This window comes from Apium graveolens, chromosome 2, assembly GCF_009905375.1.
Source record: "Apium graveolens cultivar Ventura chromosome 2, ASM990537v1, whole genome shotgun sequence".
In the NCBI taxonomy this organism is placed as follows: Eukaryota; Viridiplantae; Streptophyta; class Magnoliopsida; order Apiales; family Apiaceae; genus Apium; species Apium graveolens.
Window position 1 is genome coordinate 314347537 of NC_133648.1, and position 72089 is coordinate 314419625.

Sequence of the window (72089 nt, forward strand, 5' to 3'; positions counted from 1 at the left end):
CAGGTCCTTCTGGACATACTCCTCAAAAGACTCTTCCTAAGTCTGAACTGGTAGAGAAGTTTGTTACTGGGGCTGCATCAGCACCAGTACCTTGGAGTGAAACTCCTGCAGGTCAGGAGTGGACTAAGGAATGGAACTCAGTTTCATGTGTTCCAAATGCATTACATCTTGCTGAGCACTTGAAGAAGAAATTGCTGATGAAAAAGATGATCTTGCTCTGACTTCAAGAAAAGTTCTTAAAACAACCTCTGACATGGCTCAAGTTGTTCAGAGTCAAGAAATTGTAAGTTCTGATATTCAGAAGAAGCAAGTAACCTCTGACAGAGCTCAAGTTAACTTGATATCAGAAAATAGATCAAAGACACTCCTACCGGGATTCACTAAAGCAAAACAGACTCAATCTTTGAAGACTACTGCAAGTGGTTTTGAAGCAAGAGTAGTTACTGGAAAGGAAGCTAGAGATAAAACTGGATTGGGAAGTGCTGATGAAAGAAGAGTACACAACACTACCAATGATCCAACTTCCTTGAGTGAACCAGGTATTGGAGCAACTCCTGAGAGATTGAATCAACTGGAATCTGTACAGATGGTTTACCATACCAACTTGAAAGAATATATCATATTGTATTTCATGACAGATGGTAGGGTTTATCATATAAGACAAAATGACATTCCATTGAAGTATTTTGAAGAATTGGAGCATGTACTTTTCTTACTTCAAGTGGATGACAGAATAACAGGGACTGCTGCAAACTACTTAAAAGAACAGATTCAGAGACAGAAAAGGCTTTATTCTGTTAAGTCTGACAGCATATATGTTCCAAAGTACAGAAATCACAATGGTGATATTGTTGATATGAAGCCTAATACTGCACAGATCAGAACGTATCTTGGTATTAAGGGACTTGAATTCAATCTAGAGTCTGACAAAGCTTATGTTATAAGACTAGATCAGGAGTTGAGAAAAGCAAAGATCAATGATCTCAGAGCTGCAATCTTTAAAACTGGTGAAGATACTGCAGAGCTTAAAGATGTTAAAAGGAGAATGATTGATGAACTAAGATATGCTGAGAAATGTTTGTTGAAGAACTATCTCAGAACAACTCCTGACATCAGAGAGATCAGAAAATGAAGAAGCCAAGTCGAAGATCTACAACTGCTTAAATTCTGATATTTATACAGACTGAAGTTGTTATCAGAAGTTAAAATTGGTAAAAACTTTAAGGACTGTAAGTTGTAGTTATCTAGTCTAATTCTCATGCATTTGTACTTAATGTTTTTGACATCATCAAATATCTGTTAAACTTGTATATTATGTTAATTTACAAGTTGGGGGAGATTGTTAGATATATTTGATAATGTCATGGCTAATATGTTTTATGTTTAGCTTTCAGATCTTACTGAACAGGATAAATCAGTACTTAACTGTTGATCAGTACTTATACTGGAAGTCAGGACTTAAGGATATCAGTACGTATGTTATCAGGAGATAATCATCAGAAGATAGATATCAGAACTTAAGTGCTGAAGGATAATCAGATAAGGACAGTAGCTGATTAAAGGAAAGAAGATTGAGATAAACATAAGAAGAGATATGCATGAAGAAGGAATTCCGTGAAGAATGGAATACTTGGAAGAAAAGATATCTGATTGATATATTTTAGGAAGCAGAATTATATTCCATATCAATTAGCGATTATCTTGTAACTGTGTAGTATATAAACACAGACATAGGGTTTACACTATAAGTGTTATCATTATTAGAGAAGATTATTCATTGTAACCCTAGCAGCTCTCGTGATATTTGTTCATCACTGAGAGGTAACAGTTCCATACTGTAACAGAGTTTATTGTTTCAATAAAGTTTGTTTTCTGTTACTTAAGTTCTTAAAGTTCGATTTGAGTGTACTATACACTGTATTCACCCCCTCTACAGTGTGTGTGTGACCTAACAATTGGTATCAGAGCTACTCTGTTAACACACATACAGTTAAAGATCCAAACACAATCATGTCGGACACAGAAACTCCAACTAAGCCTACCACAACTGAGGAACCACCAAAGACACAAATTCAGAGTCGGTATGAGACCATCAGAGTCCCCATACTGAGACCATCTGAATATCCCATATGGAAGGTAAGGATGACCATGTTCCTGGAAGCAACAGATCCAGAATACCTTGATAGAATCAAGGAAGGCCCTCACAAACCAACCAAGCTCGCTGTTGCAGTTGCAGGTGAAGCAACAAAGACCGTAAGGAGAAAAGTGATTATACTGCTGAAGACATAGCATCAATTGCTAAGGATGCTAAGGTACGACACTTACTGCATAGTGCCATTGATAATGTAATGTCAAACAGGGTAATCAACTGCAAGACTGCTAAGGAGATATGGGATGCTCTAGAAACAAGGTGTCAGGGAACTGACACAATTAAGAAGAACAGGAAGAAAATACTCACTCAAGAGTATGAACACTTTGACTCAAAGGCTAATGAGTCATTGAATGATTTATATGATAGATTTGTCAAACTTTTGAATGATTTGTCATTGGTTGATAAAGAGTATGATCTTGAAGATTCAAACCTTAAGTTCCTGTTAGCTCTTCCTGAATGCTGGGATTTGAAGGCAACGACAATAAGAGACAACTACAATCTTGATGAAACAACTCTTGACGAAATCTATGGAATGCTCAAGACTCATGAGCTGCAGATGGAACAAAGAAGCAAGAGGAAAGGAGGAAAGTCAAGGACAGTTGCTCTTAAGGCTGAAGAAGAATTCCCCAAAGCAGCTTCCTCAAAAAAAGACAAGGGTAAAGCTCTTTTCATAAAGTCTGATACTGAGTCATCAAGTTCTGAGAGTAATGATGACTCAGATTCTGAAAGCTTGCCTGAGACTGATGTTGATGAGGAGATGATGAAGCTGTGTGCTCTTATGGTGAAAGGAATCACAAAAATTGCATACAGAAAGTTCAGGAAGGGAAAGAAGTTTTCCAGGAAAGGCATAAGTTCTGATAAGAAGAATTTCAAAAGATCTGAAGGCAGAGGAGGAAAATCTGACAGAGGAGATTACACCAATGTTAAATGCTATAACTGTGGTGAGAAAGGCCACATATCTCCTGACTGCAAGAAGGTAAAGGGTGACAAAGGCAAGGCTCTTGTCACAAAGCAGAAAAGCTGGACAGACACCTCAGACTCTGAAAGTGAGGAGAACTATGCATTGATGGCAAATGCTGATAAATCAAGTGCTGAGAGCAGTTCTGAAGCTGCTGAAACAAAGGTACCTCAGACTACTTATGCTTTTCATACTGATGATATTAATGAGTTGAGAAGATATATTAAAACCATGTTTGTTAGCTATAGAGATCAAACTTTAACATGTGAAAGATTAACTTCTGAAAATCTTGCATTTAAGAAAAGGAATGATTTCTTAGAAAAAGAGTTAGTCATGTTCCATCAAACTCAGAAGGATAGAGATGATGCTTTTTTATGTTAGGAATGAAGTGCTAAAATTAAATGAATCTCTAAAAACTGAGTTAGAAAAGGAAAGAGAGATTATCAGGACTTGGACTAACTCTGGCAAAACAACTCAAAATTTGCTAAGTAGTGGAAACTGGAAAGAGGGCTTAGGTTATGGAGAAGATAAGAACGATAAAGGAAGCAACGCATCTGTAGAGCAAAGCAAGCTATGGAATAAGAAGCTCTCTCACTTGAATTTCAAAGCAATAAACACTCTAGTCAAGAAGGAGTTAGTGAGAGATATGCCAAACCTGGAGTTTGCTCAGGATGAAGTCTGTGATGCTTGTCAAAAGGGAAAAATGAAAAGATCAAGTCACAAGAGTAAAACTGTGAATTCCATAAGTGCACCTTTGCAACTTATTCACATGGATTTATTTGGACCAGTTAATGTCCTGTCAATTTCAAGAAAGAAATATGTACTTGTAATGGTGGATGACTACTCAAGATATACATGGGTAGAGTTTATGCATTCTAAAGATGAAACTCCACACATCATAATTGAACACATTAAGAAGATTGAGAAGCAAGCTGAAGATCAGAATTGTGTGAAAAGATTGAGGAGTGATAATGGAACAAAATTCAGGAATGCAACCTTAATTGAATTCTGCAATGATAAGGGCATCGTTCAAGAGTTTTTAGATGCTATAACACCTCATCAAAATGGGGTAGTTGAGAGAAAGAACAAAACACTAGTAGAGGCTGCTAGAACAATATTGCAAGATGCAAAACTGCCAACAAGTTTTTGGGAAGAAGCTGTGAAAACTGCATGCTATACTCAAAACAGATATCTCATTAACAAGAATCTTGGCAAGTCACCATACTCAATCTTGTCTAAAAGAAAGCCTAATGTGAAGCATCTTCATGTGTTTGGAAGCAAGTGTTATGTTTTGAATGATAACTCTGAATATGTGGGAAAATTTGACTCTAAAGTTTTTGAGGCAATTTTTCTGGGATATTCACTGGAGAGAACTTCATACAAAGTCTATGTGATTGAACAGAAGAAAATTATGGAAAGCACATATGTTACTTTTGATGATGACAAATGTCCAGACTTGGAATGTCTGAGGATGAAGCTAAAGTCAACACAAATCACAGAATTGATGAAGAGTCTACTATTCAAGTGAATCATGAGAATAGAAGCTCATCTCAAACACCTGAATTTGATAGCACAAACTCAGGGGGATAAAGAGAAGAAAATTTTGAAAGTCTTGCAAATGATGAAGAAGAAGCAGAAAACACAAGTCAGCAAACTCACACAAGGAAATGGGATATGAGTCACAATGCAGAGACAAAAGGAAAAAGCTAGACTGCTGTCTTTGTCTTGCTATCATATGCTGGTCATCCCTTTCATTCAATACGCTTTAGGGAGATCACCTTCACTGATGTTCCGACTATTATTGGTGACCCCAATGCTGGAGTGAGGACTAGAAGTGCAACTGCAAATGAATGTCTTCATGCATGTTTTATGTCTCAAGTTGAGCCTAAGAAAACTGAAAAAGCCCTACTTGATCCTGATTGGATATCTACTATGTAAGAAGAGCTAAATCAGTTTAAAAGAAACCAAGTTTGGAAATTGGTTTCTGCACCAAAGAACAGGAGTATAATTGAAACAAAATGGGTATTCAAGAACAAAATGGATGAAAATGAAATTATCACCAGAAACAAAGCAAGGTTGGTTGCAAAAGGCTACTTACAGGAGGAAGGAATTGATTATGATGAGACCTTTGCTCCAGTTGCAATACTTGAAGCAATAAGGATCTTTCTTGCATTTGTTGCACACTCCAATTTCAAGGTGTTTCAAATGGATGTGAAAAGTGCATTCCTTGATGGTGAGTTGGAAGAAGAAGTTTATGTGCAACAGCCACCTGGCTTTGAAGATCCATAATTTCCAAATTTTGTATACAAGTTACTCAAGGCTCTCTATGGACTAAAACAAGCACATAGAGCTTGGTAATGACACACAGTCAGATTTTTTGATTAAGCATGGATTCACTAGAGGTACTATTGACAAGACTCTCTTCTACAAGAAGAATGGTGATAATATGATCCTAGTTCAGATCTATGTGGATGATATTATCTTTAGTTCTACAAATGAAAAATTATGTCAAAGATTCTCAATGCTCATGCAGAGTGAATATGAAATGAGTATGATGGGAGAATTAAGTTACTTCCTTGGACTTCAAGTCAGTCAAAGAAGTGATGGAATCTTCATCAGCCAAACTAAGTATGTCAAGGACTTATTGAAAAAGTTTGGTATGGTTGATTATTCACCTGCATCTACACCTATGTCTACAGCTACAAAGTTGGATGAAGATAAAAAGGGCAAGAGTGTAGATATCTCAAGCTATAGAGGATTGATTGGATCTTTGATGTACTTAACTGCAAGTAGACCAGACATCATATTTGCAACATGTCTGTGTGCAAGATTTCAAGCCAATCCAAAAAAATCACATTTGATGGATGTAAAGAGAATTTTCAGATATTTGAAGGGAACTACAAATTTGGGATTATGGTATTCTAAGGGAACTGGTTTTGAAACTGTTGGATACACAAATGCAGATTTTGCTGGATGCAGGGTTGACAGAAAAAGCACTACTGGAAGTTGTAAGTTTCTTGGACAAAGACTTGTATCCTGGTATAGCAAGAAACAACAATCTGTGTCAACTTCCACATCTGAGGTTAAATACATAGCTGCTGGAAGTTGTTGTGCTCAAGTGCTTTGGATTAGAAATCGGCTAATGGATTATGGCCTAGTGTTACACAAAATTCCAATTATGTGTGACAATACTAGTGCTATATCCATTGTGGCTAATCCAGTTAATCATTCTAGAATAAAGCACATTGATGTAAGGTACCATTTTATTAGAGAAGATGCTGCAAATGGTACCATTGACATCATTTCTGTTCCAACAGAAAAACAGTTAGCTGACATTTTTACTAAACCTTTGGATGAAGCAACTTTCACCAGGCTTGTTGGTGAAGTAGGAATGTTAAATTCTTCATCATAAAGGCAAGAACTCAGCTAAATGTTTTGCAGCAGATTAATTTCTGGTAAATCAAAATTAATTTGATTTAACTGGAAATTAACTGGAATATGAATTATAAATATTTCAGAAATCTCTGCATATTTATTTTTCAAAATTCAAAATTTAGTTTGGAATTTTTCAATTCTGAGAAAACTGTCAAAATTCAAAATTTAGTTTGGACACAGGGGGCACATCACTCACTTATCTTGGACAGTTGAACATCTAAACAACCTAAAAAATAAACTGTATACTTTCTCTGGTCTCTGCATCGTAGTCCTTAGTTACAATCATAGAATTGCAGAATTTATTTATCAAGTTGATTCACTCAATCACTCCATTAAATTATTATTTGTTGTGTGGCTTCTTTTAAGGCAGGGATAAACCCTTTAACTCATACATCATTTTATATAATGTATCAACCCAAATCCGGGGTCAAGATTTGGTGTTACTAAACAATCTTTCATAAAATACAGTAATAAATAAATAACCCCTTAAAACTGGATCGTTTACATGTTATGGTATGAAACAAGAATCTGACCTTCTACAACTCACAATAACTAGAATACAAGTTTGAATACCTTTGTACTAATGCCCTTGTCTTATTTTTCTAACATCTTCATCCTTTCGCAGATGAGATTTATCTAACTTCTGATGTCTATCAAAAGCTATTCACCTTTGTCCTTATCTGTTTCTGAAAGAAATAAGAATTTACAAAGCAAGAGTGAGCCAAAAATGCCCAGCAAGTATATAGCTTGAGTTCCAAGCATTAATATCAAAGGAAAATTTACGGACAAAATCTTTAAACAATTTTAAACAATTCTATTTATTTGAGGGAGTTGAGCGAATAGACATTGGTTGTCACCGGCCTTTTAATTATAAATCCAAAAGTGACAAGCGATTCCCAGATTTTTCTCCAGAAGCAGGGTTTTGTTCGGTTTTGGAATCATAAAACTTTTCGAGAGAGAATGTCGTTAATGGCGATCAACAATAAATTAGACTGGACACTAGTTCACACTCATACCCTGCTGATCAGTTAGGATATATTGTAGATCTATACCCAACCGTATAGATTCATTCAGGTACCCAGGCACTATCGCCCAAGGGTCCGGTCCATCCCCGACCCATAGGATCCAGTTCATCACTGGCCCTCACAGTAACCATCCAGCCCGTAGAGAATTTTGATGTCAAATCATTTTGATTTCAAAACATCCTAGTTCAGGGTTCGCAAATAACCCGAAAGAATGGGTATTAGCTCAAGAGCAATCAATAATATAGGAACAATAATGAAATGAACTTGCATAATTAAGAGTAATTGCAGCGAAATATAAAATAGTTAACTATTCTGAAATTAGAATACGAATGAAGTAATTGCAGTATGTTACGAGAAAATTAGGAATACTTGCCTTGATAAGCCTTAACCACTATTATCGGTTGACTTTTGGATTGCCTTGAACGCTTGTCTTTATCGTCAGACCCCTATCCTATTCTAGCTACGATCTCAACGCTCAGGTCCTTCGATTGGAACTTTACTGAGTTCAACGACTAACCACTATATCATTCCTTCCGACTAGGACCTACAGGGTTGAAATTCTCTAATTCAGATAATCGTATCGCTTAACATAACACCACTATCGCTTCTACCCATACGATTTCATAACCCAACTCATATTTATATGTATTATATAAATACACATAGCAATTATGGTTCACATCTTCGAAACTTGGTTCAGTGTTTGTTTTCGGAAAGTACGTATACTCGTTGGTTTGAAAGTAATGAGATAATTGTTTATTTATTAAATATCGTGCCACAACACATAATTAGGTTCATATATATAAGTATATATCCTCGTTCGACGTCTCCGATAATTATAAGGTACGTTCCCGTTTATAACGGACGTCCGACACGAATTTCACTGATTAATTAGTATAACCTCGCACGAATTTATTTTATCATGAAACGTTAATCAATATTTTTCTGCAAGATTAAAAGTTTAATCAGTAAAATAACATAAATATTCGAACAAAATACAACGCAGCACACGCGCCTCGCGCGCTGCAGCAACACATCTGTAAGCAGAACTGGAAAAAAAAAACATGGCCGGGAAACGACCAAACCAGGCGGCAACAGCCAAGAAAAATAACTGAACACACATACACACGCGTGTTACAAACGCACACACACTAACGCGCGCGCACACACACACACACGTACACACTCGAACACACACACACAAGCACGTATATATACGTATGTATATATATACACAGTAGTAAACAAAGCAGAGCCAACGAATTCACTGAAACAGGCCGGCCGGAAACACTCACCGGAATCAGAGCAATGGAAAATTAAAAAGGAGAAACAGAGAGATGGTGACAAGAGAGAGAGGAGAGATTTGTTGAGAGATAGGAATCGAGATGAGAGATTGATTGGAAGAAACGCGAGAGAGAAATGGTGAGATCAAGAAGAGAGAGAGAGAGTCGGTGAAGAGAGAGCAACACAGAGAGAGAAAACAAGGCGGTGGTGGCTGTGGCTTTTTATTTTTTATTTTTTTGTTTGTTTTTTTTGTTTTTTTTCTTTTTGTCTGATTTGTTCCGTATTTAACGATATCATGATATAATTTGCGAATAGCGGTATCTCAAAATATCGCTTAAAATAATTTTTAAATTTTATAAATATTCCGAAACAAATGAAACATCAATTTCGAAATTTTTAAAAAATATTTTTGAGGTACGTAATATGTCCGCAATTCATGGTTTAACGAATGAACTTGTGGGTGCATAAAAGCCAGAAAACTTCCAAAATAATTTTAAAATTCCTGAAATATTTCAAACTTAATAAAATATAAGTTTCATAGTTTTTGAAGCATTACTGAATTTAATTCAGAATTTACACTTAAATGCGATCAGAAAATCATTAAAAGATAAATAATCAATAAAATATTGATTTCTAAATTTTATAAACTCCTAAAAATAGCAAATAAAATTATAAAGCAATAAAAATAATTTTAGAAACAATTTTAGCATTTATGAGAATAAATATTCAATAAAATCACTTTAAAAGTAAAACAACACATACAACTCAATAATAAATTACACAAATAATCTTCGTACCTACAAAGTACACATAATTAACAATAAGGCAACACATCGCTGACAGACCCATCGCATATTTTATTTATTTAATAATTCGATAATTACATTTACACATCGGATCCGAAAATAGGTTACTTGGCCGCTAAGTAACTATAAAGACGATACGATTTTAATACCAGATTTGGATAATTATCAAAACGGGGCTTCTTATAAAATATTTTATACAAAACTAGGGTAATAATACCTCGCATTTCGAGAATATGGGTTTTACCGATCTATAAAATGATTAGCGTATTGAAAATTTCACGACGGGACTCGTACGGATCAAACCGTACCCCGGATCGAAAAAGTCAAAATACGAAAAGTGTTCAAGTTTATCAGATTAGATTAGGAAGGAACTTTCGGAAGAGTTTCAAGTTGTAAAAACGCAAAAACGGTTGAAGTAGTACGATTTCTGATTCTAAAAAGTAATTTTATAATTACGTACAATAATCCTTATTAATTCTATAAATCCTTATAAAATCACATAACAATCCAAAAATTCCCAAAAAAAATACCAAAATTATCTATATTTTATTCTTGATAAGTAAAAATTAAATATCCAAATTTTATCAAATATAACCACCCAAATATTATTATCAATCATCAAATAATTCACCAAAATTCACATAATAATCAAATAATAATTATTTATTGATAGAAATAATTACATAATATTTCTCGGACGTTACATATAATGTCATATTCGTCCATGTGTTTGATAAAATTCTTGAATGAAAGACTTTTTAAATTTGATTACTTTTTAATTATTTGATATTTATAGTTGCTTGTTCATTGCTTAATGTAGGTATTGAGGAATGAAAAGGTTTTTCAAACCATCGCGACCATAGTCACGAGACACCCTCAATTCCACTTAGCGAACAACCTGCGACTTCTTCCGTTTCAATCAAGCAACCGTTTGTACCTTCTCAATCAACACAATCATCTAGAGTTGTTGACCTTAATTCTCTAGAATTAGCATTGACTCTTTGTGTGGCAACTACAAGTGTAGAAAGATCATTTTCTGCAATAAAACATGTTAAGTGCAGGGGTGAGCAACAGGTTAGAACCGGACCGAACCGAAATAACCGAGAACCGAAATAGAAATATTTCAAGAACCAAACCAGACCCGTTTATGTGTAAGAATCGAACCGGAATCGAACCGTAAATTTCGGTTTGGTTCGGGTCCGAACATAAAAAAACCGAATTTATATTTTATTTCATATTTATTTTTTTTGCATATTATTTTATATTCTAACTTTTAAATTTTGACTAGTTTTGATTATTTATTAAGTGTAACTTAGTAAAATAAGATTTTTATTAGTGGTGGATCATTTTGAATTCGATTACTTTCTAATATTTAAGAAGAAAAATATTTATAAAAAATATTCAAAACTCCATATATATTTGAAGAAAGGAGTACTATAATAAAAATTATATATTTCTTTAAATTTATTATAATATTATAAATAAGAAAACATATTACGTAATATATATACATATATTTTTTGTATTTATTCATTTATATACGGTTGGTTCGGTTCTTACGGTTCTAGTATGTTAAGAACCGAACCGAACCGAAATTTCTAGGAAAATGAGAATCGAACCGGAACCGAATTAGTTAAGTTTCGAATCAGAACTGCAATTTTTGATCGGTTCGGTCCAGTTCTCGGTTCTAAACCGGGAAATGCTCAGTCGTAGTTAAGAGTGTTGTTTGTAATAGTAGGGTGAGGGATGAGTTGCTTAATGATTGTTTCCCGTGTTTTATTGAAAGAGATTTAACTTCTATTATTAATAACGATTATAATATATCATTTTCAGTCGATGAAAATTCGTAGGGTAATAATATAAATAGTATTTGATAATGTGATAAAATTTTACTTGTACAATTTTTTCCTCCTTACAATTTGTACCCCATTTTGTAAATTTTGTATTTCCACTGACCGTAGTCAAAAAGCCGTCTTGGCCTCTTGGGCACTCCGTTTTTTTCTTGAGCTCGAGTCTATTGATTAATGGAATGATATGCCAATATAACAATATACTACGAATAAGTTAGTAAAATCGGCTTGTTAAAAAAAATGAGTCTATTTTTGTTTCTATGGGAAAAAAAACAAGGTCTAAACAGCAATGGTTAGAAAAGATACTAACTTTATAATTAAAAATGATAACTAGAAGTAAACCAATAAAGTATAAGACGCTTCGCTTCAAAACAATACTAAACTTATAAAGTACACTCCTCCCAGTTACTGTAACTAATAAATTATCTTGACGTGTGTTATAATTTATTTATTTATTTTAAATTAATACATGTGCCATCATTGGTTATAATTATTTTGACATAGATTACTGCAATGGCGGTGTCACAATATTACTTTAATAGTGAAGTTTGGAGAGTTCTGGGAAAGCACTTCACATGTCCGCGACCGAATTATGTAATTAGTGTCGGATTCAAACTATTTTTATTTTAAAAATAATTACATCTTAAACATTACAGAATAGTTACTTAAGTCTTGGTCGACTGTGGACATTTGCCTGTGAATACTGAGGACTGACTTAAAACACAGCAGAATCCAGCAGGATTGTGGGCACCATCAAATCATCCATGCTCTTCTCTACACAATTTCTGGATGACTTGGTGGCTTTAATCGGTGGTGCCAGAGATATATCCGTGTGCCGTGAGTTCCGGTTTTTCTAAAAACAACTGGGTCTTACTAGAGGCAAGTCTTTTGCACTCAAATTACTAGTTGCCAAATTACCTTACAAAAATAAAATACTACTGGTCAAATACTTTCAACATACAATGTGAAATCATTGCTCCGGCCAACTCCAAAAGTGGTCTAAGAGCAACTCCAAGATAGTCAAATAATTTTTCCCGTAATTATTAATTACTATTTTTCATATAAATTTGAAGTTTAATTAGAATTCTATTATTTATTTATTAACAATTTTAAAATAAAACAAGTAATTAATAATAAAAAAAAATATAAAGATAATATCTTATATCATACAAAAATAATATATTTATTATTATAAAATCTTAAAATAAATAAATAAACATTTTGAGATTTGAACCGAAATTTAGACCAAACTATTGGAGTTGGAGAGGGGTTCGGTCCAAATTTGGACCGAATTTGCACCGAGATTCGGTCCAAATTTGGACCAAACTCTTGGAGTTGCTCTTACTAGGACTAGGACCGGGGACGGGGAGTATCTCTTTAATTACAAATGAATAATATGAAACATATCAATGTAATAAATCTTTATTTTTCACGAAATATATTCATTTTCCCAGTACTCCGTCCATCTCATATGAGTTTTCAAATTTATTTATTCCAACATATAAAGTTTTGTAAAGTAAAGTTTTCGTAAATTAATATAGTTGGAACCAGAGAATTTTTTTAATTTCCAGAGGTATTATTTAATCCATAAATTTAGTATTATTAATTTATAGAGACTTTTCGATATAAATTAATATACACATAGTTAGTTGCAAAGTTATTTATGGTATTAATTCAATGTTATTTTTTATTATTAAAAGTTAATTGCAATATGTTTCAACAAATATATTGGGAAATATACGGATGTTAAATTGATATACTTTTTTGGTGATGCATATTACATAAATATATAAAGCATAATATTTACGGTTGTATCATGTTATCATATTTTGGTGTTTGAATAGTATTAAAATTAAATAATATTTTTATATTTATGATTGGTTAAACCCCTAATAATATTATATTTAGGATTGTATTAGGACATTATAGGGAATTATTGTGTTTAAATAATAGTAAAATAATGTAATCAATTTATATGTACTAACTTATAACCCATGCGATGAACGGTTTTTTAGAATTTACCTTATTATTTTAAAAAAAATAAAAAAAATTAATGTACATAGGTATTGTTATTTCTAACGTTGTTGCAAAAATATTTTTAATTTTAATAGTTTGTTATAAAATTGTTGCAACAAATATGCATATATTGAAAAATAAAAAAATTATAGTTATATAGAGTACAATTTCTAATTATATTTTATATATTGTTGTATAATTGTATCATATATTGATTTTCGAATAGTATTATAATAATATAGTCTTTTATATTTATAATTGATTAAATCTCTAATTATATTCCATTTATGATTGTATTATGACACATTGTATCGCAATTGATGTTTGAATAGTATTTGAACAATTGTAATCATATTCTATCTACTATTGTATCATCGTCTCATATTTTGTATTATGAATAGTAATAGAAAAATGTAACATTCTTATATTTTTTATTGGTCAAAAATCTAATTATATTATATTCAGGATTGTATGGAGACATCGTATCCCAATTGGTATTTAAATAATATTAGAATAATGTAATCATTTCTTATTTATGATTGTATTAAATACTTATTTTGATAAAATATAATTTTAACTATATATTTTTTATTATATCAGATCAACGGTTGACATTGTTTTTGGCGGTACATAAACAAAGTTTTGGATAAAAAGTCATATACGCTTATTGTATATAATAGATATAATGATTATATTAAAAAAATCAATTGATTTTAGAGGTAACATTTTTGTATATAAAGGAAATAATGATTATATTAAAAAAATCAATTGATTTTAGAGGTAACATTTTTTCTGATAAGATATAATTTTGATTGTTTATTTTTAAAAATATTAATTTATGGCTGAAATTATTTTGACGATAAATGACTAAAATTTTGAAAAAGAAATTATTGTACTTATTATACATGTGGATATAACTTTTTTTCTTATTTTGATTATACCAACATGTTAAGTTTTTTATTTATAAAAGTTAAACAAAGCACAAAATGTCCAACCGCGCATGTAAATATGATAAGTGCGCACACAAATCATGTATCATTCTATTTTCTTACAATAATTCCCATAAAAGATGTTTATTCAACTTTTTCAAATATTTGGAAAATGAAGATATGCGGCGGGGCTTAGCTAGCTGTTAGCTTTCTTCTTCTTTAAATTTACAGTTGTTCGAGTGATCAGCGATCAACATTTTTAGCATGTTGTTTGTCTTTTATTAATGACGTGAGCGACATTCTTGAATTTAATTAGGAAAAATTTACGGATTTTAAAGATATTCCATTTTTTTCTAAGCTTTATATTTTATGAATAATATTTTTTAAAAAAATATGAGATACTTATATACATAAGAATACAAAAAACTAATATTTCAAAAATAATTTAAATTTCTTTTTTTCAAAGTCTTCAGAATATTACAATATTTCAGAAAAGGGCTCGTTTTTGTTGAAAATCACGGCGACCACTTAATAAAAACATTACAAAATATATTATTTTGTAAATTATTTTCTACAAAAATCATAATTTTATTCTAAATCTTGAATATACATGCAGGTAGAACATTACAAAATCTCGGGAAAAAAGAGAACATTACAAAATATTTTATTCTATAAAACACATCTAGTTTGCAGAATATATGTTCAAATTGCAGAACATACGCATTATATTTATTAAACTTAAATGATCTTAAACAATTTTAATAATTTAGTGATATTTATAACACATATTTCATAAAATAATATATTTCAGAGTTTTCTTGTAGGTAATTTCCGAGATATCCCACAAATATGTGATCTCCATATAATTTTTGTATAAAATATTATTTTGAAGTACGTTCGTGCACACAGTATTGTTAATAAAAATAATAATAATAATATAAGTAAATAAATCGCTCGGAGAGAATTATTACAGGCAAATGGATTTACGGTAAGAAAGTCGAATGTAAAAATTAAGTTTCCAAAATAGACAGTCATCCTGTACCACTACTACGCGTTAACGCGTAATACCAGCAGATCTGTCCACACACATAAGTTATCATTACTATATATTCTCCCCCCACCCTCCCTCTTTCTTTCAGCAGGGTGCAGATTAAAATTATTCATCTCATCTCTCTCCCTGCATCTCTCCCATCTCTCTCCCTCGTATCTGCATCTCTACCATCTCTCTCTCTCTGTCTCCAGTTTTCCAGATACCCCCATCTTATTTTACATAATATCAGATAAATAAATACATATTTGATTATTATTTTTCAATATGCCTTCTTTAGAAGAAGAATTGTTTCCATCTACACCAGGCAAGTATAAAATCGAACGGTCTTATTACATGAACCGTTCACTTCACAGATGTTTCTCCTCCACGTCATCTATGTTCCTGTGGGCCCTGTTCTTGATCGCTCTTACAGCCTCGTATTTAAGTTTCCAAAGCTTCGTTGATTCCGGTCATAGATATTTTGCTGCTAGCTGGGGCGGTATTCAATGGGAGAAACAAGTCCGTGATTCGGCCCAGATCCACCGGCCCAATGGGTTCTCCGTACTTGTTACCGGCGCAGCCGGTTTCGTTGGGTCCCACGTCTCGTTAGCTCTTAAAAAACGTGGCGATGGTGTGGTCGGACTTGATAATTTTAATAATTATTATGACCCGTCGTTGAAAAAAGACCGAAAAGCCCTTGTGAATTCTCGTAATATCTTTATTGTCGAAGGTGACGTCAATGATATGAAGCTTTTGGCTAAGTTGTTTGATGTGGTGGCGTTTAGCCACGTCATGCATTTGGCTGCACAGGCTGGCGTGCGTTACGCTATGGAAAATCCACAGTCTTATATTCACAGTAATATTGCGGGGCTTGTTACGTTACTCGAGGTGTGTAAAAATGCTAATCCACAGCCGAGGATTGTGTGGGCCAGTTCGAGCTCGGTTTACGGTTTAAATGAAAAAGTTCCGTTTTCGGAGTCGGATCGGACCGACCAACCCGCTTCTTTGTACGCAGCTACGAAGAAAGCGGGCGAGGAAATTACCCACAGTTATAATCATATTTACGGGCTTTCGATTACCGGGTTGCGGTTTTTTACCGTTTACGGTCCATGGGGCAGACCCGACATGGCGTATTTTTCGTTTACTCGAAATATTTTGCAAGGTAAACCAATTACGGTTTATCGGGGCAAGAATCAGGTTGATTTGGCCCGGGATTTTACCTACATTGATGACATTGTGAAAGGTTGTATCGGGTCATTGGATACAGCGGGTAAAAGTACCGGGTCGGGTGGGAAGAAGAAAGGACCCGCACCGTACCGGATTTTTAACTTGGGTAACACGTCACCCGTCACGGTACCTACGTTAGTGAACATTTTGGAACGACATTTGAAAGTGAAAGCGAAGAAAAATGTAATTGATATGCCTGGAAACGGCGACGTCCCGTTTACGCATGCGAATATAAGCTCGGCTCGAAGAGAATTCGGGTACAAACCGACGACCGATTTGCAAACGGGGTTAAAAAAGTTCGTTAGATGGTATTTATCGTATTATGGTTATAATCACGGAAAGTTTGTAAATTAAGGTGATTAATTTTTAATTTTTTTGTTTTTTGGGGTTGGTTAATTTTAATTGTCTAGATATTTACTGGGGTATTTTTGGTAAATTTGACGGGCGGTAAAAAAAGGGAGAAAAAGGAGAGAAAGTGCATGCGGCAAAGAAGAGAAAGGATTTGGGAGGATTGTACGCATTCTTTGCTTTGTGGGGGTTGAGAAATGTTCCTGTTCTCTTGGATTCCGAATTTGTTTTTTATCTTTATTTTTGTTGTAAAGATTTTAAAAGCAAAAGGGTGGATTTTGGGAAAGGATTGATTCTCGTTTGTAATTCTTTTTGTTATTACAATGCTAATCATTGACTAATGACTCCTCTTATCTGATATTCTAGTGTGTTTATATCTTTTCACATTTTAGTCCTATTAATTTTTGCACAAATTGTGCAATCATTTTTCATATATCGTATTCTTTTTGGACGTGAGAATGAGAATTATAATAAATGTACGGATATTTTAGCTTGTGTATATTTTAACTAGTTAAACTTATATATGTTGTCGAGATCGGGGTAAGTCGAGATCGAGGTAAGGTGATCCTGATATCTGATTTTTTTCAAAAAATGTGTTTTTGTACTTGGAAAATGTATTTTAGCTTGTGTATATTTTAACTAGTTAAACTTGTATATGTTGTCGAGATGCGGGTAAGGTGATCCCGATATCTGATTTTTTTCAAAAAATGTGTTTTTGTACTTACAGAATGATAATGAAAGTAAATATATGTTTTGGATCAGATATGTTTAACTAGTAAAACTTGTATATGTTGTTGAGATGTATATAAACTGATTAAAAAACGTGCATTCTATATTGGTCTTTCCAATTTTTTTTAATTTATTTTAGCAAAAAGGGTGGTGTACATAATAAGAGAGGAAAGTGACAGTTGGATGGATATTTATTTTAGAAAAGAGGGGAATTTACTAATCATCACAAGTTGTAAAAGGTATATTCGATTTTTATTAAATAGAAGGACAAATGTACACAGCTGTAAAGATGTACGAGTCCTTTTACGAATTGGCTGGCATTTTTACGAATTGGCTGGCTTCTGGTTGCCGACAGTCAGTACGTACGAGCAAGCATATGTACATTTGTTTGTTTATACAAATTATTACTACTCATTTTACATACATCAATACACGTATTTGCTACATACAGAAAGGATTCAGAAGTAGGCTGGAACTTTCGTTTGGCAAACTGTCATGTGTGATTGTGTGGCTTTTTCCGTCTCTCCCGGTTAGTAATTGTTTGGTCAAATGGACTGTTGAAATAAGAGCAATACTGAGAATTACAACTCATACTGCACAATACTCTTTCCGTTAAAGTTGGGTCAATTTAACCGTAAAGAATCAAACATGACAGATAAATTGAGACAACGGGAGTATTAAGGAAAATAGAAACCACCACCATGTAGCTGGCCCAAACGCTGATGATTCAGCACAAGCAGTGTAGCAGGCCTGCTACTACAACTTGTAGTCTATAAGTATTGCACAATAGAAGTTTTGCAAGATGGTTGCCAGTTTCTTGTAAACAAAAACTAATTTAACTCAAAAGTATTGTAATAACCACAAGTTTACAATAGAAGTTTTGCAAGATGGTTACACCACCATTTACAAACCCGTTTGGCTTCGATAACTTTTCCAGTATCAAGAATGAATAACAAGGTGTGCGTGCTGCATGCGACACGTTTTTATTAGTTGCAACTTGTTACTAATTTAGAAAAAAATGTGTGAACTTACTCTAAACTAAAGCCCACAGATCAAGAGTACTCCTGTAAGGAGGTTTAGAGAATGGTGGAGACGCGGAAGCTGTATTGCCATCATATCTAATCCCATTTACCATTGTGGATGAACATCATTTTTGGGTTGCTTCCTCTGGCATACACTGCGAGGCTTCTCAGTAGAAATTCAACATATGAACCACGAGAAGTAATTCACCCTTGGGTATCTCACTCTATGCTTCTCACCTGCTTAATACTAGTGAATCTTAAACAAGCTTGAGGGCACCTGAAAGAGAGGTAGATCCGTCATAATGTAAATAAAGTAGACAAAGTGTATGGCTTGATTGATATGCAGACCTGAGACCATTGCATGAATGGTATCTGCAATGGGGTGTTATTAGTTTCGATACAGATGAATTATCCATCAAAATGTATCCGGTACAAAGACAATTATTTAAAATTTTAAAACAATAATCTACAAAAAACAAAATTACAAGCACACCTAGAGTCCTACAGTTTTAACTTGCTCCTTCATATCATTCGCCCGTACATTTTTAGGAAGCTCTTTCGGTTTTCAGATTTAAACATGGCAATTTAATTTGTGGTTTCTTAATTATCAGCCGCAGGAGATTATAATCCAAAATAGTAGATCAAGCATATAAAGTTGGTTGAAAAAACGGCCGTATACATGCCAGCTGATCAAATATTATTCTTGCTTATCTGCTAACAGCCATCATCTTTCAAGGCTCAAATAAAATAATTGTATCTTAGTAGTTAGCAGTCCTTCTCGTAAAGCACAGTCTTTTTTTGACTAATTAGGCTTATATGCCTTACAATTGAGTATTTGTTCTAACAAATCTTTGGGGTGGGCATAGCTATCTCGTCGGGCTCTTGTAAAGCATAGTCTTAACTCTTAATTATGTTCAACGGGAAATCAAAACTGCAAACAAGCTTGACCAAAAATTACTTAAATTTTGTATAGCTAAGCCTTTAACTAACACATGACTATGCCAATCAAATTTTGGTGCGCCTCGAAGACTAAATTAGTAGAATCATACGAAATATTAAAACCTGGCCCCAGAACAAAAAAAACAAAGATATAAAAGATGACTGGAAAAACGTTTCAGGAGATTAGATTATACCTTCACGTGGTGTGGCATAATTTTTATATCAAATGGTACATGAAACCACATCTCAGGCGGACAGTGCAGAAAGTTCTCCGGCTTACTGGTATAAAGATCAGCATATTGATGGATGTGATAAGCGAAGGCAGATTCTTGACCTGTGTCGGTCAGAAAAGTAGCTCCGAAAGATCTATTGAACATGCCTTTCATATTGCAGCGCGTCTTCTGCCTCTCTTGATTTAGTTCCTCAAAAAGAGATACATAGGCTTTACTCTTCTGACAAGAATACATTGTACCATGCAATTTACCTAGAAGTTCTTGTATTATATGAAACTTTGCCTGCAATAAGAAAGGGAATATATATATATATATAGACTTTAAAACACATTTTTTGATGTAATGTTTTTTACTAATCTGCAACAATTAGCCTACTCGTATACCTCACTCTTGGTAATAAGAGGTCGAGGGTTGGAAATTGACCTTTACTAAAAAAAGAACAAAAATAATTGACTGCTCTTAGACTTGACACATTCCTGATTTAAATAGAAAATGCATTATAACCCGGAGTGCAGCAGTACCACAAAAACGATGTGCTAGGGATGAGAGAATGTGGCTGGCGAAATAAAAAAATAAACTTTTATATGAGGGTAAACTAAATAAGTAACATTCTATTATATATTTACAGCAATCTACTACGAGTAGAATTGATTCACAAAACCCGGTTCTTTCTATGGCTCTCTATGTCTTGGTCTCTCTTCACTCATTGATTTTTCTAGGGCAGACTATTCACAGTAGTGGCTGATACAAAACATGTCCGTACAGAGGTGGGTAATTTGGACGATCAATGCCCTACCTAATTGCATATATAAAAAAATCACCGTATGATAGTACATTACAAAACTACAAAACTGCCACAGGATTAATCAAGGTTCAGAAACAAATTAAAAGGAGCATCCACTTTAATGACAGGCAATTTAATTCAGTTCTTTTGTAAAAGCTACTCTCAGGAATTGACTCCCGCAATTAGACATGGTGAGTAGCTTGGCAATCATGTCTCATAAACAACAGATAGATGTCGATAACATTCCAGGATCAAAGATCTTTTTTTGCTAGTGCAAAATCCACTTCCTTTGGGTGATTAGAACACGGATTCATACTCTACTTCATATTAACAATTTACACAGTAGCACTACCAAAATTATGATAATGACAATACTCATATACATTATGCAATTAAAGACAAAAAGATAAAAATTTAAGTAAATACCTGTTCGAATCGATAACTGTCCCCGTTCTGTATATGTATCTCATTCTGCATACATAAATTGATTTGTCAAAATGGTTTAATGTGCACATTCGATTTGCACTTGAGGAGTAAAAACTTAATCGAAATACCACAATAACTATAGAGAAAAAAGTTCCATTGTGCCAGAAATAGCATGAAATGCCACAAGCATTAAGTGGTAATAATGAAGTCACATCCGGATATGTTAATGACTTAATGTACTAAATAAGAATAAGTCTGAAAATCAGTCAGCAGAAATCCTATTATTTAATATGGGGAAGTTTAATTGATGGCTTGATGCCTTCATAGAGCTGAAATCAGTGGCAAAAGAGGCATGTGTTACAATTTATTCGTACAAATGGATCATATTGTACCATATTCAAAGTTCAGTATGCGGAATGTAACACCGACTGAGAGAGAATTACAACAGGAAACCAATTCTAAAAAGCCAGATACCTAGTGTAAAAAGTCCTGATGAGAGTCTACATACCAGAACATAATTATGGAATCACAATATGTAAAAGTGTAAAACTAAATTACAGGATAGAGTAATTTGCAGATGAACCACTACTACTTATAAGCATATAATCCCAAGTAAGGTCTAATTTAAACATATCAACAAATTGTTTTCATAAGTTTATACTGAATATGGAAGTAAATAATTATTAGGTATTAGTAACTAGTCGGGATTAGTTTTCCTCTCATCTATGATTTCACTTCTTCACTAACTTGTAGGACATCTATTTATACAATTGTAATCATCATTATTAATCAGAGTTGAATATATGAATTGATAAAGAATCTAGATTTATTGTAAGTTCTGCCGATTCTCTTTTGAGATAAATTTTATCTCCTATTTCAATAATTTCTAAATTTGTCATACGTCATTATGTCATCGTGCATTCAAATTTTCAAAACAATGACTAAGCAAAATTCCCTAGTATATGAAAGGATTGAAAGTGCTAGAAACAAAATTTCTATTCATTCATTTTTTTTCCAGTTATCCCTGCAGCATAAACTATGCTTCATGCAAAACATTTACATATCAATGTCTGACTATAAACTTGCAGCAAGAAGTTAAAAGGCAAAGAATGGAATCCATACTTCTAGTTCATGGATAATTGCAGCAGTGCGCCATCCAGCCTTAGAAGGTCCCCGTAAGTCGCTGAAAAGGTGATCCCCAAAGTAAATAACCTACCCATTGGAGAACAGGTTACATTTTAATGAAAAGTAGACCAACTTAATTTTGTTTAGTACTGTAAAAAGTTACAGGTTGATATAATCAGTACCTCTGGACCTTTCCACTTTGTGATTTGCAAGAAACTTTTGAGACATCCATGGTAATAGATTTTATTTGGAAGAAAAGTATCAACCTTCGAGAAACCCAAGGTATCCTTCTTCACGTCATAACAACTAATATGAATTTTAAAAAGAAAAGTGGGGAAGGGGTATTATTGTGCCGTCCAATAGATAGCTATAGAGCTTAAAAAACATGAGCAATAAGGCTAAAGATGAAATGAAGAATAAGAAATAACAATTCTTTTGAATAAAGATTTCCCGTTTTATCCTCTCTTAAAAAACACCAACTGGTGTTTGTCAACACACTAAATCACAGATATTAACAATGACATCTTATAGTTAATTATGTGCTACATAGCTTTTCCAAATCAAACTAAAGAAAAAAAGAAAAAAAAATGTCTTCACTCTTACAGACTATACCCAAACTTTGTACAGTTGAATAACAGATAATCGCATTGATCACAGTATTTCATGTATAACTTTTTACATAGCCATAGTTCTGGATTTATATCTAGGAATGATATATAAAGAAAACAAAATAATTCCTCAGGGACACCTATTTAAAAATTGAACTAAATAACTAACTATACAAACCTATATTAAACTTCTTTGTTGCTAAGTACACTTGCATAATTTGGAAAAGCATATACGAAGATGCAAATATTTGAGAAATGCCAACTTTTCAGACAAACAGACTTAAATATTTCAAAAGATAAGTAAATTATCAGATTGATTTGCAAATAGAGATGAATAATAAGAACTGAAGTGTAGAGAAAAACTACCGGAATGGATGCTCAGACGTATAGAAGTCAGGTTTGTTGGCGCTTGCTATCACAACATCAAAAAGTTCTCTCCATGAATCTTGCTTGCCCAAAGATTCCTAAGAAAATAAATGGTTTAAAGAAAACTTAATAAATAATTTGTCTGCGCTTCTTCCAAAAAGCTGGAGTATAAGAAAGGAACTCCATCAAAATGATCAGTTATAATGTGCAACAATACAAATCTTATATCATATGTGATGGGAATGGTAAATTTGCACTGTGAAACATTACACAAACTACCTCCAACATATAGCGCATTCCTCCATCAACAAAATAATACGGAGAGTTGGTCATTAAGAAAAGTTTCTTTCCTTGCTCCTTTAGCACTTTTAGAAATTTCAGAAGATGGCCCTGTATTTTACACATGTGATACTAAATTAGACGATGCCAAAGAAAGATAACCTAGGATGAGTTAAAAACACTTGCATGGGTAAATTAAGTTTAAGACCCAATTTTATAATCACTAACATTTTTTACAAGGTATCTTTGGGGATCAGAGAGAATTCCTCTATGAACCAAACCACTTCGATGAACATGCTGAATTGAGCGATTTACATCCTCATAAACATAGCTAGTATCAAACTCGAGCTGAGCATCAACAAAGTGCTCCACAATATCAGCAATCAAGCATGCCTGCAAGTATTAAAAAAAGTAAGTAAAGATGAGATAAGAATACCCTAATAGAGTAAAAACTAATTAAAGGAGCTGCTAAGTGAGGCTTGGCATGCCAAACCATAAACACAATGGCAAACAAATAATAAACTCTAAATATTTCCAAATTCCAACTTCAAAACAAGCCACCCAGGAGCACAAATTTAAATAAAAAAAAATGAGGTGAGTCTTTTAAATACATTAAAACAACAAAAATAACCATGGACTGCATCTATGTCGTAGTGACGAAGCACCCACAAACAAATAATGAAGGACTGGAAGATGCCACAATATTTGCAAATAAAGTTGGACATATGTCGTACGATATTATCGCAAACACAAGCACAATGGTAAACAAATAACAAACTCTAAAATATTTTGAAATTCCAACTTCTAAACAAAGCCACCCGGGAGGACAATTTTAAACAATTAAAAATAACGAGCGGAATCTTTTAAACACGTTAAAAAACAAAAATAGCCATCGCTGCATCTATGTCGAAGCGACAAAGCACCCACAAACAAAGAACGAAAGACCAGAAGATGCCACAATATTTACAAATAAAGTTGGACATATGTTGTACAATATTATGGCAAACCTCTATACTTGCACTAAATTTACAAACACCAACAAGACGAGGAAAAGTTCCTCTATGAATAAATCATAGAATTCCTTCAGCTGCTATATAGCGTACAAGTTTTTATACATGCAAGTCATACAAATAAATATTGATTCAGAATTTGTTGCAACTATACTGAATATCAGACAGAAGCAATACTGATGCTTACTGCCACTTATCACTGTCAGAACATAACTAACCTCACTAAAGCAGAAAAAATCCATCAACCCAACGAGACCTCGTGCCTGATCACGGCCAATATGCCGGGTGCCATAAATGTCTTCGATTTCCTTAAGGCCAAGCTAGAAAATGATATAAACACATTAATAAAAGTTGTATTGAACAATATATAAATTTTAGCAAAATTTACCGTAAGCATGATTTCGTCCTACAATAAAATGATCACATTTGTCTATTAAGAAGCTTTTGCAACTCTACCCTGCAATATGTTTGCAATACTGAAGTATGGAAGTGATTTAGATCAAAACATTGGCATCCATAAACTCTCAAGACAATGTAAGTTCTTTACTATTTTGTTCTTATTCACATCATTAGTATCTTATAGTTTACAAAATCCTCAATTTGATAAGCTTCGAAATAGCTTTTAAAAAGTTAGGGTGAGAAGAAAAGCAACTTAAAAGCTTTTAAAATAAGATGTACTTAGAGATGTATGTTACTTATTATTAGACAAAAAATAATTTTAGTTTATTTACCCAAATAGGCCCAATGAGCACCAGAACAAACCAGAAAAAATGGATGTAGGCAATACTAACAGTGTAATTGCGCATAAGTAGACCTCATTCAACCTATTATGTTACTGATGAAAAACTCCTGTTTATTTTCATCTAAGCTTTTTGTCAAAAATTTAGCAAAAACAAAACAACACTTTTAGTCAAACCAATAGTTTCATCATTCTATAAATTCACGACGCTACAATCTGATCTTACGTGGATTCATAGCAGGTGAACTTAAGCAAAAATAAATAAATAACATAAAAGACGGAATCACTACATATATGGCCAGTATAAGTTCTTAGTAATTGTTATGATTGTGGACTACCTTCCGCCGACCAAAGTAGCATCCCTCGGGCTCGATGGATCCAAAGAAATCTAACTTCAAAAGACACCCTTTCGATTTGTCGTAATATAACCCTCTGATCGGAAAGGTATGGTCATATTTGAATTCCAAGCAACTAGCAGGATATTTAAGCTGAAAAGATGAACAGATAGCTATCCACATTATTGCAGCTTTTTAGCAACATATTTATGTAATCATGATTTATAACTGTGGCCTTGTTCCAACTATAAGATAAGTTGCCACTAGAAAACGTACAATTTTGTTTATAGGGTCAATCTATTACATCAATATTTTGTTCTGTTACATACCTCATTAACCAAATGCTCTTTTGCAAGGTTATAAATTAAACTCTGTAGGTTATCGGAATAATGTGCCAGTGTATAATCATAGTCAAACCCGCAAACTTGTATGTTGTCCAATCTCATGTTCTTGTTTACATATATACCTAGTTCAAATTACATAAAACTATGAGTTATGGTGTAAAAGTTGGATACATTCAACTCAAATTCAGTTAAATTAAATAACCTTCAGGGTCCATTTTCGGCATTTCTTTGAGCGTGTCCGGAATTTTCAAAAACATCTTCTTTGCAGCATCAAATTCTTGACGAATTTTAGCTACCTTCTCCTCGAAAGCAGCAGTATCTGCATCAGGTAGCTGACCTTCGTCTACCAACTTTGCTAATGCCTCAGTGGACGTTATACTAGCATTATAATTCCTACAGCTTCCACCAATCCCTAATATATAAAACACTTTATTATCGGAACACTTCGGCTCAGTTTGTTATGCCAAAAACGTTTTCCTGGAAAATCTAAAATTCCTTATTGTCCTGCATTTGTTTGATTTCAAAATATACTGTTTCTAATTTACATGCACTTTTTTGGTTTCAATAAAATAAAATGCACTTTTCTCACCATTTGACATAACATTTCCATAATAGTCAAATGACGGAAAATTTCCGAGGATTCATAATCCAAAATAAAATTTTCATTTTACGAAAATTAGTTTCCAGAATCAAGTAAATATGGTTTCCAAAATTGAATAAATTTCCGACAAACAAACAGAGCCTTCATATACTACACAGTACTGTAATTGATGACAAAATACCTTGACGAAAAACCGGAGAAAAACTAGTACTCTGCAACGAAAATGTGAGCTTAAATTACATATGTTGATAAAATGAATTAAAATTAAATTACAAAAAATGTAAATGAATAACATTAGGTAATCATATAAAAACAAACATAGAAACAATAGCAGAGATTGATTAATATAAATCCAGCAATAAAAACAGATACGCATTTGAAGTGTGCGAGAAAGGAAGGCTTACGAGGGAGAGGAGCCGGCGAAGAGAGGCCATTTTTATGCGGAGATAATGATTAGTTAGTGTTGAGAGGGTTAGGGTTTGTATTAATAGTAGCAAGTGATGTGATTTGGAGTTTGATTGGTGGATGGAGGGAGTCTACTTGTGACTTTATAATCCTTGGTAGCCTATGTATCGCCACCCGCCTTTTCAAACATTCAGATAGAGAGATGCTAAAATTGTCCCTTTTTCAATAAAAAAGGAGGCTGGACGTTGCAAAAACTACTTTGAACTTTCATCATTTTTCTTTGTTTCTTTAGATGTAAAATGGTCAATTAATTAATGGATTCTAATTAAATCTATTATATCTTAACGAGCATCAATGAAACCTCCTTAAAATTTGTACTGAAAATGACACTTTGGTAAATATTCATGATCCATATTTTTGAAATTTGACCAATGGGTTGACTCATATTCTTAAACATACTAATTTCTATACAAATCAGCCTACATCCATGAACTATCCAATACTTACATGGGTTTTAAAATAATTAAAATATTAGAAACAATATCAATCCTACAATTAAAATATTTTCACCAATATAACAAATCAATAATAAATCAATCATAGATCCACAACTTACGTTAACAAAATAATTCAAAAAAATTAGATTGCATCTTCTTCATTTTTTACGAGCAGTACTCATCATCTTATACATTCTTCTTCTTTGTTTTTCATAAATCCATAATTTCTTACAGTATATCTGTAGATACATGTCTTATGTTTTTATTTGTGTGTGATGGTTATTTATTCACGTATTATATTTGTTTTAATATATGAACACTCACAATTTTTGAATTATATTTTTTGCAAATGATTATCAATGGTTGTTGATTTTGTTTGCAGATAAATATCAATATTTGCTTATGTTCAACCGGTAACCAAATTATTATTTTAAATGATTCAAAAGTATGATTGTGTTTAACATTCTTTTTTTGGATATACTATTCTACTGTAATTTTACATATCTCGATTTCCTTCATCAACGAAGGGAGAAGTCGACCTACGAGTTGGCAATGGAGCAAAGGTTGCTGCTTTAGCTGTAGGGACTTATCATTTATCGTTGCCCACTGGGCTTGTTTTAGAACTAGATAACTGTTTTTACGTGCCTGCGATTTGCGGAAACATTATCTCGATTTCTTGTTTGTACAAGAAAGGTTTTTCGTTTTTGATTCTAAACAATAGTTGTTCCTTTTCACTGAATAATGTTACCTCTATGGTTGCATGTTTGTTTAATGGTTTATATGTTCTTAATTTAGATACTCCTGTCTATAACATAAATAATGATAATAAACGTATTAAAATAAAAGACTCAAATCAAATATACCTTTGGCATTGTCGTTTAGGTCACATAAATGAGAAACACATTTCCACATTACATCAAGATGGTTACTTGGATAAGTTTGATTTTGAACCATACGAAGAATGCAAATCTTGTCTCATTGGCAAAATGGCTAAAGCTCCTTTTACCGGACAAGGTGAAAGGGCCACTGAACGATTAGGACTTATACATAGTGATGTATGTGGTCCAGTGCGTACGATGGCAAAAGGTGGTTTTTATTACTTCATTACATTTACTAACGATTTCAGTAGATATGGATATGTGTATCTTTTGAAGAACAAATCCGATTCTTTTAAAAAGTTCAAAGAATACAAGGCCGAAGTGGAAAAGCAAATAGGGGAAAGTATAAAAGTTCTACGATCAGATCGTAGAGGAGAATACTTAAGCCTCGAGTTTAAAGGTTTCTTGAAGGAGTGTGATATCGTATCACAGCTCACTCCTCCTGGAACGCCTCAATGGAATGGAGTTTCTGAGAGGAGAAATCGTACCTTGTTGGATATGGTGTGATCGATGATGAGTCTAGCAGATCTTCGAATAAGTTTCTGGGGTTATGCTCTAGAAACGGCTGCATATACACCAAACCGAGTTCCAACTAAATCGGTTCAAAAGACTCCATATGAGATATGGACTGAGAAACGTCACATCATGTCATTTATGAAAGTATGGGGATGCGAAGCGTTTGTGAAACGCTTAGTGTCTGACAAGCTAGGACCAAAATTGGATAAATGTTATTTTTTGGGATATCCTGAAGAAACTAAAGGGTATAGTTTCTATAATCCTACCGAGAACAAAGTGTTTGTTGCTTGAACCGCTGTATTTCTTGAAAGAGAGTTACTTTCCAAGAAAATTAGTGGGAGGACTATAGATCTCGATGAAGATTGAGTTGTACAAAATAACATTGAACCAGAGTTGGAAAGTGGGCAGGAAATACATCAAGATGTTCCTGCTCCGGAAATACAGGTTGTTCATAGATCTAGCAGGGCTCGTCACGAGCCAGAGAGATATTATAGATTTCTCTTGACTCAGGATGATGATGTAATGCTCATAGACAATGATGAGCCTATAACCTACCAAGAATCTATGAACAGTCCAGACTCCGAGAGATGGCTAGAGGACATAAAATCCGAGATGGAATTCATGTATCAAAATAAAGTATGGACTTTAGTTGATCCACCTGAAGGGGTAAAACCTATAGGGTGTAAGTGGGTTTTCAAGAAGAAAACTGACATGGATGGTAAAGTACAAACCTATAAAGCGCGACTAGTGGCAAAAGATTTCAAACAAATTCATGGTATAGACTATGATGAGACTTTTTCACCAGTTGCTATGGTCAAGTCCGTCAGGATTTTGCTAGAAATAGTTGCTTACTACGACTATGAGATTTGGCAAATGGATGTCAAAACCGCTTTCTTAAATGGGAGTTTTGAAGAGGATGTATACATGATACAACCTGAGGGATTTGTCGATCCCAAGTTTACTAATATGGTCTGTAAGTTGCTTCAATCTATTTATGGATTGAAGCAAGCCTCAAGGAGATGTAATCGTCGTTTTGATGAAACAGTCAAAGAATTTGGCTTTATTCAAAACGAAGATGAACCATGTGTTTACAAGAAGGTTAGTGAGAGTCATGTGGCATTCCTAGTACTATATGAAGATGACATATTATTAACAGGGAATGACATACCTTCTCTACAGGCTGTTAAGACTTGGTTGGGAAATAGTTTCTCAATGAAGGACTTAGGCAATGATACCTATATATTAGGGATCAAGATCTATAGAGATAGATCAAGAAAATTAATCGGCCTAAGTCAGAGTACATACATTGATAAAGTATTGCATCGTTTTGGGATGCAAGAGGTAAAAAAAGGATATGTCCCGGTGTCTCATGGGATATTGATCTCAAAAGATAATTGCCCTAAATTATTAGATGACAAGGGCAGTATGAGCAAAGTTCCATATGCTTCAACAATTGGATCTATAATGTATCCGATGATATGTACTCGTCCTGATGTTTTTGTTAGGACTCAATATGTTTGTAGAAGGGGGGTTGAATACAAACTATACCGTTTAATCGAATAAAATGCGGAATAAAAAAGTGAAACAAAATTCAAGTTAAATAAAACTATTATTAAACTTGAAAGGTGTTACAACAACGGTATCGTTTACAAGGGATTAATCTCAAATAAATTATTCCAAATCTAGAATAAATTCGACATGAACTTTTTCTATTTTTGAAATAAAAAAGATCAAATGCTAAAAGCAATTTAAGATTAAGTTCTAGGGATTTTGATCCGCTAGATAGTTACACAAGAACAAGAAAAGGATTTCTAGTGGTTTAGATTTAACAATAAATACTAGAAATTAATGTCCTGAGAATTTGCAATAAGTTCTCTGCTGTTCTGTGTTCTTCAGTTTCTTTTGATATTCAATGTTGTGTTCAGTTGAAAATCAGCTTCAGTTCTTTTATATTAAATCAATCCTTGATTTAACTGGCAAGACAATCCTTTTAGCTTAGCAAGACAATCCTTTTAACTGGTAGAACTTTCGGTAGGAAAATCGATTGAACTGGTAGAACTTTCGGCAGGACAATCTAAATGAACTGGCATGACTTTCGGTATGACTATTGATTGTCATACCGATTGTCATACTAATACAAAAGATTGACTTGCTGAATTAATTTTGAATTTAAATTCAAAATCAATTCTGAAAAACCATAATATTAATTCAGAATTAATTAATCAATTAATCAATAAATTAATCTTTGCATATATAATTTATTTTCTTAATTAAATTATACGACTTAATTAATAAATAGAGAATTAATACTATTCTTGAACAACAACCACTCTTCTGACAATCTTCTGAAAATCATGAATCCATTTAACCACTTCAATGTTGACACTCGATGTACTGTCTGGTTCATGAATGACTAACTTCTGTGATGTTTCTTCATGTCTTGATTTTCTTCAGATTAAATCCCTGTAATTAATTGATACCCTGACGAGATCTCTGTCACTTGATTAAATCCACAATATTGATTTATATCACTGAGGCTTGATCAATTTCTTGAACTTCTTCCAGTGAAGTAATTTCTAAAGCTGTAGATGAACATTGATACTGAATCCTTTGACAGATGTTACTTGGAGAGATCTCTTTGACTGTGGATCTACTATTTACTTATTACATCCTTATTTGAGTTGAGTTAAATCCTCGAATAAACAAATAGGCTATGACATATGCCTTTCAATCTCCCCATATTTGTTTGTTAGACAATAACAACAAATACCTAGAGGATAACTCAACTAATAAATAAGAAAAAGATATAAACAGAAATGCAAAGTAAATAGCAGAAAAGTTCTGGATTATATTTAACATTTTCCAGATTCCAAAAGAAATTTACAAGTGAATACAAGATAGATTTTCCTCTAGACTGAACATATAACTACATTAGTCTATCTTGATTCATAAAGCTCTAAGCATATTATATTAAGTTTTGAGCTAATTGAATTCAATTGTCTTCCCTTCCGAATTCACCTTCTTCCAAATCTTGAAGCAACTCCTTGTCAAAGACACGATCCTTTTCTGAAGTGAAGCTGGCTGGTCTGACTGGTTGAACTCCAACTGACTTTAGCTTATTCTTGAACTGATTGTACCTTTTAATATTCTTTTCACAATAAGCTTGAATCAGATCAGCAGCTTGAGTTTTCAACATGGATGAATATCCGGCAGTTCTTAAGTGATGTTCCATCCAGACAAGATGCTTAGCAGAGTAGTCTTTAAGAGATTGTGAATCGAGCTGGCAGATTTGAAGACAGTCAGACTTAAAGAATCTTACCTGACGAGGATTGTTGACCACTTGAGGACTAGCCCTGCTGGCAAACTATTTGAGCCTTTCTCGAAGAACTTTATTCAATTCTGAGCTTCTTTTGACTTTGTTGAGAAGAACCCAAATATCTGATAAAGAACGATTCTCAAACAGATAAAGTGATACCTTGAAAGATCCTTCACTCTGACAATATACAAATATGCTCATTTCATTTAGAGATCTGTCAAAGGCGGCTGCGATCCTTGAGACTTCAGTCTTGATAGCATTCATGTACACGTCATTGTTTGGATTAGAGATCTCCAGCTTGTCAAGAAGATGTAGAAACTGCCTATCATTGTTTGTGCTCAGCTGAGGCATATCAAGTACTCTCCTAGCTTCATCCCATTTTTCACCAATCTTCAGTTTGACATCTCTTCTCCTTTCTTTAGCTTTAATGTCATGAAGACGTTGCTTTTCAAGAGTTTCTGTTCGTTCAATGTTTTTCCTCATGTCAATGATCTGGGATACCTTTTTGAGTTCAACTTCTTTTCTTTTCAACTCTGACTGCTGCTACTGAAACTCTTTGTCAAAAACAGGATCCACTTGAGCTTCCTCTTCCCATTCTCCAAAATCACTTTCCTCCTCAGCTTCAAAGAAACCATCTTTATCTTCCAAGACTGGTTCAGTGGGAATGTCAAAAATATCAAAGTCATCCAGGTCTCCACTATAGTAGACCTCATCAGCCTTCCATGTGTCTCCAGCAGAAGAATCTTTTTCTTTTCCCTTTCCACTTCTCCCTTTCTTCTCCCCCTTAGTTGAGGAATCCTCTACAGACTTTCCTCTAGACCCTCCATGACCTTCATCACCTCTAGAGCCTGAGCCTCCACCAGACGGCCCTTCAAAGAAAGTTATTTGTTCTTCATTAGGGCAGTGAGAATTTTTGATCATGAAGTACAAGTGCTTCATCCCTTCATTGAGATGTTCCATGCCCGTTTCTATCTTTAGAAATCTGGAGGAGTCCAGCGAATGATTCATTTCAACCAGGTCTTCAAGAGAAGTCATTCTTGTATGGAGAGAGCAGAAGTTTGAAATGTCTTCAGCTGATAAAGTTGGAGATGCCTGTATTGAGTTAAGCTTTGGTACAACAGAGGTCTTCAAATCTGATATCTCAGTCCTGATGAGAGATAGCTGATTATTGACAGAGGTGGAAGAAGAAGACCGTTCAACCACTTGTGCTTTGAATGATTGAGCCTCAGCCTGACTTTTTACAAGTTGTTCTTTCAGATCAGCAATTTGAGCTAATAGATTTTCAGTGTTTGTGTCTGTGTGTGCGCTCACCTGAATATCTCTCCTGTTTGGTTCACTCAACTCACATGCTTGTGTATCTCTCAATATAATTGCTCGTGAGGAGCCTTCCTGTTGCTGATCTTTTGTAACTGCAATTGAAATCACCCGAGCCTCTTCAAGAGAGGTCAGTGGTGGTGCAATGGGAATTCGCGAGTCCCGATCCTCAGTCAAACCTATCTTTTTATGTGAAATAGATGTCTGAATTGCTTCAGGAATAGATTGACCGAGTTGCCCTCCACTTTCTCCAGATAAATCTGCGAGTGGAGAATCCCGTGAGGGAGCCAGAGGTGTTGGATCTGGGAGGGGAGAAAATGACTCTATTAAAGGTGGCTGAGAGTCAGATTTTCCCTCAGAAGCATGTGACTGCTCTTCTGCCGTAACTATGGCAGACACTGTAACCGACTCAATGTGCACTCCTCGCTCTGTGTCATGAATATCATCTATTGGTCTGTATGCTTCCATTGTGAGTAATGGAAGTGTGCTTGACTCAGTACAGGATGTCATGACCCTATGACGAATTTCAATAGATTCATCATGTTGATAGAATGTCTCTAGTAACTGTTCACTGGCCATATCAAAGTCCATGTCCTGTTGGGAGGACAAGGATGGGCTTTCAGATGCCTCAGTAAATGTTCTTCTTTTCTTGGGAGGAGGCAGAGATGAGGGTTCATTCACATCCAACAACATACTACTTCCTACTAACCTTCTAGGTAACATTTTAGACAGTGGGGGAGAGGTTGAGATAGGTTGTGACTCTGTGTTTGGCTCTATGACCTGGGATTGAAGCTGCGGTTCTACAACTTCATGGTCAGCCCTATCAACCACTGGGGGTCTTTCAACAGAAGTAGGAATAGTTTGAGGGTGAGGAATTATTACCTGCAGTGGAAGAGCATCTGATGTTTGAGCCTGGGTGGCTTGAACCACTGGAGGTTGAGCTTGCTGTTCATGACCGGGAAGATTGAAAATTGGTAAAGGAATGTAAGTGGCCATGAAAGCAGATACAAGTACTGGAACTTGCATGAATTTAAAGGTTGTGTCTTGGCGTGTGTAAATCTTTTTGCTTACTGGAGGGGGTTCAGTTACTGATGAGTTAGCAAAAAAAGCCTTATGCTCAGGTGTGAGAAGATGTTCTGCTATAAGCATGATAAAGTGAGCGTAATAGCAAGAAACCCTACAATTTATAGAATGATCACGTAAAGCTGTAGTGAGACGTCTCAAAAGAATGGGTAACAGTAGTTTGCCAAAATTGATCCTTTGATTGAAAACAACCGCAAGACCAATATACTGCAGAGTGGAAGTGATGTTGTGAAAGTTGGATTTAGTGCAGTTGGCAAACACTTTGGAAAGTGTATCGAAGAAAATATCCCATTCAGAAACCAAATTGGATTTAGACAACTTGGTTAAATTAATCACCCCCTGATAGTGAATAGCATGAAAAAAGTTTGAAATATCATTTTCAGAGGGTAAATTACAGAAATTGTCCATTGGAAAATTTAACGCTCGATTGATGACTGTTTCATCAACTACATACTGTGTGTTTGCCACGGTGAATGAAAAAGATTTAAAATCATCAGCCACAGTAGAGGTTGTGCAAATCAGTCTGAGCAGATCGACATTTAATAACACATTTGATTTAATAGCAGAGCTAACAATCGAATGGTCATTTAAAAATCTAATCCACGGCTTAAATTTTTCCACATCACACTTTTCTGGATAAAAATAACCAACAAGATTATGCGAGATAATTTGGAAATTGAGAACCATTAAAAATTATAATAAAACACACACTTTCAGAATTTTAAGAATAATATTAAGAAAATTTGAATTAAAAAAAAATTAATAATTCGAATTAAATCAATTATATCCGAAAAATTTAGAGAGTAATGTATCTCGTTAATGTTCTTAACTCACAATATAGGATCTGCAAACTCACAAGACACAATATTAATTAAATAAAAACACCCAAAAACAAACAAACACAAACTGATTTTGAAGGGAACAAAAAAACAAACGAAGTGAAAATAGTTTTTTTTTAAAAAAAAATCGACAGCACTTCCTTACTGTATGTATACACACGAATATGTATATATAACAGTAAAGTGTGCTGAGTAAAAACTCGAGCAAGAAGACAAAAATGGCGGTTTGTGTTTGATCGAATAGAGAGAGAGAGAGAAACAAGAGAAAAAACTGTAGGAATTGAAAAAAAATGAACTGATTATAATTACAAAACAAAGAAAGACAATAAGTAGGACAACTGGTATGACAATCGAGGAAAGTCATACCGATTGTCTTCCCGATTGTCATACCAGGCAAATGGAAATAAAAAATAAATACTAAAAATATAACTGGTATGACAATCTGATAGTCATACTGATTGTCATACCAGTATAAAATACATGGATTAAAATAGAATAAACTAGAAAGACAATCGATAGTCATACCGATTGTCATTCTAGTATAAAAAAAATAAAAACAAATATATCTGATATAAATTTTATTACTGGCAAGACTATTGATAGTCATGCCGATTGTCTTGCCAGTATAAAATTAAACTGAAAAATAAAATTAAACACATATATATACTGAAATGACTTTCAGCAAGACAATTTCAATTGTCTTGCCGATTGTCATTGCAGTAAAAAACAATTATAAACTGAATTTATATATACACAGAAAAAATAATATTTCATAAGTAATTATATTTTATTCTAAAAATAGATTTCTGTTGAATTTTAGCAAATAAAATTCATAAAAAAATATTTTTAGAGAAAATAAAATATTCTGAGATATTAAAATTAACAAGTAGAATAAACAAAAAAATAGATAATAAAACTTACATAGAAATAAGCAAGAATTATGGAAAATATGATAAAATAAATTTGCAAATGAATTTTTCATTTATGAAAAATTCATTTGTAAATTCATTCAAGAACAGATTTCAGATATTAACAAGTTTAATCACTAAATCTATTCAACATACCCAATTTACCAACTAATCTGGTAAATGTGGATTCATCAAGAGGTTTAGTGAAAATATCTGCTATTTGTTCTTCTGTTGGAACAAAAAATAGTTCAACAGTACCATTCATGACGTGCTCTCTAATAAAATGATACCTGATGTCAATGTGCTTGGTCCTTGTATGCTGCACAGGGTTGTTGGTTATGGCTATTGCACTTGTATTGTCACATAGAATAGGTATTTTATTCAATACAGAGCCATAGTCCCGTAGCTGATTCCTAATCCACAAGATCTGAGCACAGCAGCTTCCATCAGCAATATATTCAGCCTCGGCCGTTGAATTGGAAACTGGATCACCAATAATCAACTCAAAAGGATGAGCTTTATTCCAGACAGTCTGTCTTGGAAGATCTGATCTTGATGATTCGCCTTGAAATTCATTAGGATGTTGTGTCCTACTAGTTGATCCTTCAGCATCTCCCCCTGAGTTGTTGTCAGGTTGACTTGATGATTCTTCGTCAGTAGCAGTGGTATCTCCATTTTTGCCAATATTTCCATCACCATAATTTTGAGTATCATCACGATTAACAGGTTCTTCACCAGCAACAACCTCAGGTTCTTGATCATGTTCTGATTCTGAATCTGACATATCATCAAACTTCAGTTTCTCAGAAGGATCTTCAGTTTGGATACTAGGGAGTTTAGTGTCATCAAATGTAACATTGACACTTTCAATTACTTTGTGCTGATCAATGATATACACCCTGTATGATCTTCTTCCATATCCAACAAAAATACCCTCATATGCCTTTGCCTCGAATTTACCACAATGATCATCTCCATCCTTGAGCACGAAGCATCTGGCACCAAATACATGAAAGTATTTGATAGAAGGTTTCTGTTCATTCATTATCTCATAAGGAGTCTTCATGAAGTCTTTGTTGATTAGAGTTTGATTCTGAGTATAACATGCAGTATTGACAGCTTCAGCCCAAAAGTACATTGGAAGACCTGATTCACTTAACATCGTTCTTGCAGCTTCAATCAATGTACGATTCTTCCTTTCCACCACTCCATTTTGCTGAGGGGTTCTAGGAGCTGAAAATTGTCTGGTAATCCCTTTGTCTGTACAGAATCCATTGAGAAGTGAATTCTTGAATTCTGTTCCATTATCTGACCTTATAGCTCTAACAGGGACATTAGAATCTAACTCGATCAACTTGATATGATCAATCACAACTTGTGGTGTTTCATCCTTAGAGTGAAGGAATAAAACCCACGTATACTTGGAATAGTCATCAACTATCACAAGACAGTAACACTTCTTTGACATCGAAAGAACATTAACTGGTCCAAATAAATTCATGTGCAATAATTGCAGAACACCAGTTATGGAGGATGTGTCAGTGCCTTTGTGACTTGCTTTCTTTGACTTTCCTTTCTGGCAAGCCTCATACAGTCCTTCTGGGGAGAATTCCAGCTGAGGCAGACCTCTGACCAATTCTCTTTTGACAAGAGAATTCATTATTTTGAAATTGAGATGGGAAAGTCTCTTGTGCCATAGCCAACTCTCATCTGACGATGCCTTTGAATAGAAACAATTGACTTCAGGATTGCTTCTAGAGTTCATGTCAGCTACGAACATATTTCCTTTCCGGATTCCCATTAAAGAGGGTTTTTCACTTTTCTTGTGCAGAATCTGACACTTCAGCTTGTCGAATAAAACATTGTAGCCATTGTCACGGAACTGACTAATACTAAGCAGGTTGTGTTCAAGTCCTTGTGCAACATACATATTTTCAATGATAACATTACCAGCTAGCAAACAACCATATCCCTCAGTTAGACCTTTGCTGTTATCTCCAAAGGTAACCACTGTGCCAGCTTTCTCAACCACATTTGATAGCAGGGCTCTATCTCCGGTCATATGTCTTGACGATCCGCTGTCAAGAATCCACACTACCAGTTGCACATGTTTAATGCCCTGCAATACAAATGGATTAGACCTTCTTCGGAATCCAAGCTTGGTTAGGTCCGGCATACTTGTAAAATTGGCCTTTATCAGGCAAAACAACATTCTTAACCTTTATGTTCTCAACTTTCTCAACGACTGGACATTTGACCTTGTAAACAACCTTGACAAATTTCTGTTTAGGCTTAGGCACAAATGTCTCCTTTCTAGCTTTTGGAGGACTATCAGTCTTAGATCTATTATGCTTCTTATTATTCACATGCTGACGATGAGTAGTCTTATCATTAGAAACATGCTTACCATTAAAATAAACATACATCAAATTAAAAGCACAAGACATACAATCAAGAACACCACATGCTTTATGAGAGGGATTAACAACAGGCAACTTATGCATGGTAGACATGGCATTTTTGTTATCCAACTTATGTATGTCTGAGTTAGTCTTAGTTGCTTTCACAACTTTGACTGGAACCTTTGACACACTTGACTTGGAAACAACTTTCTCATTAGCAAGATCTTCAGCACGGATTTCTTCTTGAATAATAAATGAGGTCTCATCAAATGGTTCAGCAATTGATTTTTTATAGAGGGGTTCATCAACACCCTTAAGCACATGTGGTACTTCCCTACCTTTAGCACAGACATGAGGAGAGGAGTTTATGCCTAATTCTCCAATAGCAACATTATAATCATAACCTACTCCAGATGTTTGATTAATAGCTTGCTTATTGTAGAACTCTTTAACCTTAGAGCAAGAATTAAAGTAAGCTTTGAACTTAGTCTCAAGACCGGTGATCTTGTCTTTGAGAATAGTTTCGAGTTGTCTATAACAATCAACTCTATTCTCTAGAAAAGATACCTGTTCTTTTAATTTATCTTGATTAATGTGCACAAGTCTTAATTCATTGACCTCTTTCTCAAGGTCTTTGATTTCTTGAGTTAACATTTCATTATCATGACGAGCACAATCTAAGGAGCCTCCTAGATGATAAACTAATTCAGCATCAGTAAATTTTACCTCTTTTCTTGACAATGAGGTGTTTGCATCACTAGCCATGAGAACAAGATTCCCAACTTCTTCATCTTCACTGTCAGTATCATCTCAGCTTCTTCCCTTTGCCAGGTAAGCCCTTTCAGATTTACTCTTCTGATTAGAATCATAAGAGTTCTTCCTAACTTGTTTTGGCTTCCTGCATTCTGTGGCAAAGTGTCCCAACTCATTGCAGTTAAAGCATTGAATGGTGCTTCGATCAATCATCCTTGTTTTGTACCCACCACTACTGGTGTTAGAGGATGAAGATCCACCTTTCTGGAATCTGTTGTAGTTGGACTTGTACTTGAACTTGGGATTCCTCTTGAATCTGACATTGGAGAATCTCTTGACAATCAGGGCCATTGACTCATCTTCCAATTGCTACAGTTCTTCTAAGGAATAAAAATCATCTCCTGATTGATTTGTAGTAGGAGGATCAAATTCTGCTACTATCATATTTTCTTCAGCCTTGGAAGATTGTACCATTCTCTCTGACAGTTGAGATTGTTGTTGTTGTTGTGGTTGTTATTTTTGTTCTTCAGCTACTAGAGCAGTAGACGTACTGACCACTCTTCCTTTCCCGTAGACTTCCTTCTGCTGAATCTGCTCCAACTCATAGGTTTTTAACACACCATAGAGCCTTTCCAAAGAAATCTCACTCAGATCTCTTGCTTCTCTTATGGCAGTGATTCTATGTTCGAGATGAGTTGGCAGTGTTAAAAGGAACTTTTTGTTGACCTCCCTGATTGAATAGTTTTTACCATTTATGTTCAGGTTGTTGATCAATGCATTGTACCTCTCAAACACTTCAGTGATTCCTTCTCCTGGATTGGATTTAAAGTATTCATACTCAGAGGTTAGGATCTCTAACTTGTTCTCCCTAACTTCCTATTTGCCTTCATTAATCACCTCAATAGTTTCCCAAATATGTTTGGAATCTTTACAGTTCATCACATGTCTATTCATCAAGGAATCAAGGGAATCAACTAAAATTAATTGAAGGCTAGCATCCAGGGAGGCTTCTTCTTTTTCACCAGGAGAAAAATCCTCAGGATTCTTTACATAAGTTCTAACTTTGGTAATCACAACATCATTTTCTATTACCTCTGTTTCAATAACCATCGGAATTTTTGGACCCTTCTTTAACACTTCCAGATATTTGGGATTTGCAACTTATAAAAACAATAGCATCTTCTTCTTCCACATAACATAATTTTCTTTATCGAATAGTGGAATTTTAACGGTTCCAACTTTTTGTGTAGTCATTATGAATTTTTGAGTAAATAAAAATTCAAGGAGTGGAAGAATCACAAAAGTCTAGGATCTTGATTTGTTCATTAATCAAAAGGCTCTGATACCAATTGTTAGGTCTCAATATGTTTGTAGAAGGGGGGTTGAATACAAACTATACCGTTTAATCGAATAAAATGCGGAATAAAAAAGTGAAACAAAATTCAAGTTAAATAAAACTATTATTAAATTTGAAAGGTGTTACAACAACGGTATCGTTTACAAGGGATTAATCTCAAATAAATTATTCCAAATCTAGAATAAATTCGACATGAACTTTTTCTATTTTTGAAATAAAAAAGATCAAATGCTAAAAGCAATTTGAGATTAAGTTCTAGGGATTTTGATCCGCTAGATAGTTACACAAGAACAAGAAAAGGATTTCTAGTGGTTTAGATTTAACAATAAATACTAGAAATTAATGTCCTAAGAATTTGCAATAAGTTCTCTGTTGTTCTGTGTTCTTCAGTTTCTTTTGATATTCAATGATGTGTTCAGTTGAAAATCAGCTTCAGTTCTTTTATATTAAATCAATCCTTGATTTAACTGGCAAGACAATCCTTTTAGCTTAGCAAGACAATCCTTTTAACTGGTAGAACTTTCGGTAGGACAATCGATTGAACTGGTAGAACTTTCGGCAAGACAATCTAAATGAACTGGCATGACTTTCGGTACGACTATTGATTGTCATACCGATTGTCATACTAATACAAAAGATTGACTTGCTGAATTAATTTTGAATTTAAATTCAAAATCAATTCTGAAAAACCATAATATTAATTCAGAATTAATTAATCAACTAATCCAATTAATCAATAAATTAATCTTTGCAGATATAATTTATTTTCTTAATTAAATTATACGACTTAATTAATAAATAGAGAATTAATACTATTCTTGAACAACAACCACTCTTCTGACAATCTTCTGAAAATCATGAATCCATTTCACCACTTCAATGTTGACACTCGATGTACTGTCTGGTTCATGAATGACTAACTTCTGTGATGTTTCTTCATGTCTTGATTTTCTTCAGATTAAATCCCTATAATTAATTGATACCCTGACGAGATCTCTGTCACTTGATTAAATCCACAATATTGATTTATATCACTGAGGCTTGATCAATTTCTTGAACTTCTTCCAGTGAAGTAATTTCTAAAGCTGTAGATGAACATTGATACTGAATCCTTTGACAGATGTTACTTGGAGAGATCTCTTTGACTGTGGATCTACTATTTACTTATTACATCCTTATTTGAGTTGAGTTAAATCCTCGAATAAACAAATAGGCTATGACATATGCCTTTCAGTTTCGTATGACTTGAGCATGACTGTTAGTCGCTAAATACGCGCTGATATTACACGCAAGTCCACGAGTTCGCAAGTAGTATAGAATCTTTTCTAGTTCATTCCCACAAAGACTGTATTGGTTAACTAATTAATTCATGCACCTAAGCAACGATATATGGTTATTATTCAATGCTAATACGATAACAATTTGAGGTTGTTTATAAATAAGAATTAAACTAATAATTATAACTATGAGAATAAGATTGATTTAATTAATATATATGATAGACATGGGATTCTAACTTCATTAAATTCTTCATTCAATAGTCTTATTGTTCTTAACCTTAGCATGCAATGGTGATGACACTAATCAGACAACACGAAACTGATAAACGCCAACTTTCGTTGCACGAGTACCATACTACCAGACATCCACAAAAGAGATAAAAGCTGAATAGACACCAATTATATTGAGACCCTATATGTCTATAGAATTTGACAAAATAACGGTTTAAGCACAAGTTATCTATCTTGATTACACAGGGCAAGTAAGATGGTTAAAATTACCTACGAATCATGCATAACAAATACATGAACCTATGCTAGCATGGCAAGTTCTAAATCCTTAAATTCACTTTCGCTTCATTAAGAATTAACACACTATCTTACAAGTTCGCGACGCTCATAAGAGGAATACGCACAACCAATACTAGGATATCATACAATCACCACATACTAATGCATCAAACAATTTAACTAAAGAAATCCATAAATAAATCCGCTAGAACCCCACGATAACGATTAGCCCCTAATCGGACTCATCATCAACGTGGGTTTCGATGAAAACATGATATAACAAACGTAGTCTTTATAATGAAAAATTAAAACCAAGTACAGACAAAAGTATAGGTTCAACAAACAAGAAACGAGCATCCAAGATTACAACTCAAAATAAAGATTCAAAAGAGTAAACTAGATCGTCTTCGCCTTTGTTGATTTGTGTTATAGGTCTCTTGCCGTCTTCTCCTTGCGCTCTGGCTTGATATCTTGATATGTCTTGATTATCCTCCAAAAACGACCTAAGTTATGATTAGATAGCAGTCCACGCATCCCAGGAGTCCAGCAATTTGAATTATAAAAGAATCAGGATTTTAATATCCCGACCCAGCGCGGCCGCGCGCTTCACCAGCGCAGGCACACTGACTTTCTGTCCTCCCGGCGAGGCCACGCGTAACACCAGCGCGGGCGCGCCTGCCTTCTGCAAAAAATCTTTATTTATTCTTCTTTATTCCTTGCAGCTTCGAGCCAGTCTTTTAAGCTTTTATTCCAACACATCCTAAACACCATATTAGCATCAAAACAATGCTAATTCACCCGATTCACGAAGTAAAGCCTGAAATGCAAACACACTTGAAAACACGTTAAAACACAAATAACTTGAGTATAAATACACCAACTCAAAGCTTATTAGAGCATAGAGAAGCGTCATAAATGCCACTTAACAATGACGAGCAAATACCAATCTAATCCATGTGAGGGTCACTGGACAACTGTCAAGAATATTCTTAAGTACTTAAAGAGGACTAAAGATTCATTCTTGGTGTATAGAGGAGATGAGAAGCTGGTTGTAAAGGGTTATATTGATGCTAGCTTCCAGAAAGACAAAGACAATTCAGTATCTCAGTCAGGTTTTGTGTTTTGTCTTAATGGAGGTGCTGTAAGCTGGAAGAGTTCAAAACAAGAGATAATAGCTGATTCTATAATGGAAGCTGAGTATATTGTTGCCAGTGAAGCAACCAAGGAGGCTATTTGGATGCGGAAATTCATAACGGGACTTGGTGTGGTTCCATCGATCACGTATCCAGTTGAACTTTACTGTGATAATAATGGAGCCATCACGCAGGCTAAAGAACCAAGGTCCCATTCCCTAGAAAAATATATACTTAGGAGATATCACCTTCTTCGAGAGATTAACGAAAGAGGAGATATACATATATGCAAAATGCATACTGATGATAATGTTACAGACCCACTGACTAAGGCTTTATCGCAACAAAAGCACGAAGTTCATACAAGTTCCATGGGTATTAGATACATGGGTGATTGGCTCTAGTGCAAGTGGGAGATTGTTAGTGTGTGCGCCCTAGAGACAACATTATTATATTTATGTTATGAGACATTTGGATTATTAATTATGATTTTATAGATTATTCTTTAGTAATTTATTATATTTTTATTTCCTGCGATTAAATGTTAGATTAATAAATGTCCTTGGAATATGATATATAAATCTATATCTCTAAGTACGTGACTTAGGAATGAGATTATAAGAATATTATTGATATTCCTAACGGTCCCTAGTCAAGTATTATTGTTAAGGGACGATAATAAATACATTGAGACTAGTGTGTTTGTTGACTGATGATCACATTTCATTGATCATAGGTATGGTTATACTAAAGTCAAAACACATGCACATGTATTACATACATGGTGCTGGATTGACCCGTTGTGAGATACTATATGTTTAGAGTGTCATAAGTTAATTTCACAGTGATAATGATGTATTGGTCCTTAGACCTGAAGTCATTATATTTCTATACGATAATTAATATACTTTGATACAATTGAAAGTTATCCTTGATCAGGTAATAATAATAGTAGACATTGGGTATATTATGAATCGTAGGAGAAATATGAATGATCTAGATGAGATTTAGCCCTCATATATTAAGGAGTGATATTAATGGCCTCTTAATTGAGTAAGACTATAAAATGCATGGTCGTGCTCAAATACTGATTTGTTTAATACTTACTCATTGATCAAGGAAACAAGAATTAAACGTTAACAGAGGATGACACAATGCATGCCTCGAGTTTGATCTATAATATAAGGCTAATGGGATTATATTAAATTGTACATTATTCACGAAAGGTTTAATTGAATCACCAATTATTATTATTACTTGGGTAGCAATAATGTATTACTAGATGCCACTCATTGCTTATAATTTTATTATTATAAAATAAAATTATTGCCAACGTAATAATAACCTAAAAGGTCACACACAAAGAACGTTTAAAATGGAGTGTTATTTAAATTATGAATTTAAATATTTTATTATTATTATTTCAAATTTAATTATTAAATTAATTAAGTGAGACTTGATTAATTATATTAGAATTCGAATTTAATAGTAATAAATAAAATCCAAAATCAGAATTGGTTGTTTTCAGAAGCCCATTAGGTTTAGCGTTAGGCCTTGATCTTCTATCCCCTATATAAACATTAAGATGTATATTTTTAGGGTTATTAGTCACATTACGTTTTTGAGAAACAACCCTAGCTGATGAGGATCAAGGAATGAATATGTTAATTTGGATTTGGTTATGTGTACTTGTGGTGATGCTCAATTGGAGAGGATGCAAAGATGAGTTATGAAGCTTACTTGGACAACAAGGAATAAAGGAGTGGTGCATGAAGTTGGACAAGTAGCTGATTATTATATAATTATTAATTCGAATTTTGCTTGCAAGTTTTTACCTTTCACTTGAATGGGTTTTTCTTATTTTAAGCACTTAGGATTTTATTTTCCTATTTGGATTTGGTTTTTGTCTTTTTTCTATTCAGATTTGGTTTTTAAATTTGTTTCTCGGAAGGATTCAGATATTGGATAATTCAAGCTGATATTGAATTTCTCTTGGAATCCTATTGGGTTTGGGTTATTTTCTAAGCCTATAAATACCCTTCTCATGTAATCTTTTAAGAGAAACAATGGATGATATAAAACTTTTGTTTTGAGATAAACTATGAGTAATTTTTCTTTCCTCTAAACTTTAATTACTGGATTTTTTTGAAGGTTAGATTCGAATTACTTAGTTTCTGGATTGTTCTAAGCAATTTGAGATTCAAAGTTCACGTTTCTGGATTGATCGTGTTCTTTTGAAATATCCTCTTCTTCTCTTATCCCTTTTTTTTCTTATTTTTTGTTTCTTTGTGGAGAGATCCACATCAATTTGGTATCAAGAGCCAAGGTTTTTTCTCCAATTTCTTAATTGTTGGGAGATCTAGGTTTCAAAAAAAAAAAAATTACTATTCGCGAGTACTGTTCACGGGGGTTACTGCTCACAAAATTACTGTTCATCGGCACTGTTCACGGGAGTACTGTTCATGGGCACTATTCATCGGCACTGTTCACGGGCACTGTTCACCAAATTTTTTTTCCAGATTTTTCTTATGGCTACGGATGAATTGTTCAGAAAATTACTTGGAAAATTGGATGAGATTGATAAACGTACTCAAAATCTTGTTAATTCAACAGAATCGAGGTTTGATGCATAGGATAAAATTTTAATTAAGGTGAAAGATAGTGATGAAGTCTATGATCCTGGTATAGAGCTTGGTTACTTTACAGGTTTGGGTAGCATAGATGATTTTGTTGAATGGGTTACACAAGTCGACAAGATTTCTGCTTATACAGGTTGGACTGAGATGAGAATATTCAAGATTGCAGCGCTTAAACTTACAAAGAAAGCAGGCTTGTGGTTTGATAATCTAAACATAAAAAGAGTTAAATCTGGAAAAGAAAAGATTATGACTTGGACATCTCTGAAGAAGAAACTTCGTGCAAAATATATTCCTTTGCATTATAAATTCGAATGTATAATGAAGATGACATCCCTCTCTCAAGGTACTATGAGTGTTTCTGAGTATACTTCTGAATTTTATAGATTGCGCCTTATTTGTGACTTGGAGGAGACAGAAACAATGAAAATTGGAAGATTTATTCGTGGACTGAACTTGCCTATTTATCGAAAAGTTAAATCAAGTCCATATATCTCGTTTAATGATGTATGCAATCTTGCTTTGGAATTTGAATCTTTTCAAAAAGATGAGAAATTGAAGTCTTTCCTTCACGAGTTCACTCTTTCAGAAGAAACTAAAGAAGAAGACCGTGTCGGTGTGGAGAATGTTGTGGATCTTGTTGTTGATCACAAGATCTTACGTGTGCCGACTACATCAAGTTTCGATGAAAAGGATGAACCAGTTAGAAAAGAAGCTATGATAGAGAAGCCTGAAAAAAGAAAGTCAGTTGTTGAGAAAGTTTTGGTTGTTGAAAAAAATCAGATAGATGCATCTCCTAAATTTGTGTTTGACGACATTGTTGAAAGAGAAGAGATACTAAAGGAGAAGTTCGAAACTAAAGAGGTTGTGTACAAGGAAAACAACATCATCCTAGTGGAACACAATGATTTTCTGGGGGTAGAGAACTTGTTGAATGCACCTATCTCATCAAACTATCTTATTCTTTCGAGTTTACTTCCAAAGATATTGCTGATGGAATTGAAATTTAAGGCTTTCAAGTTCTACGAGAAATCACCTCGTTGTGTGCTTATTCTTAAATACTTTAGAACTCGAGGACGAGTTTTCTTCAAAGGAGAGGAGAATGATGAGGATCAATGAATGAATATGTTAATTTGGATTTGGTTATGTGTACTTGTGGTGATGCTCAATTGGAGAGGATGCAAAGATGAGTTATGAAGTTTACTTGGACAACAAGGAATAAAGGAGTGGTGCATGAAGTTGGACAAGTAGCTGATTATTATATAATTATTAATTCAAATTTTGCTTGCAAGTTTTTACCTTTCACTTGAAAGGGTTTTTCTTGTTTTAAGCACTTAGGATTTTATTTTCCTATTTGGATTTGGTTTTTGTCTTTTTTCTATTCGGATTTGGTTTTTAAATTTGTTTCCCGGAAGGATTCAGATATTGGATAATTCAAGCTGATATTGAATTTCTCTTGGAATCCTATTGGGTTTGGGTTATTGTCTAAGCCTATAAATACCTTTCTCATGTAATCTTTTAAGAGAGACAATGGATGATATAAAACTTTTGTTTTGAGATAAACTATGAGTAGTTTTTCTTTCCTCTAAACTTCAATTACTGGATTGTTTTGAAGGTTAGATTCGAATTACTTAGTTTCTGGATTGTTCTAAGCAATTTGAGATTCAAAGTTCACGTTTCTGGATTGATCGTGTTCTTTTGAAATATCCTCTTCTTCTCGTATCCCTTTTCTTTCTTTCTTATTTTTTGTTTCCCAAACCCAATAGAATTCCAAGAGAAATTCAATATCAACTTGAATTATCCAATATCTAAATCCTTCCGGGAAACAAATTTAAAAACCAAATCCGAATAGAAAAAAGACAAAAACCAAATCCAAATAGGAAAATAAAATCCTAAGTGCTTAAAACAAGAAAAACCCTTTCAAGTGAAAGGTAAAAACTTGCAAGCAAAATTCGAATTAATAATTATATAATAATCAGCTACTTGTCCAACTTCATTCACCACTCCTTTATTCCTTGTTGTCCAAGTAAGCTTCATAACCCATCTTTGCATCCTCTCCAATTGAGCATAACCACGAGTACACATAACCAAATCCAAATTAACATATTCATTCCTTGATCCTCATCACTAGCAGTTCTATATTTGAGAGAGGCTAGAGAGAGAGAGAGAGAGAGAGAGAGGAGGAGGATGAGGCAACCAAATCGGCTAGTACCGGCTCCGGTGATCGTTGGACGATCAGAGGTTCGTGTGGATACCTTGGAGAGCAGATCTTCACAAGGAAGGCTGTTGTGGTTCATCAAGATCAGAACTTCCATTACAATAAGAAGGAAAGCTTTATTTAAGGTAAACATCTAATCTCCGAATTAAATGTCTTGTTTCAGATGGATCCTGCATTTGGGGGTTAATTTTTGTAAGTCATAATATAGTTAAGGGAGTTGAACCATGGCTATTCAAAATAGCTTTGAAGGAAAAAAGGGGCATAAATTTTCAAAAATCTATTGTTGCTTCCGCGTATAATATTCGCAGAAAAATTACCCATTCCGCGGAAGCAACAATTAGTATTTTGGAAATGTGCCATTTATAATGGCACATTCCCACCTGTTTCACAAGATACCAACCAAGCTATAATATCATACCAACATGTCAAAATTGTGAGCCATAGCAAGCTCCAGATGCTGGTCAAATCAGATCCACTCATCTATTTCTGCAAACCATACAGCCCACCAATCATAGGGATTGAAAGGAATCATAGGCTACCTATACTCCGTCATGGGTACCGGTGACTATGAGATAGTCTGTCTCAGTGCAAACTGTTTCACCACCCTATCAGAATGCTGGTACTCAACTATATCATAATAAGTATTGGAACCCTAGCAAGTCCAAATAAATGAGCCTCCCAATCCTCTGCTGATATATCATGATCCCCATCCGAATCCTCCTCAACCTCGTAAAAGTGGGCATATGGAGTCCATGACATAATATCACTTGCAACTCCATCAAACTCGCTTCCGTAATGTGGGAAACTATGATGAGGAGCCAATTTACTATCACGCCTACCGGTACCCCGTTTCCTCTTACCCGCAATAACAATGCTCTCTCCAATAACATTCGCATTTATAATATCATCCGGAGCATCCTTATCCTTCCCCCTCCCCTTCCCCTTCCCTCTCTTTTCCCATCACCTTACCCTTACCCTTACCCTTCATCACCTCCTTCACATTTTCCCCCTTCACCTCCTTCAAATCCTTCACATTCTTCCCATTCTTCCTCTTAGGCCCAACCTCAACCTCCTCATCCTCCTCATCAACTGTCTGCTCAACTGGCTTCGCGCAAAACTCAGCAACTGGATATGAATCCATGGTAGGATCAGAAATAGGTCTCCCAATCAAGAACCACTCATATGACCACTGAAAGAAATATGTCCTAAGTCCAATCATGTATTAGGATTTAGGAATAACTTCCTGTGTAATCTGTTTTGATTTCATTGATATTAATAAAAGACTTGTTTTGTTTTTATTACGGGCTCTATCTATTTAAGTGTTTAAATAAGATATACCATAGTTTAGAGTAAAGCTTTTTATGGATTATGATGAGATCATAATAGTGAGACCTAAAAGATGATAACTCTAAACTTAAATAGTTCATGGTCGTAGGATTACTAACTGGTAATTAATAATCCGCAGAGATCGGTACATACTATGCTTGCTTCATTATGAAGGATGTCTGTTCTCATAGACATTTGTGTGGTGACACTATAGCTAGTATGTAGGTGCTTATTATGGAATAAGTTCACTGAACATGACTCGCACAGCTGAACAACTGATGGAGTTCACTCACGTGTTAGCAGTTGTTCACATAGTGATAGTTGTACAAGTATCCTTAGACTTGAGGTCATCATAGTCATCTTGTGTATACTGAACTATGCTTTGGTTTAGTTCTTAGTCTCCAGGGACAATTATTAGGGCTCTACTGGGTATATGAATTTGTACACGAAGATAGTGTACGATCAATAAAGGATCTACCCCTTCCAGTGAAGGAAGCGAATGTTCAAGGCTGATCCACTTATGCTAGTTCAGGAATCTCTGGCCAGAGTGAATGAAATTAGAAAGGAGTTTCTAATTTGCATAGAACTAAGCATAGTAAATGGTAAGCAAGTGATTGAATTAGATAGGCTTGACACGAGATCCATGCCTTGTATTTAATCGGGATATTGTAGGGTAGAAGGAGTTTATTGTACGGTAACTATTCACTGAATAGGTTCTTGGTATTCTAAGCAGTGAATTCATATTATCCGGATAGTCGCGATATGCTGAGAAGTATCCCTCACGATGTAGAATAAATGTGATTAATTAATTAATCATATTTAATAAATTAGAGAATTTATATAAATAATGATAAAATAGTTTTATTATTATTTATTTCTACTACCGGCTTATATTGAACCTACAGGGTCACACCATAAAAAGAGAATGATTTAATGGTGGAGGAATTAATTAATAATGGCTGATAATTATTTATTTATGAAATAAATAATTAATTGGCAAATTTAATAATTGATTAAATGAGATTTAATTGATTATAAATTAATTAAGAAAAGTTCTTAATATTATTAATTAAAGGATTTAATTTTTGGAAATTAAATCAAGAGAGAGAATTATTTCTAAAGTGTTTAGAAAAATGATTAATAATTAAAAGGTGTTTTAATTATTAATGAGAATAATAATTGGGATAATAATAATAATATTATTTATGGGAAAATTTCAGCTGAAAATTTTGCCTATAAATATACTATTATAGACCCTATTTTCATTCGAACCCAAAAACCCAAAAGTTTTATAAAACCCAATTCTCTTCACCTCCTCCTCCTCCTTAACGTCGTTTTCTTGGTGGATACCGGTGGAGTGCTTCACGTTTGAGGAGCAGCTGCTAAGGATCTCCGATCGTTGCTCTTGAATCGCATATTAAAGGTTAGTAATCGATTCCTATGTTTTTACCACGATTTATATGCTTTTATTTGGATTTTATATGTGTAAAAGTGTTTTACCATGCCTCCGTTGCGATTAAAATCCAACAATGGTATTAGAGCATAGGTTGTATGTATATAGATCTGTGGTAAAAAATTTCAGAATTTTATGTGCTTGTATGAATTAATTATGATTTTTACAAGTTATATCATGGATTAATTTTGTCTGATGAGAAATCATTTCTCAGAATGATTTTGAATGTTGATCTGGGTTCTACAAGTGTTGTAGATCGTCTGAGTATTTTTTTCATAATTTTATGATGTATAGATTTTTTATTATGAATTTTTGAAGTTCTTGTAATTAAATTCGTAATTAAATAAGTATATATCTGTATATTAAGTTGTATATATATATATATATATATATATATATATATATATATATATCTGCAATATATCTGTTTGTATTGCTGTTTGTCTGCTGTTATTATCTGTGATGCACGGAAGAAGACAGAGAAGGACGACTGCGCGACGATCGAGAACAGTTGTCGGCTGCTGCAAAAGGAAAAAAAAAAGGGTGTCGCGCATTCCGGGAATGCGTTACACCCTGTGGCGCATTCACGGAATGCGTTACACCTTTTAATGGCTTAAAAGGGTTGTAACGCATCACCAGAATGCGTTACAGGGCTTGTAACGCGTTCCTGTAATGCGTTACAACCCGACTGTTTACATTAAAATTTGATTTCTGGGAGTTTCGTAACTCCGTTTTAGGCGTGCAATATACCGTTGGATTCGTTTTTCCGAGACGGATCTAATGGAGTGATCAATTTTAGTTTATATAAAAATTTTGAACTGTTTATATTTCCGAAAGTGTTTTAAAGCTGTTTTTAACTGTTTTAACTGCTTTTAAATGCTTCATGTGATACATAGAGATGTATAATGCTTAGACCAATATGTTAGATGATGTAACATGCCTACCTTGATGTTTATTCATGTTTATATATGTGATATATGCTTAGTTTATCATGCGATGATAGAGTTAGGTGAACTTAAATAAACATAAGGCGTTTGTTTGACAACCTAGTATAGTGAAATTGTTTCATAACCTTAATAACAATATTATGAATACAATCATGAGATTCTTGTATTTGTGAAACACATAATTGAATATGAATTTTCGATATGAGAGAAAGGATGATTCTGTCAACAACAGATTTCGATCTGTAAGAAAGGGTTATTAAGTGACGGCTCTTGACAATGTTCCACCCGATCTGGGAATCATCTGATTATTGATTATTGATTTGAAATATTTAATTTAAAAGGAAGAATCTCTTTATAATATGATTATGATTGTAACGTAATATAATCCCTCTAAAATTAAATAATATCAAGTAGTAATTGGCCAATGATACAACGGGCTTGTGTCGGTCATAGCCTTCCAACATGATAGAAAGTAGTTCTTATTTTTGAATCATTGTCGGTTCGTGCTACAGCCGAGGGCTTTGATTTCGAAATAAGAAATACTTGTCTATTACATAGAGATGTGTACATTGAATAAGAATCTAAAGGTCGGTACGTGCCACAGCCGTGGGCCTTTGGGGACTGATTCAACTGTACGGAATGTTGGGTTAGACTTGACTTAGAATATTGAGTTTGTCATGCCACAACCGAGACTCAATTATTCAAGAGGCTAAAGTTTGATTAGGGAATAACATAAGATGTAATTGACAAGAGTTGTCTGCCTATTGAACGTTACATGGTGGTTCGTGCCACAACCGGGGTTGTGTAATGGAATGTAGGATCCCTATTCCCACTAGCATTATGAATGCTTATTTTTCACGTAGGGGGTTGAATAAATTAGATAAACTAGTTGGAGCCACTTATGAATAAAGACCCGATTCATATAGTGTTTTGAAATGAAATCGAATATTTGCTAAGTGTTGTTATGTGTTTATCATTTACAGATTTACTTTGTACGTTATGTCTTCTGCACTATCACTCAGGAGCATACTGGATGCTCACAAGTTGACTGGTCCTTATTATGCTGACTGGATTCGAAACTTGAGAATTGTTCTCAGGATTGAGAAGCTGGAATACGTGATTGACTCACCTAAGCCTACTGAACCTGCTAGCGATGCGCATAATGATGAACATGTTGTGTATCGTAAGTGGATAGATGATGCAAATGTTGCTCAATGCATCATGCTAGCTTCCATGAACATTGAGCTACAGAAGCAACATGAGCATATGGATGCTCACACTATCCTCATGCATCTACAAGAGTTGTATGATGTGGCGGGGAGGACAGCTCGATACGAGATATCGAAGGAGTTGTTCGGTTGTAGGATGTCTGAGGGATCATCTGTGAATGACCATGTACTTAAGATGATCAATTTGATTGAACGTCCTGGACAACTTGGTTTTGCCATGGATGGGGAGCTGAGCCAAGACTTGGTCTTGCAATCGCTTCCGAGTTCGTTCTCGCAGTTTGTTGTGAACTTTCACATGAATAAGTTGGATGTCAGCCTGCCTGAACTCCACAACATGTTGAAGACTGCGGAATCGAATTTTCCCCCTAAGAAGAGTTCTGTTCTTCTAATTGGTGAAGGTTCCAATCCTAAGAAAAGGAAGAGGAACTCTTCCAAGAAGAAGAAAGTAGGTGAAGAAAAGCCGGTTCCACCAAAAGCTGAAGACCCCAAGAGCAAAGTTGTTTGCTTTCACTGTAACAAGGTGGGGCACTGGAAGAGGAACTACAAGGTTTACCTTGCAGAATTGAAGAAGAAGAAGGGTAGTGAGACTACCGCTTCTGATTCAGGTATGTTAATGATAGAAGTGAATATGTCATTAAATCAAATTTCTACTTGGGTATTAGATACCGCCTGTGGTTCTCATATCTGCAATTTGTTGCAGGGACTAAGGAGAAGTAGGACTCTTGAGGAAGAGGAGGTGATTCTACTGATGGGAAATGGAGCAAGAGTTACTGCTGAAGATGTAGAATCATTTCATTTACATATGCCTACGGGCAAGACTATTGTTTTAAAAAAGTGTTATTTAGTTCCCTCGATTGTGAGGAATATTATTCCCATGTAAGACTTGGCTGGATTTTCATTTATTATTGAGAATAATGAATGTTCTATTCTTAGAGATAATATTCTTTATGGACGTGGTACTTTAAATAATGGTCTGTATAAATGTGACATAATTTACTTCAGATTGAACAAACTAATAAAAGAAAATGGATGATGAAAATCTCACTTCATAGTGGCACTGCAGTCTCCATTTAGTAGACATGGAGAGAGGGCTGAAAATTTGCTAGGAATGGTACACACAGATGTATGTGGACCAATGTCTACGCAAGCCATGGGTGGATTTTCATACTTCATTACTTTCATGGATAATAGATCTAGATTCGGATATGTGTTTGATGAAACACAAGTCTGAAGCCTTTGAAAAGTTCAAAGAGTATAAGTATGAAGTGAAGAAACAAACCAAACATAGTATTATAATTCTTCGATTAGATCGAGGTGGTGAATACTTGAATGGAGAGTTTCTGGATTATCTCAAAGTAAATGGTATAGTCTCCCAGTGGACGCCTCCAGATTGGTATCTGAAAGGAGAAATCGAGCTTTGTTAGACATAGTTTGGTCCATGATGAGCTATGCAAATCTTCCAGTATTCCTATGGGGTTATGTATTGGAAACCTCAGCATATTTACTGAATAAGGTGCCTTCCAAATCTGTTCCTCAAACTCCGTATGAGATATGGAAAGAAAGGAAACCGAGTCTTAAACACGTTAAGATTTGGGGATGTCCAGCTTATGTCAAGTAAGTTGACCCAGATAAGCTGGAATATCGATACGTAAAATGTAGTCTTGTGGGATATCCTAAAGAGAATTTAGGGTATTACTTTTACACCGATCATCGGGTGTATGTCTCCAGACATGCTACCTTCTTGGAAAAGGAGTTTATCCTTGAAGGAAACAGTGGGAGCAAAATTGAACTTGATGAAGTTCAAGAAGCACAAACTACTACAGATCGAGTGGAAACACTTGTTCTGACTGAACAACCTTTTGTGGAACAGCCCATTCATAGATCAGGGAGAGTGTCTCGCCAGCCTGAGAGGTAATATGGCCTTGTCATTGAGAATGACAATGAGTTGTCGATCATTGATAATGACGACCCTGTGACCTATAATGAGGCTATGAGTAGTGTTGACTCAGAGATATGGCAAAGTGCCATGAAATCCGGAATGGAATCTATGTATACGGTATACATAAGAATGATTAGAGCAGATGGCCAGGTGGAGACCTTTAAGGCCAGGCTTTTGGCAAAAGGATTCAAACAAAGGCAATGGATTGACTTTGATGAAACCTTTTACCTGTAGCCCTATTAAAATCAGTTCGGATTTTGCTTGCGATTGCTGCTTACTACGACTATGAGATCTGGCATATAGCCAGATGGTTTCTTTCCAAGGGAAATGAAAACCTAGTGTGTAAGCTGCTGCGAACCATATGTGGTTTAAAGCAAGCTTCTCAAAAGATGGAACATTCGTTTTGATGAGACAATCAAAGAGTTTGATTTTATCAAAAACGCAGATGAACCATGCGTCTACAAAAGGGTTAGTGGGAGCGCGGTAACATTTCTTGTATTGTATTGAAATAGAGTTGACACACATAACAACATAGCAGACCCACTCACAAAGCTACTTTCTGAAAGTCACTTTGATCGTCATAAAGACTAGATGAGTATTAGATACCAGAGTGATTGGCTTTAGTACAAGTGGGAGATTGAAAGGAATATGTCCTAAGTCCAATCATGTATGAGGATTTAGGAATAACTTTTATGTATTCTGTTTTGATTTCATTGATATTAATAAAAGACTTGTTTTGTTTTTATTACGGGCTCTATCTATTTAAGTGTTTAAATAGTATATACCATAGTTTAGAGTAAAACTTTTTATGGATTATGATGAGATTATAATAGTGAGACCTAAAAGATGATAACTCTAAACTTAAATAGTTCCTGGTCGTAGGATTACTAACTGGTAATTAATAATCCGCAGAGATCGGTACATACTATGCTTGCTTCATTATGAAGGATGTCTGTTCTCATAGACATTTGTGTGGTGACACTATAGCTAGTATGTAGGTGCTTATTATGGAATAAGTTCACTGAACATGACTCGCACAGCTGAACAACTGATGGAGTTCACTCACGTGTCAGCAGTTGTTCACATATTGATAGTTGTACAAGTATCCTTAGACTTGAGGTCATCATAGTCATCTTGGGTACACTGAACTATGCTTTGGTTTAGTTCTTAGTCTCCAGGGACAATTATTAGGGCTCTACTGGGTATAGGAATTTGTACACGAAGATAGTGTATGATCAATAAAGGATCTACCCCTTCCAGTGAAGTAAGCGAATGTTCAAGGCTGATCCACTTATGCTAGTTCAGGAATCTCTGGCTAGAGTGAATGAAATTAGAAATGAGTTTCTAATTTGCATAGAACTAAGCATAGTAAATGGTAAGCAAGTGATTGAATTAGATAGGCTTGACACGAGATCCATGCCTTGTATTTAATCGGGACATTGTAGGGTAGAAGGAGTTTATTGTACGGTAACTATTCACTGAATAGGTTCTTGGTATTCTAAGCAGTGAATTCATATTATCCGGATAGTCGCGATATGCTGAGAAGTATCCCTCACGATGTAGAATAAATGTGATTAATTAATTAATCATATTTAATAAATTAGAGAATTTATATAAATAATGATAAAATAGTTTTATTATTATTTATTTCTACTACCGGCTTAATATTGAACCTACAGGGTCACACCATAAAAAGAGAATGATTTAATGGTGGAGGAATTAATTAATAATGACTGATAATTATTTATTTATGAAATAAATAATTAATTGGCAAATTTAATAATTGATTAAATGAGATTTAATTGATTATAAATTAATTAAGAAAAGTTCTTAATATTATTAATTAAAGGATTTAATTTTTGGAAATTAAATCAAGAGAGAGAATTATTTCTAAAGTGTTTAGAAAAATGATTAATAATTAAAAGGTGTTTTAATTATTAATGAGAATAATAAATGAGATAATAATAATATTATTTATGGAAAAATTTCAGCTGAAAATTTTGCCTATAAATATACTATTATAGACCCTATTTTCATTCGAATCCAAAAACCCAAAAGGTTTATAAAATCCAATTCTCTCCACCCCCTCCTCCTCCTTAACGTTGTTTTCTTGGTGGATACCGGTGGAGTGCTTCACGTTTGAGGAACAGCTGCTAAGGATCTCCGATCGTTGCTCTTGGATCGCATATTAAAGGTTAGTAATCGATCCCTATATTTTTACCACGATTTATATGCTTTTATTTGGATTTTATATGTGTAAAAGTGTTTTACCATGTCTCCGCTGCGATTAAAATCCAACAACCACAACTACAATAACCATATACAACAAGTAATCATCTTCGCCCCCTTCTGTGCTGCATGCTCCAAACTCCTGTACATATATGTAAGAACTCTAGAACCCCAAGACCATCTACACACAGCCTAAAGTTTGCGCAGATGTCTGATGTACCTGGGGTACACAGAACAGAACCAATAATCACGAGCAAGTATGCCTGTGTGTGAATAATACTCCTTGGATCAGGACCCGGATCAGCCCTTTCATTCCTCCGATACAACCCGGTGTACTTGATGCCTCCTCTAGTGAATGCATCCTCAACATCCGCAATTGTAAGCGGCTCAAACCAATTCTTAGCAAAGAACCCCACATTACTATCAAGACCGTTTCTAACTATCGGTCGGCCAGTAATGGGTAAACCCAAGATATATCCAACATCTTCAAAGGTCACAATCATCTTCCTTATCTCGTGAAGAAGGTGTTGATCTCGGGACGCCACCTCTCCACAAGTGTCGTGACAAGTCTCGCATCATTCTGTAACACCACACCTGGATTGACAAACACGCCAAAACCAATCTTATGTAGTAGCTCTTTCTGAGTATCATACAAAACCCAATCACGCATGTTTCTATTCCCACGGTAACACTCCAAAGGACCTCGCTCACGTCCCCCCCAAACATCCAAACTCACATAATACTCTTTATCAAAGATAAATGTATGATTAACTCAATATTAGATATTTCGAACACACTTCTATTCATATTCATATATAAAAATTGAACAAAAGATTACATTATTCCCCAACTTTGATGAAACAAATTAATCAAACATTAATCAAAATGCTAATCACACACAACTTCTTGAAACCGTCTACAAAGACATGTCCATGTTCTAAATTTTAAAACTTCAATCACACACAAATAAAAACAGAGTCTCTCATTTTAAATAGATTGTGTACACGCAATTGTTTCATTACAGTGACAAATGGGACAAAAAATAGAGGATTAAACAGAGCTTTATTTCGCAACGTTAATCAAACATCTTGTGGCCATAATGCAAATCTGCAAAATTGCAGAAAATTTATATCCATAGCCATTCCAAACGTGTAATCATTATTACATATATGTATCCAATCCCCAATAATTCGAATTCAACAATCAACGAAAAACGCAAAATTTGAAATTCACGAACTTGCGACCACATTGCAAAATCGTAGAAACCATAATAATTCTTTAAAATTCTACCATCATAACCCTCAAACAACATCTATTGCCATTTATAAATACAAAAGCACCCAATTGTAGTATAAACCCTAACGAGAACGCAATTGAATGGTACAAAAAGAAGGATAAACGCACCTTTCTGCAAAATTGTGAACGGAATCGATGAAGAACGGAAGAAAGAACACAATTGTCATGAAATCGCAAACAATTTGTTAAGAAATCGCCTCCAATTCAAATTTATGTTTCAATTTTTAATTCTAACTGCTAGTCGAGTTCAAAACCGGGTTAATACTATTTTCCAGGGGTTCCGCGAAAAATATGCGCGGAAATCATTAAGGGTAAAATAGACTTTCCCCAGTTCCGCGGATATTTTACGCGGATAGGTAGTATAAAAATCACCTTCCGCAGATATTATGTGCAAAACGGTTATTTTTTTAAATCGTTGCCGTTTGATTAAATGTTCCGTAACACACGATTGTCATTTGATTGATATATGAATACATTTAATCTAATAAACACTTTTTATTTGATTGATCATTATTAGTTGATGACTATTATGTTAAAATAAGATCTGAAAGATAGAGCTGATTATGAGTTATTTTGTAAATATATAACCTTTAAATACACATTGAACGTATTATCTCAATACTACACCAAATGAATACACATGATTGTTCCATGCATACATTCATGTAAAACTAATTTAAAATGTTAAAAAAATGAATATATTTTAATATCACATAAATATTACAATCATAATATATTTTAGTTACATTTTAAAATAAAATATAATAAGGAAATTATTAAAAAAACTTGAAAATAATATTTAAATCATTTATCGATTAATGAATAAAATTTTATTTATTAATCGATAAATAAATACTCTCTCTAAATTAATATATATTTTTGGTACAAAGGATATTCATTTATCGAGATTATACTTATGTATTATATATGTAAAATATAATATTTATTTATTAATATTAGTAACCAGTTCGGTTTTTATCAGTTCAATTGAAATATATATTGAAATTGAGTCATTTAAATCGATTCGGTTTTTTCATTTTCAATTTCAGATTAATTTTTCTTAATTCAGTTTTCTTCGATTTCGATTTCGATTCCATCTCCATTTAAATCCATTTTTTGCTCGGCCTCCTCGTGACGTGACAATGCAAGGGGCGTGCGCCGCGTACCCCGGAAATCATACAACCCAAATAAAATAAAAAAGCAACACAAACAACAAAAATAACAAAAAAAAAAGAAGAAAGAAAGAAATGAGCAGCGGGAGCAGAGTATTATTCTGCAAATCTCTATTATCTTCACTCCCCTCTTCATTCCCCTCTGTTTACAGATTCAACTCCTTCACTTCCACCGCCACGTCAGCTTCTAGGGTTTTCAAAATGTCCGCTGACTCATCATCCTCGTCTTCCACGTCATCTCCCTCCCCTTCCTCCGCCATCGACTTTTTATCCCTCTGTCACCGTCTCAAGGTAAATTAATCTCGAAACACGAGACGACACGAGATAAGCCCTTACTACCTAATTATACAATTACGCGCAATAGTTTAAAATTAGATTACCTGTTCGAGGATAAACTCTTGACCACTTGAATTATACGATTACGCCTAATTGTTTAGAAATTAGATTATGTGTGTTGAGCGAGACTCGTGACACGAGCCGACGGGGGATAAACTATTACTACTTGAATTATACAATTACGCGTATTTGTTTAGAAATTAGATTTATGTGTGTATTGATTTTGTGTTTATTTTTGTTTTAGACTACCAAGAGAGCGGGGTGGGTGAAAAGAGGGATCCAGGATCCTGAATCTATCGGTGATCATATGTATCGTATGGGACTCATGGCTCTCATTTCTTCCGATATGCCTGGCATTAATCGCGATAAGTTAGTTTGTTATTGCTCTCTCCTCAATTGTTTCGAATACAATGTTATATTTGTGTGTAAATTTTTGTTAATTTTGTGTAATGTACTAATTTGTAGGTGCATTAAAATGGCGATTGTTCACGACATTGCCGAAGGTGAGGCTTAGTGTTTATTTGATTGTATGATTTGATAGTGTAGAGTTTTTGGTACTGTCTGGTAGTTGATTTAGCTCCAATATGAAGTAAGCTTAGGTTTAACTATATTGTGTATAATTTTAAATTTATAATTACTCGATAGAATGAAATGACGAGGAAATGGAATGGGAGATTGTTTATATAAACTTTGAAGGGGAAATGGAGGAGGTACGAGGGAAGACTGAATAAAAATGAGGGAGGATAGAGTTTTTAAATTGAAGTTTGTAAGGAAAATGAGTAGGAAGGAGAACCTAACATTCCTTTTTATATTGGTGAATTTAGGCTTTTGTTTATATTGGTAGGATGTTGTGGAATAAGGAATAAAAATTACAATTATTTACCCAAAAATAGTACAAATTTTATTCCGTTCCTTCCCTATTTTATTCACCCAACCAAACACAACATTTGTAATGTTTTTAGTAGTTGCTTTGAAATTACAATTACTTGTCATAGTTGGTTTAGCAAGCCTGTTCCAAATGAAGTTGTGCGGCACATTGCAAAATTGAATGATATTTCTCTTCCAAGTCCTCTTAAAATTATCATTAGGCGCGTTCTATTTGTTACAGTGTGTGATCTGTGTTTTTGTATAGTGTCTAATTACGTTCTTCTATGCTTGCGTTGCGTCTCTGGCTCATTTTATTTAACAACACCTAGTCAGTAAAGTGATTCTTGTTTGTTACATTTTAATTCTTTGAATAGCAATTGTCGGGGACATTACTCCTTCAGATGGTGTTCCAAAGGAGGAAAAGAGTCGTCGAGAGCAGGAAGCACTTGATCACATGTGTAAATTGCTGGGTGGGGGGCCTAGAGGTACACATTCAGTTCTCTTCTTTCATCTTTGAAGTCACCTCACTGTTTTGTATTATAATATATTTCGTACATGATTGGTCGCAGCCAAGGAGATACATGAGCTCTGGAGGGAGTACGAAGAAGCTTCAAGCGAAGAAGCTAAGGTTGTTAAGGACTTTGACAAGGTACAGCACGTTCTGATAGGTAGCTCAAAACCAGTTATTGAGTTTTTGTTGGTACGGGAAACAACGGCAGAGATTTACTTATTTTTGTTTTAAATTGGGTTGCATCAAACCATGTAACATATGTTGTGGATTCAGTGTTAATTTTGCTTAGGTATGAGCTTTAGCAAAATGATATCAGCTGTGTTGATCTAAAGAGTACATGCACCACAGTCAACTATTTGCCTAATGATACTGAAATATTGATAGCATGTCGACAGTAAATCACCTACGATGATATTTGAAACTTAGTTCCTTTTTGTGTTATGTACTATTCATTCCGTGTGAGGTACTTATCGAGTTTAGGTGCAGGAAAGTAATTGATTAAATTTTAGCATAGCGTATAAGATTTGGTGTACTATATTACGGATATTTTGTTCTATAAGGATTATGCTGTGATTTATTAGCACTACTATACTATGAAGTTAACTGAATGGTTTATATGATATAATGGATACCAAGTCACTGACTCATGTTTGATTTAGGTGGAAATGATACTTCAGGCCTTGGAATACGAAACTGGTATGTCTCCATTTATTTATCAGCGATTTGCAGATAGTAACTGGATACTATGTTGTTGAACAGTGTTTTAGAAACAATTCCGTTCAGTATAAATTTTGACCTGTAAGGAGGAAATTATGCTGGTTGCGAGCATCACAACAATTAAGCACATAGTAATTCTATTATCAATGATGTGCGGCTATTAATAATACTAATTCCTATATAAATAATTTTATCTTCAGAGTTCTTATGTGCCAGTTTTATGAAACCAAAGTAAGATATTATTAAATGTATCTGATATGTATCACTGAATATTACTACTATGACTCTATGGGTGATATTGTGAACTCTAAACAAAAAACATTGTACTTAAATAATGTGTTGGAGCCAGAAGATATAAAGTGCGTGTTAGTTCGACCACATAGTTTTATATCAAGGCTAGGCTCTAATGTGGACGAGTGTAATTCATTTCATAACATTAAATAGCAACTTACTGCCTGGACGTCTTTCTTGCCTTGTTGGTCTGCACATCTGGTGACTGATGAAATTCTACAGGATTTATGTGTCTTTGTTGGATTGTTGTGTGCAATATATGTGTTAGTTAAAAAATCTTATTGTATGACTTGTGACTATATAAATGCGACGTAGTCGGTACTTAATGATTGTAGGATCTAAGGTTGTGCTTACTCCCTACATGCAGATCAAGGCAGAAATTTGGATGAGTTTTTTCAGTCAACTGCAGGTACATTATTTTAACGTTTTTCTGTTTTGGTTATATTATGGAACCTGGCTTTGAAATGATAGACTTTCAAATCTTCATAATTTTACATTGAATGTAACTAGAAAGTGAATGTAGTACCTATGAATAACAATGCCTGAATTCCCATGCTCATTTATTTCCTTAGACCAAATGTAGACAAATATGGCAATAAATTTAACAGTGAAACCGAGCTGTATACCTCATTACACCAATTTTAAAAAAGAAAACCTTACTTTACACATGATGTGTTTTAGTAGGACACTAATATTCAGTTAAAACTTAAAAGCTGAACCAACCAATTAGACCGAATATGTAATATGTGAAGTCCACAAACTTGTAATGCATATTTTGTACATATATAGTTTTTCTATTTTGCAATATCATTTGACTATCTTAATTGTTTCCTCGTTATCTTAATTGATCATAAATGCTGGCACTGTCCATGGATTTTCTTGCTAATGCTGTTAACTCACCTGCAGGGAAATTCCAAACTGATGTGGGTAAGGCCTGGGCAGCGGAGATAGCATCAAGAAGAAAAACAAAAGAACAGTAGTTCCACTACAGAGAAGTTCAGTATTTATTGCAGAAAAGCCTCGGCATTAAAGCAGTATTGTGGAAAACAAGAGAGCCTTAATTTTTGGCCTTGTGCTGAATAGTCTCCCCATTAAGCTTAACTAATCAGGATTTGAAAAAGGTTAAAACTTTGAATATGCCTTTCAGGTTTTTACAATTTTATGGGATTCAGTATCGGAATTTACTGTACTTCTGGCAATTCATATTATTAAGTTAATGTCAAATTGTCAATACAACTGAGATTACAATTGTGATCAATTTGAAGTTGTTACCAGCAGCAATAAGAAAGACTTGTAAACTGAATTTTAAAAAAAGAAAAATTAGAAAGTGATATTTTCGTAAATTAAATTATCAATTTTAATTTTATTTTAATGTAAGTATATAATTTGTGATCCCTATAAAATGAAGTCAAAAGAAGTGCAAGGAGTTAATTTTGAATTCGAAGAAATAAGGATAAAGTAATTCATATACTATGGGAAAAGATTATAAACAATGATTAATTGAAAGCATAAAATTTAAAATATTGATTTGATTTATGTAAAAATATACTGGTTTGTTTTTCTTTTCAAGATCCTATTAGCAGGGGAATTTGAATTTAAAAAATATAAATATATAATTTATTTCATTTTTCATCATATATAATTACAAATTTTAATTACCAAATTAAAAACGAAGTTGCACAATTTTTTTATTTAAAAAATTATTAAAATTTAATGAAATAGTTTAAAGTGATTCTGTAGTAGAAACCCGGTAAAATTACATCAAAATCACACTTACCCAAATTTATTTCATAGTAGAATCAAATTTAAAATCACTTATTTTTTTCAAATTTCAATTGTTAAACATTTTATTATATTTAAATATAATTATTATTTTATATCAGCACCGAATTTAATGAAATTTGATATATAATGTCTTGTGTAATTATAATGGCATAAGCCGCATAACTAATCTAGTTTTTGATAAGTTAGATATATCAATAATGTCTTAGGTTAATGAAGCATCATCTCAACCAAAGATCGTCTCTAATGATGTAACAATCGAACCAGTGAAGCAAGGTAACGATGATATTAAGGAGGTGCCATCGGAAACAATAATGACTAATCAAGTAGTCGAGCCTATGAGCAGATCAAACAATGGCAATGTTGAGACTCCAACTGCAGCAACAAGAGCAAACAAAGGACCGGCCAGCAAGCGAAGACTAGTACCAGAGGAGCCAGGACTAGTACTAGAAGAGTAGGCATCGACAAGGACTGCTGTACTATATGCTGTGAGGTATGCGATCTTTGCTGGGGTCTTGGCTGTGAGGAACTCTGTAAGGAAAGTTGTATTGTACATGCTGCATGCATGGCGTGGAAGGCTTGGCGCAGTTTATCAATTGTGTGATGAATATTCCCTTCATGCCTTTGCGTTGCTTGTGTTGTCCGGTGGGTGCTGCTTGTGTTCTCTGTTGCGGTCTGGATTGAGGATTTTTTCAATCCTTTCCATCCATGTTTAACTTGTCTTCTGATTGGTTTTCATTCGTACAATAAATTCCGTAACTTTCTTGTTCTTATTTTTTACCAAGTAGTTATCATAAAATGCGTATTATCAAGTCGTTTTTACCTTATTTTCTTGTTCTTATTTTTTACGAGTTATCATATAGTACTTATTATCAAATTCTTTTTACCTTTTATGTGTTACAGATCTTTTAAGAGTAAAAACTGTTGATTGTTATAATGTTGCATTGAAATAAATTTTGAACCTTTTTCTTTTTTATATACTCATAGTATGATGTATGAATTTTTTTTAATATTATATCCTCTTTTAAATATAAATTGAATTTAAAAGTTTCTGATGCCGAATTTATTTATTCAAAATTTTATATGATATAATTTGATAATAATGATAAATATATATGTATATATTTGATATTTTTATTTATATGTATTTAAATTTGAAAAAAATAATTATATCCTTTTGTTTAGATATAATAAGCGTAAGAGACTTTATCGAAAACTTTGGTTCTATAACGTCAAAACAAGCTCAACGGTTGATCTTATATTTTTAAAAATAAACAATCAAGATTATATCTTATTAAAAAATTAAGACCATTAAATTCAATTGAAAAAAATTCTAATGCAATCATAAATAGAAAATAATTACACTGTTTTACTTCTATTCAAACACATCCTAATATATAATCATAGATAGAATATAATTAAAGGTCTAACTAATCATAAATATAAAAGAATTACATTATTCGAAAATTAATCAAACACCAAAATATAATACAATACAACAGTAATCATATATTATTCTACTATTATTTAAACATCGAAATATAATATAATGAATAATCGTGAATAAAATAAAATATGATAAAAGAATAAGTGAATTAAGTTTTATGAAATACTCACTTTTTGTGAAATTTTGTGGAATGTCGGTGTGGAAAATCCGGTTCCTCATATTTCCCCTTATTTTTATGCAAAGGAATCTTCAAATTATTATCAAATTCTTACAATTCGCTTCATTCTTTATTAATCGGTACCTGCAATTGCCCGCTTTATTGATCCAATTGAATTCTATATATAGGATTTCAGATTGTGTTTTTGCTCATCAAATTTGACGGCGTGATTTAGAGTTACTATTGCCACTAATTATAAATCAAGTGATCAGAAAAAAAGCGACATTTTACAAAATCATATTTTTTTTGTTTTATAAATTCATAGAATTGATGAGAAAAATCGCGGTATAGGAAAGTCGTATGTGAACACAAACATGAATTAAGGTATGAATAATATGTTCAAATTCATGTTGTTTAAATTTTACATTACATATTTTGATATATTATTATTTATCACTTTTAATCTGGAACACACACCTACGGGCACACAAGGCTAGGGTCTTTACAGAAAACAAACTCATTTCCTATTCATTCTTTTGATTGAGGGTGAAGTTGCGTACATTATACATATGTAAAATATTGCAAAATATATTATTCTGTTTAAGTTAAGTTCTATGAAGTCCACTTTTTTGTTGAAAATCTATAAAACCACTTATTTCTGGAAGTAAAATTTTTCGTTAAAACACTGCAAAATGTATTATTTTGTGAATTATGTTTTGCAAAAATTATCATTTTCTACAAAACTTGAATATCATATATCTATTTCATGTAAAATATTATAAAATATTTTATTATACGAAATATGTTTATTTTACAAAACATTGTTTGAGCTTTCTATTTATTAAATTAAAAAATCTTCAACAATTTTAATAAGGGTGAAATGGCTATTTCATCACTGTAGTCAGTAGTAATTTGCAACTGAGTCACCAAGTTAAAAAAGTTTTCAGTCAAATCATAAAGTATTTTAAAACTTACAAATTTATCATTGTCGTCACATGGCATATTCTCAAGTTCATCTCAATTTTCAATTAGGACATTAACTTTTTCTCAATTTTTTATTTAGGTTATCAACTAAATTTGATTTTAAAATATATTAAATTTAAAATCGAACATACTCATTTATTTCATATACTTAGAAAAATATCATAATTTTCAGTTTAATTATTTTTTCTCCGAATAATGGCACTACACTTTAATTAAATTTAAATTTGTATAACCATTTAATTTATACTTTAATTATTTTTTAATTTTGTTATGAATGTTACACTTTAATTAAATTTATATTCGTACGTACCATTTCAATCCATATACTTATAATCGATACAAGTGAACAAATATTTAGATATCAAGTTTTCCCAATAATTTCGTTTTCTCCATTAATAGTGTTGATGTTTTCCGTGTGATTAAAATATAATTAAATTTAGAATTTATAAAATATTATATAAGGTTGCTCGGTACGATAAAAGAACACCCAATAGTATGCTAATAAATCCATAACTGAGAAAACTTTCAAAATATCTTATTTCTCAATTCAATTTTTCTGATAGTAATAATTGATACCAATAATTTTGAAAATTATTTTTTTTGAACGATTACAATTTTAAAAATCTTATCAGTTTTTTTAAAAAAATTATTTTATTTGTTATATTTTCAATATTCAACTTTTTTCCCAATAAGTGACCTAATTGAAAATTAACACATAGTTCAGTGATGAATTTGAAAATTTAAAGATGATATAACACAATTTAACGATCTCCGTTAAAGGTCAACACATTTTTAACGGCGGTACAAATATTTAGAACTTTAGTATTATAATTGCAAGTTAATTAAAATTTCATGATGCGATTGATTTTTTTTTTTAATTTAGTAACTCAATTGCAAATTAGACGAAATAGCCATTTTACCCATTTTAATAACATGATTACTAAATGCAGTAAAATTTTGCTCCGCGCAGTAATTTGAAATTACACCATTAACCCTCACTAGTTCTAGGTGTATCACAGAAAACCATGATGCATTTAAAATTTATTCTCAATCCTCTCTCTTTTTTTTGATGCAAAGAATATTTTCATTAATCAACTAAACTTTCGGACAAAATTGTCTCCAACAAATGACTCGGAGGAGACGGGAAAAAACTAAAGCTATTTAGCTCACAGGGAATTTTAGCCATACAATGAGCTATTTTGTGTTTGCTTGGTTTCTAACAAAACACAAGGAGAATCTATCATTACTTTGAAGAATATCCCTGCACTGCTGCTTGATATCACCAACCTCCAACAGATTTTTCTTATCTTGCTGCACTTCCTGGACACTGATCAAGGAGTCACTTTCAACAGTCACCCTACCTGGTATGCACTCATTGGCCCATGACAAAGCTTCAAGGATGCCTATCATCTCTGCCTCAACCACCGAAGCTTGCCCTCCAAGCTTCATCGTTTTTCCTGAAATATATTTCCCCAAATGATTTCTAGACACCATACCTAGCGCAAACCAGTTCTGGCCTTCTTTTACAGCAGCATCAACATTGATTTTCATGCATCCAACCTCTGGAGGGTTCCATTTATAATCATACACATGTCTATCTCCTTGCTCCAATACTGTTTGTAGCTGCTTTTTATTAGCTTCTTGCCAGTCCAAGATCTGTTTTTACTCCATTCCATAGCTGCTTCCGGAGGCATAAGCCTGTGCTAAAAAATGTTCTTATTTCTTGTGAACCAGACTCCCGTAACACTGTAGAGATGACTATAAGCTCCTGTTTCGATCCAGTTGCTAATTTACTAAGGAGCCACTCTCTGCTATCTTCAATATCCCAGCTGTTCACATCAACTCCCATATACTGCCAACATTTTCTAGCAAACTGACATTCAAAAAACAAATGTCTCAAGTGCTCGATCTCTCCCGTACACATAGTGCATATTATTGGTACTTGAATACCTCTTCCTCGCAGCAGCATCCTTACAGGTAGGGTATTACGACAAAATATCCACAAAAACACCTTGGTTTTGTGAGGGACTTGAAGCTTCCAGATCACACTCCAGCCTCTAGATTGTTGAACTTCAGTCGCATTTGCATGATGTTGACACCATTGGAAATAACCTGATTTCACCGTATACTTCCCATCCTTGGAATGAGTCCAGGCCATCCTGTCTGCTGTATACCTTTGGGAAATTCGAGTATTCACCATAGCTGCTACAACTTCACTACAAAAATGACTATTCAACTTACCAAGTTCTCGTGTTCTCCAGAAAGAAATCACTTACAGTTAAGTGATTGATATCACCAATAACCCGATGTTTATCCACACAGAAATCGTCCTTTAACCTCAACCACCTGTCTTCAGCAATTTTTATAGATTTACCATCACCCACGATCCACCCCAGACCCTTTTTCATCTCCTCCTTGGCTTCCCAGATACCAGACCACGTATAGCTATCTCCTCCCTTTCTACCAGCTTGTAAAAAGTGGTTGTTTGGATAGTATTTTGCTTTTAAAACTCTGGCCATCAAAGACTCTGGCTCGGTCACTAACTTCCAACATTGTTTGCTTAACAAGGCTATATTAAAACCCTTGATGTCCCTGAACCCTAGCCCGCCACTATTCTTCAGCATACACATTTTCTGCCAACTTAACCATCTAATACCTTTGTTACTCGCAGAATTGTTTTGCCACCAGAAACCATTCAACACTCTTTGAATTTCTTCACAAATCGATTTTGGTAGAAGGAAGCAGGACATAGCATATGCAGGGATAGCTTGTAAAACATTCTTTAACATAACTAATTTACCAGCCCTTGATAGCGGCCTCGTGCTCCAACCCTCTATTTTCTTTATGATCTTCTCCTTGAGATACCGAAACACTCTCTTCTTTGATCGACCAATTAAGGAAGGGAGGCCCAAGTATTTACTATCACCTATATCCTTCATAACCCCCAGTTTCTCCTTGATTTGTCCTTGCTTATCCATCTTGACGTTGGAGCTAAAAAAATGGCAGATTTCTGGAAATTGACAGCTTGACCAGAGTAGGCCTCATACTCATTTACAATTCTTTTAACTTCATCTGCTTCATTAACCGAGGCCTTAAAGAACAGGAAACTGTCGTCAACAAATAACAAATGCGATATTGCTGGGGCTGTGTTGCTTATTTTACATCCTGTAATATTCCCAGAACTACCAGCTGCTGTTAGATCTTTAGACAAGCCCTCGACGCACAATAAAAACATATATGGGGACAAAGGGTCCCCTTGTCTAAGACCACGAGTAGGATTTATAGGCCCCAATAATGAGCCTTGGAAAGAAATGGAATAAGACACCGTTGTAACACATAACATTATCCATTGTATCCATTTTTCAGAGAAACCCATAGTCCTCATTCTACAATGAAGATAATCCCATCGCACTCGATCATACGCTTTACTGATGTCGAGTTTTAGAGCCACCACTCCATCTTGGCCATTGTGCTTCCTTTTCATGTAATGCAAAATTTCAAACGCTACTAGCACATTATCCGTAATGTTTCTACCTGGGACAAAGGCTGACTGCTCTTCCGAAATGATTTGGGGGAGGATTTTCTGCAACCTATTTGCCAGAACTTTAGCTATGATCTTGTAAAGCACATTACATAAGGCTATAGGTCTGAGATCTTTAGGATCATCCACCATTTCTTTTTTGGGAATGAGCACGATGGTTGTATCATTAACTCCAGCTGATAACGTGCCTTCAGTTAACCAAGTACAACAACATTTATAAACTTCCTTACCAAGGAGCTTCCAAAAATGCTGAAAGAAAGGCGGATTAAGGCCATCCGGTCCACTGGCTTTATCTGGATGCATATCTTTAACAACTTTGGTAAATTCAGAAAAAGATAGTTCAGCAGTAAGAGCTTCATTCTGTCTAGAAGATATAAATGCAGTGCCCTCACAAATCGGTATGTCTCTGCAGTTATTAGACTCTGTAAAGACTTGACTGAAGTAACTAAGCAGAGTATTACACATACCTTCGTGACTTGACACCATAGTACCATCTTCTGCTTTGAGACTGGATATATGATTTAGTTTTTTTCTGCTAGACGCTGCTGCATGGAAGAAACGTGAATTAGTATCACCCTCTTTAAGCCAGAATTTTTTAGCTCTTTGTTTCCAGTAACTTTCCTCGGTGGCTAGCAAATCATTCAACTTTTCCTTCTCATCAAAATATAATTGAATACCATCATCATCTTCTCTATTTTTTAGATCCTTGATTATCATTTTCTTCTGAATAATTTTTTCTCTAAACTTATTGAAGAAGTCTCTACCCCAGTGTGCCATGAATCTGGACAGCTCACCAAGCTTAGGGATCAAATGAAGAGCTGGGAGTTGCTGCCAGATTCCTGATATCTCTGCATGGAAATTGGCTTCCTTTAACCATGTGTTCTCAAAGCGAAACCTAAATTGCTTCTTCGAAATGGAAGTGCACAATAACTCTAGTTTGATTGGATCATGGTCTGATTTAGTGACATGAAAAACATTCAGCATGCATAAAGGGAATTTACTCCACCAGGCATCATTTGCAAAACATCTATCCAACCTTTCCCTAACCCAGCTTGTCGTACCTTTGCTTTTCTCCCAAGTAAATTCACCTCCTTTAAGCTCCAGGTCAATCAACGAACTATCTTCTATTGCACTACGAAAACCTTCCATCAGACTAGCCAGATGCTCATTCCTTCCTTTTTTATCACTGCTATAGAGAAGGTCATTGAAATCTCCAAACA

General features: G+C 34.1%; 4 protein-coding genes across 9 annotated transcripts; 2 read left to right on the forward strand and 2 right to left on the reverse strand.

The window, feature by feature from the left end:
- The first annotated feature begins 15575 nt into the window (after positions 1-15575).
- On the forward strand, positions 15576-17420 carry LOC141708803 (UDP-glucuronate 4-epimerase 1). Its single transcript, XM_074512591.1, has one exon. It carries the CDS (start codon positions 15771-15773, stop codon positions 17064-17066), a length of 1296 nt encoding a protein of 431 aa, XP_074368692.1. The 5' UTR covers positions 15576-15770; the 3' UTR covers positions 17067-17420.
- A 1182-nt stretch (positions 17421-18602) lies between these two features.
- On the reverse strand, positions 18603-27281 carry LOC141708801 (uncharacterized). 4 transcript variants are annotated; one of them, XM_074512587.1, is made up of 14 exons: positions 27005-27280; positions 26782-26812; positions 26202-26411; positions 25985-26121; positions 25659-25808; positions 24800-24901; positions 23800-23964; positions 23569-23682; positions 23293-23390; positions 22501-22624; positions 22316-22405; positions 21194-21238; positions 19945-20265; positions 18603-19088 (listed from the first exon to the last, which is right to left on the reverse strand). In XM_074512587.1, exons 1-14 carry the CDS (start codon positions 27032-27034, stop codon positions 19059-19061), a joined length of 1647 nt encoding a protein of 548 aa, XP_074368688.1. In that variant the 5' UTR covers positions 27035-27280; the 3' UTR covers positions 18603-19058. The 4 variants fall into 4 exon arrangements, with proteins under 4 accessions (XP_074368688.1, XP_074368689.1, XP_074368691.1 ...); XM_074512588.1 differs by having other exon boundaries at positions 23572-23682; positions 27005-27279; XM_074512590.1 differs by lacking the exon at positions 26782-26812.
- Positions 27282-60268: 32987 nt separating this feature from the next.
- LOC141708804 (uncharacterized) lies at positions 60269-64222 on the forward strand. Of its 3 annotated transcripts, none has more exons than XM_074512594.1 (8): positions 60270-60527; positions 60817-60941; positions 61038-61075; positions 61814-61924; positions 62009-62088; positions 62610-62646; positions 63294-63361; positions 63859-64222. In XM_074512594.1, the coding sequence occupies exons 1-8, from the start codon at positions 60312-60314 to the stop codon at positions 63907-63909; spliced, it is 726 nt and encodes a 241-aa protein (XP_074368695.1). In that variant the 5' UTR covers positions 60270-60311; the 3' UTR covers positions 63910-64222. The 3 variants fall into 3 exon arrangements, with proteins under 3 accessions (XP_074368694.1, XP_074368695.1, XP_074368696.1); XM_074512595.1 differs by having other exon boundaries at positions 60271-60527; positions 63326-63361; XM_074512593.1 differs by lacking the exon at positions 63859-64222 and having other exon boundaries at positions 60269-60527; positions 63294-63436.
- Positions 64223-69565: 5343 nt separating this feature from the next.
- Positions 69566-70267, reverse strand: LOC141703870 (putative mitochondrial protein AtMg00310). The gene has a single exon (XM_074507257.1). The coding sequence runs from the start codon at positions 70265-70267 to the stop codon at positions 69566-69568; it is 702 nt and encodes a 233-aa protein (XP_074363358.1).
- Positions 70268-72089: the final 1822 nt, after the last annotated feature.

What these genes read in the sequence shown, in the direction of transcription:
- LOC141708803 (XM_074512591.1), top strand. Translation starts at nt 15,771, where the DNA reads ATGCCTTCTTTAGAAGAAGAATTGTTTCCATCTACACCAGGCAAGTAT.
- LOC141708801 (XM_074512587.1), bottom strand. Translation starts at nt 27,034, where the DNA reads ATGGCCTCTCTTCGCCGGCTCCTCTCCCTC. An exon ending in TTCGCCGGCTCCTCTCCCTC is followed by an intron (nt 26,813 to 27,004) that starts GTAAGCCTTCCT and finishes TTTTCGTTGCAG; the next exon opens with AGTACTAGTTTTTCTCCGGT. An exon ending in CAATTATCCATGAACTAGAA is followed by an intron (nt 21,239 to 22,315) that starts GTATGGATTCCA and finishes TTATGTATGCAG; the next exon opens with AATGAGATACATATACAGAA.
- LOC141708804 (XM_074512593.1), top strand. Translation starts at nt 60,312, where the DNA reads ATGAGCAGCGGGAGCAGAGTATTATTCTGCAAATCTCTATTATCTTCA. An exon ending in CCCTCTGTCACCGTCTCAAG is followed by an intron (nt 60,528 to 60,816) that starts GTAAATTAATCT and finishes TTTTTGTTTTAG; the next exon opens with ACTACCAAGAGAGCGGGGTG. An exon ending in TTGTTAAGGACTTTGACAAG is followed by an intron (nt 62,089 to 62,609) that starts GTACAGCACGTT and finishes TGTTTGATTTAG; the next exon opens with GTGGAAATGATACTTCAGGC.
- LOC141703870 (XM_074507257.1), bottom strand. Translation starts at nt 70,267, where the DNA reads ATGAAGGATATAGGTGATAGTAAATACTTGGGCCTCCCTTCCTTAATT.